Below are 72,089 nucleotides of genomic sequence, written 5' to 3'. Positions count from 1 at the left end.
TGAAATCATGTCTCCAGAAGCCAGGAGGACTGCAGGTCTTTGGGGCTTTGTTCAAGTGACAATGGAATAATTTATTATCAAAACTGTAAAACTTTTGAAAATGAAAAGTGTTATTAATAATTAGCCCAAAGTAATAGGTGAACATTGAGATATGGTCACCCCAGTTTTATGACTTATATAGTTGTTTTTCCTCTCCTATTCTTTCTCAAATACCAGCTGCCTTCTTTCAGGGTAGATGCATGGTGACTGTCTGAAATTTTGCTGACCCACAGGCACATGTAGATATGATGGTGATGATGTTTTACAGTTGTTAAATCGTGTCCAACTCTTTGTGACCCCATGAACTGCAACACATAAGGCTTTCCTATCCTTCATATCTCCCTGAGTTTTCTCAAACTCATGTCCATTGAGTCAGTGATGCCATTCAACCATGTCATCCTCTGTCACTCCCTTCTCCTCTTGCCCTCAGTCTTTCATAGCATCAGGGTCTTTTTCAATGAGCCAGATCATCACATCAGGTGGCCAAAGTATTGGAGCTTCAGCACTAGTCCTTCCAATGAATATTTAGGATTGATTTCCCTTAAGATTGGCTGATTTGATCTCTTGCTGTCCAAGGGACTCTCAAGAATCTTCTCCAGCACCACAGCTCAAAATAATCAATTCTTTGGCACTCAGCCTTCTTTATGGCCCAACTCTCACATCCATACATGACTACTGGAAAAACCATGCAGATGACCTGATACTACACATAGAAAAAAATAAAGATGCCACCAGAAAACTACCAGAGTTAATCAATGAAAGGGTAAAATTGCAGTATACAAAATTAATGCACATAAACCTCATGCATTTCTGTACAGTAACAACAAAAGATCAGAAAGAGAAAGAAACAATTTCATTTACCACTGCAAGAAAAAATAATAAAATACTTAGGAGCAAACTTACATAAGGGGACAAAAGACCTGTACTCAGAAAACTATTTCTTCTCAGTGAGAGAAATCAAAGATGACACAAACAGATGGAGAGACATATCATGTTCTTCGATCAGAAGAATCAATATTTTGAAAATGACTATACTACCCAAAGCAATCTACAGATTCAGTGCAATCCCTATCAAATTACCAATGGTATTTTTCACAGAATTAGAATTTAAAAAATGTTAAATTTGTATGGAAACACAAAAGACCATGAATAGCCAAAGCAATCTTGAGAAAGAAGAATGGAGCTGAAGGAATCAGTTTCCCAACTTTAGACTATACTACAAAGCTATAGTGATCAAGAGAGCACAGTATTGGCACAAAAATAGAAATATAGATGAATGAAACAGGATAGAAAGCCCAGAGATAAACCCGTACACCTATGGTTACCTAATCTATGACAGAGGTGGCAAGAATATACAATGGAGAAAAGACTGGGAAAACTGGACAGCTGCATGTAAAAGGATGAAATTGGAACATTCCATAACACCATACACAAAAATAAACTCAAAATGAATTAAATGCCTAAATGTAAAACTAGACACTACAGAACTCTTAGAGAAAAACACAGGAAGAACACTGACATAAAATCATGCAAGATCTTTTTTAACCCGCTTCTTAGAGTAATGAAAATAAAAAGTTTCTGGTCTTACATTTAGATCTTTAATCCATTTTGAGTTTATTTTTGTGTATGGTGTTAGAAAGTGTTCTAGTTTCATTCTTTTACAGGTAGGTGACCAGTTTTCATGTCAATGTATGACAAAAACCACTACAATATTGTAAAGTAATTAGCCTCCAACTAATAAAAAATAAATGGAAAAAAAAGAAAATAAAAATAAACAATTGAGACCTAATTAAGCTTAAAAGCTTTTTCACAGAAGAGAAAACTGTAAATAGATGAAAAGGCAACCCTCAGAATGTGAGAATATTTGCAAATGAAGCAACTGACAAGGGAATAATCTCCAAAATATACAAATAGCTCATGCAGCTCAATGACGAAAAACCAAACAACCCAATCAAAAAATGGGCAGAAGACCTAAATAGACATTTCTCTAAGTAGACAGACAGATGGCCAAGAGCACATGAAAAGGTTATTAACATCACTAATTATTAGAGAAATGCAGACTAAAACTACAATGAGGTTCCACCTCACACTAATCAGAATGACTACCATAAAAAAAATCTATATGCAATTAATGCTAGAGAGGGTGTGGAGAAAAGGGAACCCTCTTGCACTGTTGGTGGGAATGTAAATTAATGCATCCACTATGGAGAACAGTCCTGGAGAAGGAAATGGCAGCCCACTCCAGTGTTCTTGCTTGGAGAATCCCATGGACAAAGAAGCCTGGCGCCCGTGGGGTCGTAAAGAGTCAGACATGACTGAGCCACTAAACTACCACCACCACCATGGAGAACAGTATGGAAGTTCCTTAAAAAACTAAAAATAGAACTACCATATGCCACAGTAATTCTGTTACTAGCATGCCCCGAGAAAACCATAATTCAAAAACTCACATGCGCCCCAGTGTTCATCAGGCTTCCCTGGTGGCTCAGATGGTGAGGTGTCTGCCTGCAATGTGGGAGACCTGGGTTCAACCCGTGGGTCGGGAAGATCCCCTGGAGAAGGAAATGGCAACCCACTCCAGTAGTCTTGCCTTGAAAATTCCTTGGACAGAGGATGCTGGTAGGCTCCTGGTAGTGTTCACTGCGGCACTATTTACAATAGACAGGACATAGAAGCACCCTAAATGTCGATTGCCGTGCCAAAAAGAATAAAATACCTAAAAATAGATTTGACTAAGGAGATAGAAGAATTGTACACTGAAAATGACAAAACATTGAAAAAAATTAAAGAAGACCTAAATGAATGAAAAGACATTCCATGTTTATGAATCAAGGTGCTTACATATTGTTAAGATGGCTATTGATCTACAGATTTTACTGACTCATTTGAAAAGACCCTGATGCTGGGAAAGAATGAAGGCAGGAGGAGAAGGGGACGACAGAGGATGAGATGGTTAGATGGCATCACCGACTCAACAGACATGACTTTGAGTAAACTCTGGGAGTTGGTTATGGACAGGGAGGCCTGGCATGCTACAGTCCATGGGTTTGCAAAACGTTGAACACAACTGAGTGACTGAACTGAACTGATTGTTTCTTTCATTTCTTTTTCATTTATTTCTGCTCAGATATTTATGATTTCTTTCCTTCTACTAATATTGGGGCTTTTTTGTTCTTTTTCTAGTTGTTTTAGGTGTAAAGTTAGGTTGTCTGTTCGATGTTTTTCTTATTTCTTGAGGTAGGATTGTAGTGCTATTAACTTCCCTCTTAGAACTGCTTTTGCTGCATCCCATAGGTTTTGGGTCGTCATGTTTTCATTGTCATTTGTTTCTAGAAATTGTTTGATTTCCATTTTGATTTCTTCAATAACCTGTTGGTTATTTAGAAGCATATTGTTTAATCTCCATGTGTGCTTCTTGCAGTTTTTTTTCTTATAATTGCTATCTAGTCTCATGGTGTTGTGGTTGGAGAAGATGCTTGATATGATTTTAATTTTCTTAAATTTACTGAGGTTTGATTTGTGACCCATGATGTGGTGTATCCTGGAGAATGTTTCATGTGCACTTGAGAAGAAGGTGTATTCTTCTGCATTTGGATGGAATGTCCTGAAGATATCAATGAGATCCCTCTCATCTAATGTATCAATTAAGACTTGTGTTTCCATATTAATTTTCTGTTTTGATGATCTGTCCATTGGTGTGTGGAGTGTTAGAGGCTCCTACTATTATTGTGTTATTGTCAATTTCTCCTTTAATGTCTGTTAGTGTTTGTCTTATGTATTGAGGTGCTTCTATGTTGGGTGCATAGACATTTACAGTTGTTATGTCTTCCTATTGGATTGATCCCTTGATCATTGTGTAGTGTCCTTCCTTATCTCTTGTAATCTTCTTTAAGGTCTATTTTGTCTGATAGCAGGATTGCTATTCCAGCTTTCTTTTGCTTCCCATTTGCATGGAATTTATTTTTTCATCCTCTTACTTTCAGTCTATATGTGTCGTTATGTCTGAAGCGGGTTTCTTGTAGACAGCATATATATCCGTCTTCTTTTTGTATCCGTTCAGCCAGTCTGTATCTCTTGGCTGTAGCATTTAATCCATTTACATTTAAAGTAATTATTGATATGTATGTTCCTATTGCCGTTTTCTTAATTGTTTGGAGTTGATTTTGTAAATTTTTTTTCTTCTTTTGTATTTCTTGACTATATAAGTCCATTTAACATTTGTTGCAAAGCTGGTTTGGTGGTACTGAATTCTGTTAACTTTTGCTTGTCTGAAAAGCTTTTGATTTCTCCATCAATTTTGAATGAGATCCTTGCTGAGTACAGTAATCTTGGTTGTAGATTTTTCCCTTTCAGTACTTTAAATATATCCTGCCCTTCCCTTCTGACCTGCAGAGTTTCTGCTGAAAGATCACCTGTTAAATGTATGGGGTTTCCCTTGTATGTTACTTGTTGCTTTTCCCTTTGAGAGGGTAACAGGCAGGAGGACCAGGGGTCTCCAAATGGAGGAAATAGGCTGCAAGTGTCAGACATTTTAAAATCTCTCTCTTAGGCAGCAGGAGGTAACAAACTACATGTCAGATTTTTTTTTTACCTTCTCTATACAAATTTTAAAAGAAGTCTCTTTTAAAATTTTGTGTTGCCATAATGACACCTGATTCCACCTGAACTTAACTTTTCTCAAACCTTGAGCTAACCAATGTGTTTTTCTTATGGAACTGTTTTTCTTAAGCTATGTTAATAAACTATGTATTTACCCCAAACTCTGTCTTCAAATCTTTGCCTAAGACTCAGAACCAACTTGACAAACCAGTATGTTTTACTCATGCAAATGTTTTCTTAAGCTATGTTAATGAGACTGTGTCTTTGGAAACCTGCCTTACTTCAAGATTCATGTCAATCATTTTGTGGTCTGGGACAACTCACCTTGTGCCAATGTTATCTCAAAATGCATGTTGTGGGTGAGGGGCCTGATGCCTGTCTCTGAGTTTTGAGACATCTCCTTTCTCTAATTAGCAGCCTGCCCAAGGGGGACACCGCCCAGGGCCTGAAACTGGGCTCTTGTCTAACACTTGGAAATGAATTGTCCGAGGAGACACATGCGCTGACAAAGCAAAAGATTTTATTGGGAAAGGGTGCCCTGGTGGAGAGCAGTAGGTAAGGGCACCCAGGAGAACTGCTCTGCCGTGTGGCTCGCAGTTGGGTTTTATGGTGATGGGATTAGTTTCCGGATGGTCTTTAGCCAATCATTCTAATTCAGAGACTTTCCTGGTGGTGCATGAAATTTCACTCAGCCAAGATGGATGCTAGTGAGAGGGATTCTGGGAAGTGGACAGACACGTGGTGTCTCCTTTCAACCTTTCCCAAACTCTTCCGGTTGGTGATGGCTTATTAGTTCCGTATGCCTTATCAGGATCTCCTGTCATAAAACAACTCATGCAAATGGTTACTATGGTGCCTGGCCAGGGTGGGCGGTTTCAATCAGTGTGCTTCCCCTAACAACTCCCCCCCTGAGAGACTTCATACTCAAGATACTTCTTGGGAATTGGGGCGGAGGTCTCTTTCTTCTGTAACTTCTTCCTGCTGTACATGGGTGTAGGCCCACCTAGCAAAGCAGAAGTCTCTCTCTCCCTGATCTAAGTTGGGGTGTTCCACATCTGAAACCAGCTTTCACCCTTGTAATAACAGCAATTTAGTTTGAAACTGTTTGCACCTCTTAGAGATGAAATAGACAGGGGCCAAACAGGAGACCTAACAGGATGGTCATCACTGGTCCCCAGAAACAGGAGGCAACATTTGGGGTGAGGGCTGCAGGGTTTGTGACTTTTTTTTTTTTTTGATTGGTTGGTGGTGAAGCAACAGAGCTGTGCTCCAGGAATCTTGTGTTTAGTCTGAAGTTACCATCCTCCACCTGGGTGGGGGCTCCTGTGACGTCGCTCAGTCATGTCCAACTCTTTGCGACCCCATGGACTGTAGCTTACCAGGCTCCTCAGTCCATGGAATTTTCCAGGCGAGAGTACTGGAGTGGGTTGCCATTTCTTTCTCCAGGGAATCTTCCCAACCCAGGGATCGAACCTGGGTCTCCCACACTCCAGGCAGATGCTTTACCATCTGAGTCACCTCAAAAGACATTGTCATGCATATTTCTTTGAGTAGGAACCAGGACCCTGTCTGGAGGCTGTACCACCATTTGATTGTTTCTCCTGTGTTTCTGTATTCCCTCCCTTCCCTGATTAGCAATTGTTTGAATCCACCCTTTGGAGCTCAGGGAAGGTCAAGGAGGCTGAATGAAGCCTATATCTTACAGATAAGAAATGGAGAACACACAGCAGATCTGTACTCTGGAGTCGCCACCCCACAGAGTCCTGCTCAGTTTTAATTTAGGGAACAGGGCAACTATGACTGTGATAACTTCTGTCAAAATGGGGCATAGGACTGCCTCAGTTTGGAGAAGAGACACTGAATTGGAAGTATTCCTGAGCTCTAAATCCTAGATCTGAGCCTTGTATGATTAAAATCTCAATCCCTTGGTCTGCCATTTTGTTATAACAGACCCAATTAGTAGTAGCTGGAGGAGGGATAACTGGAATTTTGATAGACAAAATAAATCTCTTTCTTTTTAGAAGAATAGGCCTGAAACCCAGTCTGGACCTGGCACTTTGGGGAGACTTTTAGCCAGGTGGCCAGTTGCCTGGTTTTATAACAAGTAAGGTATAAGTTACTAGCTTCTAGCAGCCATTGTCTAACCTGACATGACTCAGAAAACTCAAGTGTTTAGCAGTACAATGTCTAATCTGAAATTTCACCCATAGTAACACCTGGTTATTTCCCAGGATGTCTGAACCATAGCTGAGTACTCTCTTTTGACTTTTTATAGTAAAATTTTCCTTAATAGCCAAAGCAGATGTCACCATTAATGATGTCAGTGTTTCTCTAGGTATGAGAAGATGCAAGAATTGGGACTCATAAAATCTCCTGAAAAGATCTAACTATCTGAAGGCCTGTTCTGCCAGTTTTTCTCAAATCACAGAGTGCCTCATTCCTGATTTTCACCCTGAACTCCTTTCAGGGCCATTGAAAGTCAGCAGTTGCAGTGGCTATGATTTAATCTCTGTAGATGCAGATGGCAAGTGTCAATCTTCAGTTGGCAGAGCCCCTTTTTGCTCATAAACTTGACCATGATTTGGGGGGGGGGGGGCGTTTCATGACCATTTTATCCCATGGTGCTGAGAATGTCCATTCTCAGGTTTGGCAAAGATTTTGTTGACAGGCCACTCAATGTGCTGTTACTGGACTAGGCCATAAAACAGTATCCAAAATTCTCTGGACCACCTGTCTTACTAGCCTCTTGGTCCAGGAAAACATTCCCTCTTGTTGCTTCTTCCCATATCTAGAGTTACACTGTTATCATCCTCGATCTAATAGGGAACTATATATTATTCTATCAGAGGCTTCAGTCACACATTTGGCAGTGTTAGAAACAGCAATTTTGTAAAACAGGTGAAATACAAAGAATATAGCCAGCAGTATTAGTAAAGTCACAAGTAAAACTTAAGAGCTTCCATTAGATGTAGCCCAGTATATCCCAGGTCGTCTGACTTAGTCTACTCTGTACAAATCTTTATCTTTCAGTGAAATTATACATTGGCACCACCATCTATAAGGCACATAGCCGTTTTCTAGTGTTACTAGACTGATTATCCTTAGTATGATTTAATTGTTTCCAAGACAGAGGAGACTTAAAACCTAAATTACTGTAGCCTGGTGTTATCTATATAAATCCATCTCATAATTGTGGGAGATTTCTTTCTCCCTTGCTGAAACTTTTCTTGTTGCTCTCATTGAGCTTGAGTAATAGAAAAAGGCTCAAATTTATGGCCAGAGTCAGAGTAGGCATTATTAATTGGCCCAATGAGGGGATCCTGTCTACTAGTATCACAGTGACCTGAATATGACTATAATTTTTTTTTTTAATGTATTTCCTCAGGGCCAACCAGTTAGAGTCTTGTAGTAGAGAAATTTACCAAGGTAACCCAGAACTAGATACAGGTATTTGGCCACAAACCCAACAATTGGATTGATTTCTAAAACTAGCATAGGATCAGGCCTATAAAAGAAAAGCATTTGATTTATATGCAAAGGTCTAAGAAGTCAAGAAAACATTATAAATGATCATACGAATCAGGTCCAGCATCTTGGGCAAGCTGTCGACTTGTCGTCTTCTCATCCTGGTGTAGTGTAGTTTCTCCTGACAAAAAGTCCTTCCATCCAGGTTGGAGATAGTCCCTTAAATTATGTCTTTTTCCAGTCCTGGTTGCAGGTCATGAGGCATCTGATCTTTATCTAAAGATAGATTACTGAGATAAGCTTCAGAAACAAATTTAGGGTGTTCTTTAAGAATTCAATTAGGGGGGAGGAGCCAAGATGGCGGAGGAATAGGACGGAGAGACCACTTTCTCTCCTACAAATTCATCGAAAGAACATTTGAACGCTGAGCAAATCTCACAAAACAACTTCAGATCGCTAGCAGAGGACATCAGGAGCCCAGAAAAGCAGCCCATTGTCTTCAAAGGGAGGTAGGACAAAATTTAAAAGATAAAAAGGGAGACAAAAGAGCTACGGACGGTCACCCGTCCCGGGAAGGGAGTCTTAATAGAGGAAGTTTCCAATCACCAGGAAACCCTCGCACTGGCGGGACTGGGGGAAGTTTTCGGCATTCTAACTGGGAGGAAATACTAAACAAGGCCCACAGATTACGTGCCTAAAAGCAACTCCCAGCAGAAAAGTACCCCAGACGCCCGCACCCGCCAGCTACAAGCGGGGGCGAAACGGAGAGGAGCGGGCGGCATTGCTTAGGGGAAGGACCGGCCTGAAGACCCTGAGAGCAATCGGAGGGAGCTTCTTTAAACGGTGGGACAAAATTAACCGGCCGGAACACACTGCCTGCGGTTCGTGAGACAAAGGGACTGAGAAAGTCCTGAAAAGAGCCGGCCCGTCCCCGCTGGAGGTAGGAGGCAGGGGGAAGGGGAAAAGGGCAAACTCAGCCCCTGAGAAGCCACCCCCTCCCACACTGCAAACAGGCCCCCGGTTCCTATCTAAAGACTTCCTGAGACCCGACTGGCGGCGCGCGCTGGGGCCGCGGAGGGGAAAACCGCGGCATACCGGAGAGATTGCGCCCAAGCCTCTGGCTGCCTGGGCCGCTCGACGCGGAGGGAAAAGGCGCGCCACATCCGTGGAGAGTGTGCCCAAGCCTCTGGCTGCCTGGGCCGCTCAGGCCAGGAAAGGCACAAAACGCAGGCGCAACCGAATCCGCGCTCTTGTGGAGTACCGAAAACCGAAACCGCACTCAACTCAGGGCCCGCTCCTTATAGAGCAGCCGGGAGCCTGAGCAGTGTAGACGGCGAAAGCACAGACACCCGTGAGCGGGGCCAACCCAGCGTGGCCGGCGAGTGCTAGCCACACGGAGCAGTGTCTGTCTGCAGCGCCCCGCCCTCCCCGTAGCAGGACTGAACTGAACTAACGAACCTAAATAAGAGATCACCTCCGCCCGCCTGTGTCAGGGCGGAAATTAGACACCGAAGAGAAGCCAAAACAAACAAAGGGAACCGCTTCAGAAAGGACCGGTGCAACAGACTAAAATCCCTGAAGGTAACACCGACTACACCTGAAGGGGCCTATAGATATCTAGAAGTGTAAGCTGGAAAGAGGAGCTATCTGAAATTGAACTGAACCTACACTGACCGCAACAACTCCAGAGGAATTCCTAGATATATATGTTTTTGTTTGTTTGTTTGTTTGTTTGTTTTTTAGTTTTTATTTTTTCGCTTTTATTATCTTTTAAAATTCCCTATTACTCCCCTATTACTCCTTAACTTTCATTTTCATATAGTTATACGATTTTTTTAATTAGGAAAAAAAATTTTTTTTTTCTTTTTCTTTATTTTATTTTTTTTTTCTCTTTTATTTTCTTTTAAAATTCCCTATTACTCCCCCATTACTCCTCAACTTACACGTTCATATATTTTTACGATTTTTTTTAATCAGGAAAAAAAAAATTTCTTTTTCTTTCCTTTTGTATATTTTCTATTTTTTCTTTTTTATTTTCTTTTAAAATTCCCTATTACTCCCCCATTACTCCTCAACTTTCATTTTCATATATTTTACGATTTTTTTAATTAGGAAAAAAAAAAAATTTTTTTTTTCTTTTTCTTGTTTTTGCCTTCTATTTCCTTTTAAAGTCCTCTAATACTCCTCTATTATTCCTTCATTTTCATTTTCATTTCACTATAACCTTGCCAAAAAAAAAAAAAAGAGAGAGAAACCCTATTTTTAAACCAAACTTCATATACTTTTCTAATTTTTTTGGGTGTTTTTGTTTTTGTTTTTAAAAATTGTATTTCAAAGAGTCTAACCTCTACACTAGATTTTTAATCTTTGTTTTTCAGTATGTGATATAAATTTTGGACATTTAAGAAACCAATATTCAGTTCTCATTTCTATTTAGGAGTGTGGTGATTACTCTCCCACTTTTGACTCTCTGATTTCTACCTCAGAACACCTCTATTTCCTCCTTTCCCCTTCTCTTCCCAGTCCAATTCTGTGAATCTTTGTGGGTGTCTGGGCTACAGAGAACACTCTGCGAACAGATAACTGTGTGGATCTGTCTCTCTCCTCTTAAGTCCCCTTTTTCTCCTCCTGCTTACCTCTATCTCCTTCCTCCCTCTCCTATTCTTCATGTAACTATGTGAATCTCTCTGGTGGTCTCTCACAGTGGGGAATCTTTTCACCATTAACCTAGAAGTTTTATTATCAGTGCTGTATAGTTGGAGAAGTCTTGAGACAATTGGAAGAATAAAACTGAAATCCAGAGGCAGGAGACTTAAGCCCAAAACCTGAGAAAACCAGAAAACTCCTGACTACACGGAACATTAAGGAATAAGAGACCATCCAAAAGCCTCCTTACCTACACTAAAACCAACCACCACCCAAGAGCCAATAAGCTCTAGTACAAGACATACCACACAAATTCTTTAGCAACACAGGAACATAGACCTGAGTGTCAACATACAGGCTATCCAAAGTCACACCTAACACAAAGACCCATCGCAAAACTCATTACTGGACACTCCACTGCACTCCAGAGAGAAGAAATCCAATTCCATGCACCAGAACGCTGTCACAAGCCTCCCTAACTAGGAAAACTTGACAAACCAATCGTCCAACCCCACCCACTGGGTGAAACCTCCACAATAAAAAGGAACCACAGACCACAAGAATATAGAAAGCCCACTCCAGACACAGCAATCTAAACAAGATGAAAAGGCAGAGAAATACCCAACAACTAAAGGAACATGAAAAAAGCCCACCAAGCCAAACAAAAGAGGAGGAAATAGGGAATCTACCTGAAAAAGAATTTAGAATAATTATAATAAAAATGATCCAAAATCTTGAAAACAAAATGGAGTTACAAATAAATAGCCTGGAGACAAAGATTGAGAAGATGCAAGAAAGGTTTAACAAGGACCTAGAAGAAATAAAAAAAAGTCAATTACAAATTAATAATGAAATAAATGAGATCAAAAACACTCTGGAGGGAACCATGAGTAGAATAACAGAGACAGAAGATAGGATAAGTGAGTTAGAAGATAAAATGGTGGAAATAAATGAAGCAGAGAGGAAAAAAGAAAAAAGAATCAAAAGAAATGAGGACAACCTCAGGGACCTCTGGGACAATGTGAAACGCCCCAACATTCGAATCATAGGAGTCCCAGAAGAAGAAGACAAAAAGAAAGGCCATGAGAAGATACTCGAGGAGATAATAGCTGAAAACTTCCCGAAAATGGGGAAGGAAGTAGCCACCCAAGTCCAAGAAACCCAGAGAGTCCCAAACAGGATAAACCCAAGGCGAAACACCCCAAGACACATATTAATCAAATTAACAAAGATCAAGCACAAAGAACAAATATTAAAAGCAGCAAGGGAGAAACAACAAATAACACACAAAGGGATTCCCATAAGGATAACAGCTGATCTATCAATAGAAACCCTTCAGGCCAGAAGGGAATGGCAGGACATACTTAAAGTAATGAAAGAGAATAACCTACAACCTAGATTACTCTACCCAGCAAGGATCTCATTCAGATATGAAGGAGAACTCAAAAGCTTTACAGACAAGCAAAAGCTGAGAGAATTCAGCACCACCAAACCAGCTCTTCAACAAATACTAAAGGATCTTCTCTAGACAGGAAACACAGAAAGGCGGTGTAAACGTGAACCCCAAACAACAAAATAAATGGCAACGGGACCATACCTATCAATAATTACCTTAAATGTAAATGGGTTGAATGCCCCAACCAAGACAAAGGTTGGCTGAATGGATACAAAAGCAAGACCCCTATATATGCTGTCTACAAGAGACCCACCTCAAAGCAAGGGACACATACAGACTAAAAGTGAAGGGCTGGAAAAAAATATTCCACGCAAACGGAGACCAAAAGAAAGCAGGAGTCGCAATACTCATATCAGATAAAATAGACTTTCAAATAAAGGCTGTGAAAAGAGACAAAGATGGACACTACATAATGATCAAAGGATCAATCCAAGAAGAAGATATAACAATTATAAATATATATGCACCCAACACAGGAGCACCGCAATATGTAAGGCAAACGCTAACGAGTATGAAAGAGGAAATTAATAGCAACACAATAATAGTAGGAGACTTTAATACCCCACTCACAACTATGGATAGATCAACTAAACAGAAAATGAACAAGGAAACACAAACTTTAAAGGACACAATGGACCAGCTAGACCTTATTGACATCTATAGGACGTTTCACCCCAAAACAATCAACTTCACCTTTTTCTCAAGTGCACACGGAACCTTCTCCAGAATAGATCATATCCTGGGCCATAAATCTAGTCTTGGTAAATTCAAAAAAATTGAAATCATTCCAGTCATCTTTTCTGACCACAGTGCAGTAAGATTAGATCTCAATTACAGGAAAAAAATTATTAAAAATTCAAACATATGGAGGCTAAACAACACGCTTCTGAATAACCAACAAATCATAGAAGAAATCAAAAAAGAAATCAAAACATGCATAGAAATGAATGAAAATGAAAACACAACAACCCAAAACCTATGGGACACTGTAAAAGCAGTGCTAAGGGGAAGATTCATAGCATTACAGGCCTACCTCAAGAAACAAGAAAAAAGTCAAATAAATAACCTAACTCTACACCTAAAGCAACTAGAGAAGGAAGAAATGAAGAACCCCAGGGTTAGTAGAAGGAAAGAAATCTTAAAAATTAGGGCAGAAATAAATGCAAAAGAAACTAAAGAGACCATAGCAAAAATCAACAAAGCTAAAAGCTGGTTTTTTGAAAAAATAAACAAAATTGACAAACCATTAGCAAGACTCATTAAGAAACAAAGGGAGAAGAACCAAATTAACAAAATTAGAAACGAAAATGGAGAGATCACAACAGACAACACTGAAATACAAAGGATCATAAGAGACTACTACCAGCAGCTCTATGCCAATAAAATGGACAACTTGGAAGAAATGGACAAGTTCTTAGAGAAGTATAACTTTCCAAAACTGAATCAGGAAGAATTAGAAGATCTTAACAAACCCATCACAAGCAAGGAAATCGAAACTGTAATCAGAAATCTTCCAGCAAACAAAAGCCCAGGACCAGATGGCTTCACAGCTGAATTCTACCAAAAATCAGGCAAGAGCTAACACCTATCTTACTCAAACTCTTCCAGAAAATTGCAGAAGAAGGTAAACTTCCAAACTCATTCTATGAGGCCACCATCACCCTAATTCCAAAACCAGACAAAGATGTCACCAAAAAAGAGAACTACAGGCCAATATCACTGATGAACATAGATGCAAAAATCCTTAACAAAATTCTAGCAAACAGAATCCAACAACATATTAAAAAAATCATACACCATGACCAAGTGGGCTTTATCCCAGGAATGCAAGGATTCTTTAATATCCGCAAATCAATCAATGTAATACACCACATTAACAAATTGAAAGATAAAAACCATATGATTATCTCAATAGATGCAGAAAAAGCCTTTGACAAAATTCAACATCCATTTATGATTAAAACTCTCCAGAAAGCAGGAATAGAAGGAACATACCTCAACATAATAAAAGCTATATACGACAAACCCACAGCAAGCATCACCCTCAATGGTGAAAAATTGAAAGCATTTCCCCTGAAATCAGGAACAAGACAAGGGTGCCCACTCTCACCACTACTATTCAACATAGTTTTGGAAGTGCTGGCCACAGCAATCAGGGCAGAAGAAGAAGTAAAAGGAATCCAGATAGGAAAAGAAGAAGTGAAACTCTCGCTGTTTGCAGATGACATGATCCTCTACATAGAAAACCCTAAAGACTCCACCAGAAAATTACTAGAGCTAATCAACGAATACAGTAAAGTTGCAGGATATAAAATTAACACACAGAAATCTCTTGCATTCCTATACACTAACAATGAGAAAACAGAAAGAGAAATTAAGGAATCGATACCATTCACCATTGCAACCAAAAGAATAAAATACTTGGGAATATATCTACCTAAAGAAACAAAAGACCTATACATAGAAAACTATAAAACACTGATGAAAGAAATCAAAGAGGACACAAACAGATGGAGAAATATACCGTGTTCATGGATTGGAAGAATCAATATTGTCAAAATGGCTATTCTACCCAAAGCAATCTATAAATTCAATGCAATCCCTATCAAACTACCAAAGGTATTTTTTACAGAACTAGAACAAATAATTTCACAGTTTGTATGGAAATACAAAAAACCTCGAATAGCCAAAGTAACCCTGAGAAAGAAGAATGGAACTGGAGGAATCAACCTGCCTGACTTCGGACTATACTACAAAGCCACAGTCATCAAGACAGTATGGTACTGGCACAAAGACAGAAATATAGATCAATGGAACAGAATAGAAAGCCCAGAGATAAATCCGCGAACCTATGGTCACCTTATCTTCGACAAAGGAGGCAAGGATATACAATGGAAAAAAGACAACCTCTTTAACAAGTGGTGCTGGGAAAACTGGTCAACCACCTGTAAAAGAATGAGACTAGAACACTTTCTAACACCATACACAAAAATAAACTCAAAATGGATTAAAGATCTAAATGTAAGACCAGAAACTATAAAACTCCTGGAGGAGAACATAGGCAAAACACTCTCTGACATAAATCACAGCAGGATCCTCTATGACCCACACCCCAGAATTTTAGAAACAAAAGCAAAAATAAACAAATGGGGCCTAATGAAACTTAAAAGCTTTTGCACAACAAAGGATACTATAAGCAAGGTGAAAAGACAGCCCTCAGATTGGGAGAAAATAATAGCAAATGAAGCAACAGACAAAGGATTAATCTCAAATATATACAAGCAACTCCTCCAGCTCAACTCCAGAAAAATAAATGACCCAATCAAAAAATGGGCCAAAGAACTAAACAGACATTTCTCCAAGGAAGACATACGGATGGCAAAAAAACACATGAAAAGATGCTCAACATCACTCATTATCAGAGAAATGCAAATCAAAACCACAATGAGGTACCATTATACACCAGTCAGGATGGCTGCTATCCAAAAGTCTACAAGCAATAAATGCTGGAGAGGGTGTGGAGAAAAGGGAACCCTCTTACACTGTTGGTGGGAATGCAAATTAGTACAGCCACTATGGAAAACAGTGTGGAGATTCCTTAAAAAGCTGGAAATAGATCTGCCATATGACCCAGCAATACCACTTCTAGGCATACACACTGAGGAAACCAGATCTGAAAGAGACACGTGCACCCCAATGTTCATCGCAGCACTGTTTATAATAGCCAGGTCATGGAAGCAACCTAGATGCCCATCAGCAGACGAATGGATGAGGAAGCTGTGGTACATATACACCATGGAATATTACTCAGCCATCAAAAAGAATTCATTTGAATCAGTTCTAATGAGATGGGTGAAACTGGAACCCATTATACAGAGCGAAGTAAGCCAGAAAGATAAAGACCATTACAGTATACTAACACATATATATGGAATCTAGAAAGATGGTAACGATAACCTTATATGCAAAAAAAAGAAAAAAGAGACTCAGATGTATAGAACAGACTTGTGGACTCTGTGGGAGAAGGCGAGGGCGGGATGTTTCAAGAGAACAGCATCAAAACATGTATATCTAGGGTGAAACAGATCACCAGCCCAGGTTGGATGCATGGGACAAGTGCTCAGGCCTGGTGCACTGGGAAGACCCAGAGGGATGGGGTGGAGAGGGAGGTGGGAGGGGGGACCGGGATGGGGAATACATGTAAATCCATGGCTAATTCATTTCAATGTATGACAAAAACCACTGCAATGTTGTAAATAATTAGCCTCCAACAAATAAAAAAAAAATAATAAATTAAAAAAAAAAAAAAAAAAGAATTCAATTAAATTTTGCATTAATATCATACAACAGCAAAGAACTATCCTAGAAATGAGTCTTACTACATGCAGCCCTCCATTATCAAACTGGGATTTAACATTTTTTGAAATATCTTTTTCTCCCTAAAGTTACCATCATTTTCATCAAATAAACAAACAACCAAATTAAAGCTAGTTTGTTTGCAAAATAGGTCTGTTCTCACTAATTTTGGTCTGATGATTTATATAACCATAATTGATTATAGACTTTTTATTTTGCTGAAACACTTATAGACTCTCATACTGAACTTTTAATATAAAACAGGGCTGGGAAACTCACACCAAAGGCTTATCACAGATTTTGCCTAACAAATCTAGGTGAACTCTTCCCTTTTTAAGGTCTCAAAAATTCCTTGAGATTTTTGTACCTGTTAGTGAGATAACCTTCTTAGCTCATTTGATAAACTTACTAGAAACCTAAGAGTTTCAAATTTCTGGAGGAGTCAGATAGAGAGAAAATATAATTGTTTTGTTTATAACGTATAATTTTACCAAATTATTTTCATAATTAGTTTGAGAGGAAGGTTTTCCCTACTCCCGGAAAACACAAGATTCAAACCTGTAATTTTTCAGATAGAAACTATAAAAATTATAAGCATATTTGCTGGTTCGTTCACTCCTTTGTTAACTTTTGTGAAGTCATCAGGTTTCTCATTAGAATACCAAGACATATCAAAATGTTAAGAACTCCAGATAATTTCTAGGATATCTGTATTAGTAATTTTACCATACATTATAACATGAGTGGATTTATTACTCATTTGATAATCTTTTCTATGTAATTTAACCAACCAAATAAACACGGTTTAATATCTCTCTTTGGGATGTTTCAGGGGCCTTTTAAGCACCCCAAGTTAGCTAGAGGTCAAAGGAACTTCAAAAGAATTCGATTTAGGAAGTTTTATCGAAAAGATCAATTAAAAGTTTAGACCATTTGGTCAGATTTAGTCAATGTTGATGGATGTATCATTTAGCTTGTTGACATGTCACAATGGGCATAAATACCAAGGCTCAAGGTCTATTGAAAGTCAGCTCTGCCATCTTGGACCTAAATGGCTCTAACCAGGTTTTTTTTTTATGTCATTCGTAACAAAATCCATTTATCTAACTAATTGTAATCCAATTTTAGAAAATCCTGATCATGCATAACTCTTTTTAGTATTTTTTCATACCTTCTTTTACTGAAAGCACACTTCCTGCTTTCCTTTAGCAACCAAGAGCTAACTTTTATATTAGTATTTTATAGATTGGTGAGCATAAATACCAGTGATAATTTCTAAAACCCTTGCTTTCTTAAAACATTTTAGGATAGCATCAAACATTATTCATTTATAGTCCCAAATCTCTTTAGTTTTCCTGTAGAAGGAAATCAGTGTTTAGTAGTAAATGTTTCAAAATCTTATTTTATTTAGAAATGACCTAATTATTCAATAGACTTCAAATATTTAGTTTAGCACAACCCTTAGGAATTCAAGTTAGGCCAATCTGGAGAGACTATTGTAGACAGATATTCTTAAAGAATAATTATTCTTAATAGAGTTTATATACAAACTCATATCTCATTTACATTTTTTAGAAGTTTTTTCACTCAAGGTAATTTCCTTGTTGACAAACTTGTAACAGATATAATATCTAACTTATATTAAACCTAGGTACAATGAAAATATTCTACTTGATGTTAATTACTCTAAGACAAGTCTATATTAGATAGGTCAACAAACAAACATTAATATCAGGTATTTAATACTGAATATTTTCCAGTTCACCTGAACCTGGAATTTATTGTTTAATTTAGAATTATTTGATTTGTAAGTGCTTACCTTTCTTTAAGCCAATTAAATAGAACTCATTTACAAATTAACCTAAAAAATATTACCCAGAGACAAAGACATACCAAGACATATTTAGACAGACACAGTGCGAGATCTAGCTTCATTTTCTAAGTTTGGTCATGAATTAGATATTACAATATAAAATTTACTAGTTTATTTTAAAAAGTTGAAATAAAATTTTTAAAGGCTTTCCCCCTTTTCCCCTCAGTCTCAGGAGTTAGAGATGGTCTAGATAAGTGTTCCTGAGAGCCCTGGTCTCAAGGCACAGGGAAAGAAAATCAAGCTCTAACAAAATGGTGGCAGGTCTAAACCAAATGGAGGCCAGACAAAGGAAAATGACCATCAAAAATCACAACACAGAACAGAGTTAAAACACACACGTATAAACCTGGCAGTCCTCATCAGACACTCCCTTAAATACAAGAATACAGTCTCTCAGAAAACCTTCCATAGAGACACAAAACTTCAGATGTCTTCAAAGATTTCAAAAGGAGGAAAGGAAGTTAGGTTGAAAGAAGAAGGGGACGGAGGCGGGAAAGGGGGGCAAAAGGGGTGGCCTTAGAGACGTCTCCTGCCACCTGCAGATACCGAGGTGTTACGGGACTTTTCCCTGGGCTTCCAGAGAAGGGAGGACTGGAACTCGGCCCTACCAGAACCAGAATTCGAGTTTTCTGCCAAGAGGAGGTGATCAGTCTCCAATCCTCAGCTCAAGCTGAGGCCCTTCGACCAGATTCCTGTGTCCAGGTCCGGGGGACTAGAAAAACGGGAAGGATAGGAAAGGCTAAGGAGAGGAAAGAGAGAGGGAAGGGAGAGAGGTCAATAAAGTCTCTTGTTCCTTACCGGTCGGGGCACTCTGGCCAGTTGTCTGCGTCAGGAGGAGACCAGGGACAAAAGGGTCCCAGTTGCGGCCCCTGGGTCTGGTCCATTGGCAGGCAAGCTGGCCCCTGAGTACCCCGAATGATCAGGATGTCAGTCTCAGTGAAGAGTCCCCACCAGAGTCGCCATTTGTTGCAGGAAGGGGGACCCCTTCCAGGGCCCGAAACCGGGCTCTTGTCTAACACTCGGAAATGAATTGTCCAAGGAGACACATGCTGACAAACAAAAGATTTTATTGGGAAAGGGCGCCCGGGTGGAGAGCAGTAGGTAAGGGAACCCAGGAGAACTGCTCTGCCACGTGGCTCACAGTCTCGGGTTTTATGGTGATGGGATTAGTTTGCGGGTGGTCTTTGGCCAATCATTCTAATTCAGAGTCTTTCCTGGTTGCGCAGGCATCGCTCAGCCAAGGTGGATGCTAGCAAGAGGGATTCTGGGAAGTGGACAGACACGCAGTGTCTCCTTTCAACCTTTCCCGAACTCTTCCGGTTGGTGGTGGCTTATTAGTTCCGTATTCCTTATGAAGATCTCCTGTCATAAAACAATTCATGCAAATGGTTACTATGGTGCCTGGCCAGGGTGGGTGGTTTCAATCAGTGTGCTTCCCCTAACACTAGTAGCTACATAACATTCAGCTAAAGACTAGCAGGGGGCACTCTTTCTGCCCACTTCCGATGTCTGTGTCAGAAGCTTTCTCCATCTCTTTTATACTTTAATAAAACTTTATTACACAAAAGCTCTGAGTGATCAAGCCTCATCACTGGCCCCAGATTGAATTCCTCTCCTCCAGAAGCCAAAAATCCTGGTGTCTTTCATGGCTCAGCCACAACCTTTTACCTTGGTGCTTTTAATACTCTTTCCTTGTGTTTAGTCTTTGTTTGATTAGTATGTGTCTTGGTGTGTTTCTCCTTGGTTTTATCCTGTATGGGACTCTTTGCCAATCTTGGACTTGGTTGAATATTTCCTTTTCCATGTTGGGGAAATTCTCAACTATAATCTCTTCAAAAATTTTCTCAGACCTTTTCTTTTTCTTTTCTTCTTCTGGGACCCCAATAATTCGAATCTGATGCATGTGATACTGTCGCAGAGGTCTCTGAGACTATCCTTGGTTCTTTTCATTCATTTTACTTTCTTCTGTTCTTCAGAATTTATTTCCACCATTTTATTTTCCAGCTCACTGATTTCTTCTTCTACTTCAGATATTCTGCTATTGATTCCTTCCAGAGTATTTTTATTTTCAGTAATTGTGTTGTTTGTCTCTGTATGTTTATTCTTTAATTCTTCTAGGTCTTTGTTAATTGATTCTTCCATTTTCTACATTTTGTTTTCAGGTGTTTGATGATATTTACTATCATTATTCTGAATTCTTTTTCAGGTAGTTTGCCTATTTTCTCTTCATTTATTTGGACTTCTGTGTTTCTAGTTTGTTGCTTCATTTGTGTAGTATTTCTCTGCCTTTTCATTATGATTATTATTTTAACTTCTTGTGTTTGAGGTCTCCTTTTCTCAGGCTTCAAGGTTGAATTCTTTCTTCCTTTTGGTTTCTGCCCTCCTAAAGTTGGTCCAGTGGTTTGTGTAAGGTTCGTGTAGGGCGAAATTTGTGCTGGGTTTATTTGTTTGTTTATTTGATTTTCCTATGATGGGCAAGACTGAGAGGTTGTAATCCCATCTGCTGATGATTTTGTTTGTATTTTTGTTTTTTTTGTTGTTTAGATGAGGTGTCCTGCACAGGGTGATATTGGTGGTTGGGTGATGCTGGGTCTTGTATTCAGGTGGTTTCCTTAGTGAGAGTTCTCACTATTTGATACTCCCTAGGGAGAAGGCGGGCCGAGAGGAGCTTCTCCACATTCAAGGTCAGGAGAGGCGGCTGTGAGAAGATACCCCTTGTCCAATGTAAGGAGCAGCGGCTGCGCTTTGCTGGAGCAGCCATGAAGAGATACCCCATATCCAAGGTAAGAGAAATCCAAGTAAGACGGTAGGTGTTGTGAGAGGGCATCAGAGGGCAGACACACTAAAACCATAATCACAGAAAACTAGCCAATCTGATCACAGGACCACAGTCTTGTCTAACTCAATGAAACTAAGCCATGCCATGGGGGGCCACCCAAGATGGTCTGGTCATGGTGGAGAGGTCTGACAGAATGTGGTCCACTGGAGAAGGGAATGGCAACCACTTCAATATTCTTGCATTGAGAACCCCATGAGTAGTATGAGAAGGCAAAATGATAGGATACTGAAAGAGGAACTCCCCAGGTCGGTAGGTGCCCAATACGCTACTGGAGATCAGTGGAGAAATAACTCCAGAAAGAATGAGGGATGGAGCCAAAGCAAAAACAATACCCAGTTGTGGATGGGACTGGTGATAGAAGCAAGGTCCAATGCTGTAAAGAGCAATATTGCATAGGAGCCTGGAATGTTAGGTCCATGAATCAAGGAAAATTGGAAGTGGTCAAACAGGAGATGGCAAGAGTGAATGTCAGCATTCTAGGAATCAGTGAACTAAAATGGACTGGGATGGGTGAATTTAACTTGGAAGACCATTATATCTACTACTATGGGAAGGAATCCCTTAGAAGAAATGGAGTAGCCATCATGGTAAACAAAACAGTCCAAAATGCAGTACTTGGATGCAATCTCAAAAATGACAGAATGATCTCTGTTCGTTTCCAAGGCAAACCATTCAATATCATGGTAATCCAAGCCTATGTCCCAACCAGTAATGCTGAAGAAGCTGAAGTTGAACGGTTCTACAAAGACCTACAAGACCTTTTAGAACTAACACCCAAAAAAGATGTCCTTTTCATTGTAGGGGACTGGAATGCAAAAGTAGGACGTCAAGAAACACCTGGAGTAACAGGCAAACTTGGCCTTGGAGTATGGAATGAAGCAGGGCAAAGGCTAATAGAGTTTTGCCAAGAGAACACACTGGTCATAGCAAACAACCTCTTCCAACAACACAAGACAAGACTCTACACATGGACATCACCAGATGGTCAACACTGAAATCAGATTGATTATATTCTTTGCAGCCAAAGATGGAGAAGCTCTACACAGCCAACAAAAACAAGACCGGGAGCTGACTGTGGCTCAGATCATGAACTCCTTATTGCCAAATTCAGACTTAAACTGAAGAAAGTAGTGAAAACCACTAGACCATTCAGGTATGACCTAAATCAAATCCCTTATGATTATACAGTGGAAGTGAGAAATAGATTTAAGGGACTAGATCTGATAGTCAGAGAGCCTGATGACCTATGGACGGAGATTCGTGACATTGTACAGGAGACAGGCATCAAGACCATCCACATGGGGAAAAAAAATGCAAAAAGGTAAAATGGTTCTCTGAGGAGGCCTTACAAATAGCTGTGAAACAAAGAGAAGCAAAGGAGAAAAGGAAAGATATTCCCATTTGAATGCAGAGTTCCAAAGAATAGCCAGGAGAGATAAGAAAGACTTCCTCAGCGATCAATGCAAAGAAATAGAGGAAAACAACAGAATGGGAAAGACTAGAGATCACTTCAAGAAAATTAGAGATATAAAGGGAACATTTCATGCAAAGATGAGTTCGATAAAGGACAGAAATGGTATGGACCTAACAGAAGCAGAAGATATTAAGAAGAGGTGGCAAGAATACAGAGAAGAACTGTACAAAAAAATCTTCATGACCCAGATAATCACAATGGTGTGATCACTCACCTAAAGCCAGACATCCTGGAATGTGAAGTCAAGTGGGCCTTAGGAAGCATCACTACAAACAAAGCTAGTGGATGTTATGGAATTCCAGTCGACCTATTTCAAATCCTGAAAGATGATGCTGTGAAAGTGCTGCACTCAATGTGCCAGCAAATTTGGAAAACTCAGCAGTGGCCACAGGATTGGAAAAGGTCAGTTTTCATTCTAATCACAAAGAAAGGCAATGCCAAAGAATGCTCAAACTACTGCACAATTGCACTCATCTCACATGCTAGTAAGGTAATGCTTAAAATTCTCCAAGCCAGGCTTCAGCAATACGTGAACCGTGAACTTCCAGATGTTCAAGCTGGTTTTAGAAAAGGCAGAGAAACCAGAGATCAAATTGCCAACATCAACTGGATCATCAAAAAAGCAAGAAAGTTCCAGAAAAACATCTATTTCTGCTTTGTTGACTGTGCCAAAGCCTTCGACTCTGTGGATCACAACGAACTGTGGAAAATTCTGAGAGAGATGGGAATACCAGACCACCTGACCTGCCTCTTGAGAAATCTGTATGCAGGTCAGGAAACAACAGTTAGAACTGGACGTGGAACAACAGACTGGTTCCAAATAGGAAAAGGAGTACGTCAAGGCTATATATTGTCACCCTGCTTATTTAACATATATGCAGAGTACATCATGAGAAACACTGGGCTGGAAGAAGCACAAGCTGGAATCAAGATTGCTGGGAGAAATATCAATAACCTCAGATATGTAGATGACCCACACTTAGGGCAGAAAGTGAAGAGGAACTAAAAAGCCTCTTGATGAAAATGAAAGAGGAGAGTGAAAAAGCTGGCTTAAAGCTCAACATTCAGAAAACTAAGATCATGGCATTTGGTCCCATCACTTCATAGGAAATAGATGGGGAGACAGTGGAAACAGTGTCAGACTTTACTTTTTTTGGGCTCCAAAATCACTGCGGATGGTGACCGCAGCCATGAAATTAAAAGACGCTTACTCCTTGGAAGGAAAGTTATGACCAACCTAGATAGCATATTAAAAAACAGAGACATTACTTTGCCAACAAAGGCCCATCTGGTCAAGGCTATAGTTTTTCCAGTGGTCATGTATGGATGTAATAGTTGGACTGTGAAGAAAGCTGAGCACTGAAGAATTGATGCTTTTGAACTGTGGTGTTAGAGAAGACTGTTGAGAGTCCCTTGGATTGCAAGGAGATCCAACCAGTCCATCCTAAAGGAGATCAGTCCTGGGTGTTCATTGGAAGGACTGATGCTGAAGCTGAAACTCCAGTACTTTGGCCACCTCATGCAAAGAATTGACTCGTTGGAAAAGACCCTGATGCTGGGAGGGATTGGGGGCAGGAGGAGAAGGGGACGACAGAGGATGAGATGGTTGGATGGCATCACCGACTCCATGGACATGGGTTTGAGTAAACTCCAGGAGTTGGTGATGGACAGGGAGGCCTGGCGTGCTGTGATTCATGGGGTCTCAAAGAGTCGGACACGACTGAGCGACTGAACTGAATTGAACTGAGGATTATTGCTCTGGTAGTCTAGATTCTTGGAGTCAGTGCTCCCACTCCAAAGACTCAGGGTTTGATATCTGGGGCTGGTTGATCCACTTCCAAAATGTCACACTTACAGGGCTAGTGGCAGAAGGTCTGAGCTCCTTGCTGACTGTTGGCAGGATGCTCAGCTTCTCTCAGCACATGGATTTCTCCTCAGGGCTCGCTAAAGCCAGTGCTGTGGGTTCTTCTCACCCAAGTCCAGTAGTTGAGGAAGCAGCATAAACTGGCCAGCAATCCAGATGGAAGGGACTGGTAGCCTGAGTCCTTCACTCAGTCGGAATCCCAAAGCAACTCTTAGACCCACACAGATGATGTAACACCTAAATGGGAAAAGAAATTCACCGGAGATCTTCTGGATTCTGAGAGTGAGCCATGTGAGCTTTCTGCCAAGTTTGTTTTTGCTGTCCCAGTCTCCAGAGCACTGGGTTTCTTGTCACTTCCACTGCACTGGGTTTTCTTTGCATTCAGCTTCCACCATGACAGCTTTCACCAAGTTGGGCTACTGCTGTGTTTGGCCTCCGCCTTGAAGGAGCCAAACCAAGGTTGTTTCAACCAGGTTAAATCCAGGAAACAGCACCAGATGTGTCAGGGGAGTTTGCAGTTTCCTCGGTTCTGTCTCTCCACAGCAAAGATTTGAAATGGCAGACCAGTGTTACAGATCGGTTACAGCAGAGTCTTCAGCAAGCAAAGGAAAGTACACCCTTGAGGCATGAGGGTGGGCTGATCCCAAAGGAGAGTAGATAGCTCTCTTTTAAAGAGTTTTGCGAAAAGAAGATGACATCTGGAGAGTGGTGAGCCAGACATAAAGAGGAATATTGTGGGAGATAATTACAACAATTTGTATGCTGATGTGAATTAGAGAGTAGAGATGGGGGAGCGTAATGATGCAGGTGAGAGAAGGGATAATCACAATGTCATAGTCTCTGAGCTGGCTCAAGGATATGGGATCTAATGCCCATATGGAGGAGTTACACTTATATCCCTTACTTCCCCCCCCCCCCATTTATTTTTATTAGTTGGAGGCTAATTACTTTACAATATTGTAGTGGTTTTTGTCATATATTGACATGAATCAGCCATGGATTTACATGTATTCCCCATCCCGATCCCCCCTCCCACCTCCCTCTCCACCCGATTCCTCTGGGAAGTCCCAGTGCACCAGGCCCGAGCACTTGTCTCATGCATCCAGCCTGGGCTGGTGATCTGTTTCACCCTAGATAATATACATGTTTTGATGCTGTTCTCTTGAAACATCCCACCCTCGCCTTTTCCCACAGGGTCCAAAATTCTGTTCTGTACATCTGTGTCTCTTTTTCTGTTTTGCATATAGGGTTATCGTTACCATCTTTCTAAATTCCATATATATGCATTAGTATACTGTATTGGTCTTTATCTTTCTGGCTTACTTCACTCTGTATAATGGGCTTCAGTTTCATCCATCTCATTAGAACTGATTCAAATGAATTCTTTTTAATGGCTGAGTAATATTCCAGGTGAAAGTACAGGTGAAAGTAGGCTGGCATATTTGAGGTCTATCAGGTAGGTATGTGTTTTTCCTGGGCTATGTACAGATACATTGCAAGTGCTGAGTACCTGAAAAACTGGATTTAACCAGTATTGGAATATATTCGGTAAGAATGAGGGAGGGAGATAGGATCTAAGGAGCTGAGGATTGTTAGGGTCCTTTAATGGACCGGGACCTGACGGTCCAGAGTAGATGATAAGAAAATGAAAGAGAGAGTCAGAGGTAGGGAGAGAGAGAGAGAGAGAGAAAGACAGACAGACACGTGGACCCAAGCTCTGATGGAGCAAGGGTGCTTTATTAGCAGAAATGCAGGTTTATGTATTTTTAGTAAGATGACTACTCAGCTATTACACAGGATGAAATTTTATCAATAGCCACAATATGGATAGTCTAATACATACAAGGTCACTGACGCTGAAAAGAGTCACTGAAGGGGATTCATACATGTCTCATCCTATGACCTCAGCCCTGGGAACAGCGTGCTGTTTCACTCGTTCCTGGAATAGGAACTGATAAGGAACAGAGAATCCTTGAGGAATGGCAACATATTGGATTCCTTAAAGTCAAATCTCCTGACAGAGGATGTATGCAAAGAGGTCATGACAGTGACTGATCATGGAGTGTCAACTAAGATCTCCCAGGGGCTCACAGGTGTATAGAGTGTCCTCTTCTGTTTTCTTCCATGACATGACTCATGAGTAGTGAATCCAGGAGTCATGTCCTGGTACCTTGACTGCTGTGGGGGTAGAAAGTATTACAGGGTAGGAGCCCTTCCATGTGGGCTGGAGTTGGGGACCCATCTTTCCAGACTAATTAGGACTTGAGTCCCTGGAGCATATCTTTAGAATCTTTTGGGTCCTGGTTGACACCCCACAAGCATATATCCTGTTGGACTTGCCCAATGGCCATGGTAGAAGACCAGAAGGTCTGAGCCTCTGGATATGGGAAGAGGTCATTGACACAAGCAAAAGGTCTCCCATATAGCGTCTCATGAGGACTAAGACCAACCTGTTCCTTAGGGGAAATATGGGTGCAGAGGAGAGCTATTGGTAAAGCCTCCTTCCATCCCAGGGAGGTCTCCTAGGTTATCTTTTTTATCACTAATTTTAAGTATTGGTTGGCTCTTTTTACTTTTCCTGAAGACTGAGGCCTCCAGGCACAATGGAGGTAATAAGTAGTGCCCAATGCTTTAGAGACCCCTTAGAAGTCAATGATGTCCCATTGTCACTTTGTAATGACCTGGACAGACCAAAGCTTGGAATGATTTCATGGAGCAATTTTTTTTTTACCACCTCCTCAGCTTTCTCAGCCTGGGTGGGGAAGCCTTCAATCCATCCTGTGAATGTATCTATCATGACTAATAGGTACATATACCCTTGAGAAACTGGCATCTGGTGAAATCCATCTGCCAGTCCTCTCCTGGGTAGGCCCCAAGTCATTGGACAGGCTGGGCCAGCTCCTTGGGAGTTGTTTAATTGGCAAGTAGGACAAGAGGAGACGATTTATAATCGTTTGGAGGCCTGTTCCTCTGAAGGATCTTTCAAGTAATCCTTGGAAGGCCTTTTCCCCTGAATGAGTGGTGGCATGTAAGGAGTTAACCAACTTCCATTGGAGGTTCCCAGGCAGAAAAAGGAGTCCCTCCTTTTGGAACCATCCCATATGATTTTCTTGAAAGCCCTTACTCTTAGCTTTAACAATCTCACCTTCAGTATGTGAAGGAATTTCTGGCAAATTAGTCTCTGGAACTAAGGTGGCAACCTCTATTAGGTCCTTGTTCTGTAATGCTGCTCTCTTAGCTGCCTGATTGACAGCTTGGTTCCCTCATGCCACTTCCATGCTCCCTTTTAGGTGTTTTTTACAGTGGGAGACTGAAACCTCAGCGGGCAGATGAACTGCCTCCAAGAGGCTAAGGATTTGATCACCATATTTGATTGGCAATCCTCGGGTGGTCGAGTGACCTCTTTGTTTCCAAATAGCAGCATGTGCAGGTAGCACCAGAAAAGGCATACTTGGAGTCAGCGTAAATGGCTACTCTTTTTCCTTTTCCCAGCTCTAAAGCTCTAGTCAGGGCTTTGAGCTCAGCCAATTCAGCTAATTGGGCTGAAGTACCTGGTGACAAAGGTTTAGGCTCTATGGTCTCAAAATTAGAAACTACTGCATATTTGGCTTTTCTTTTCCCATCCAAGACAAAGCTGCTTCCATCGGTGTACCAGATTTCCTCAGGATTTGTCAGAGGACCTTCTGACAATCTCTCTCAGTGTTTTGTCCAGTGGTCCAAGGTTTCTAGACAAGAGTGAAAGGGGAGAGAGCCCTTTGGGGTAGGCAGGAGGTTGGCTGGGTTAAAAACCTCACAAGGGGATGTAGTGAAGCCTGGATTTTCCATCAGCACTACTTGATATCTGAGGATCCTTTGATCAGACGTCCATAAATGGCCTCTCCCATTCAGGAGTTGTTTCACTTGGTGGCTGATAAAAATAGTTTGCCCCCAAGAGAGAGTTTTAAAGCATCTTCTATCAGGACTGCAATAGCTGCACGATTTCAAAAGCAGGAAAGATCTCTTCCCAGTAAGGGAGTAGGACACTCAGGGACCACCAGAAACTGGTGGGAAAATATTTGTCCATCCCAGCAGCAAAGAAGTACTTGGGTGAATCTTTTGTAATTGTTTTTCCAGTAGCACCCAAGATGGTACAAGTTTGGGAGGAGAAGGCTCTGGAGTAGGAGGTCAGGACAGAGTAGGTAGCCCCTGTGTCAACCAAGAGATTCTTGAACCTACCTGCCACATCCAATTGTACCCTTGGCTCCAGCCCCGTGATGGTTATCTGTGACAGGCGGGCTGGCTGGAGTGGGCCGTTTCAGTCCTATTGAACCATCGTGAGGGAAGGCTTGGCGCTTGACCTTGAGACTCTTGGGTCCTGAAGGCAGAGTGCCGCCCAATGTCCCAACTGATGGCATTTGTATCAAGCTGTTTTAGGAGACTTGTCATGGTTTGGACACTCTTTGGCCCAAACTGTCTACAGATTAGGCATTTGCCTGGTGCCTTGTCCTTCAAGGCCTCGGGGTTTGTCATAGGGCTTCCCTGGAGGGCAGCCAGCATCTGGGCATGCCTTGTCTCTTTCCTTTTCTCCCTTTTCTGGGCCTTAGCCTCCCTCTCCTGTTCTCTGTTATAAAAGGTATGGGTGGCTGTCTGGAGTATTTCATCTAAAGAGGCAGTAGGGTCCTGCTGCTGTAGCTGTTGTAACTTTATCCTGATGTCTGATGCACATTGGGCAGGAATTTCTCCTTTAAAATCACCTGTCCCTCATAAGAGTCTAAGTCCAGATTGGTAAAGTTTTGGAGGGCCTCTTTTAGCCTTTCCAGAAAGGAAATGGGGTTCTTGTTGGGCTCCTGAGTTATTGCTGAAACTGGGCACAGTCCTACATGTAATAGGCTTCTTCTATTTCCATGGGTTGACTTCCTTAAGGGTGAGTCTTTCTGAGGCTTATCCTACCCAATACTGTTGCAACCTGAGAGCCAGATGGCCCTAGATCAGTGTACACATCCCCAGCCAAGCTGAGGCATGACAGCCACCTGGAGATTGAATCCCCAGCTAGGTCGATTCATGTTGGCCTCCCAAGAATTGGGTCCCTGGTCAGGTCAAGATATGTCAACCTCCTGGGACCCCTGGACTGGCAGATCCCCAAGCAGGTTGAAGTGTGACAATCTTTCAAAGACTAGATCCCTAGGCAGGTCAAGGCAGGTCGACTTCCTAGGACCCCTGGACTGGAGTTGGGCATCCTCAAGGTCTTCAGCATGACCAGTGCTGGGTAGGATTAAGGGGTTGTAATCTTTAACTCATTGCCAGTTTGTTCACCACATATAGGAATAGATATGATGTAAAGCAATCCAAGCCTGTGCCCTGAGACTGGGAACCTGGTGAAACAGCCATAAGCCTTATCCTCTTACTGCTCTAAAGAAATGTAAATCAGTGATTTCCTCCACCAGTCCTTCATAAGAGCAGGTTAGGGTGTCTCCAATGGTAAACATTTCATTATCATAGACCCACTTTAGGTATTAACAGAAGTAGTGACAAAGGAGTAGGTTATGTGACCCCATTAGGGGCATTAAGAATATTTTAATAAGTGGGGTGAAGCAATGCTGCCTACAAGGGGGCAGGATTCTGGTTGTATGAGTTAGTAATTGGCTTGAAAACAAATTGATAAGAGGCAACAGACCAGATGTTCCATAAAAGTGGAGTGGAGATTTGATGGAGGGATATGTTTGTAACTTTAGGAGAAGGGCGGTAAGGGTTTGGGCCCAAATAGCCTACAGGGCTAACTCCCAATGTGGCCAACCTTATCCCTGGAAGCCCAATTGCCTTTGAAGGGATGCCAATAGATGGACTTCTAGCAGGCATTGTGTGCCTGTCACCCACCCTAGCGGGTTCAGTGAGAGATACTGATGTTGCACATGTTGTAGGAAACAGGGAAGATGAAAGCCTGAATATCTAGAGGGATTGGATATTATACAGTATTTCCCTCCCAAGGGCCAGCTCTTTTCTGGTTGTCCCTCTGGAAGATTGTAGAGGCAACGTTGTGGATCCGGACAGGGCTTAGGAAAAGAGAATGAAACAGGAGGAAAGAGAGCAGGGCACAGCTTCTGAAAGAATGACATAGCCCAAGGGCATAACATAAACTAATTAAAATCAAATGGATCCAAGATGACAAGCCAAATTCAACTAAACCTTGATCCCCAATCTGCAAGCTAAATGACACACCGAGAGGTGGCAGGACAGTTCCAAGGCACTGTCAAAAGATGGAAGAGTGGGTGGTTCCCTAATGGTTGGGAAGATCCTCCCACTCATTAGCATGTGAATTCACCCAGCTCACAAAAACTAGCCACATCACATTCCATGGCCTCAGCACTTGCCCTCTGCAATGGCCCACACCTTGCAGAGTATGCTTCTCTCTGAATCCCAACATATCCACCTCTTACCTATTGCTGTGTCTCTAACTGAATTTTTGCAATGAGACATCAGAGCCTGAGCTTCATTAGGACTGGAAGCCAGGCATCATGGGTTTTGGCTGGGCTCAAGTCCCGGGAGAGAAGAGCTGAGGGACAGGAGGAAAAAGCAGTGGGAGAAAACATGCCAAGGAATCCCCTTCATAACCTGCTGGAAAATCTGCTAAATACCTGACCTGTGCTCACAATTTTCATTGGCCTGATCCATGGCACAAAGAAGATTAAGGACAGAAGAACTCCCCCCAGGTTGGGTAACAGCCACTAGAGTGCAGAGGATAGTCTTCAGGACACACTAGGGAGTAGCCTCTCCAGAAAACCTCAATTGCATCTACTGCTGCTCGCCTGTTCACAGGGGGTGAAATACATCCTCGAGGCATGAGGGCATGCTGACCCAAAAGACACGAAGAAAAGAGAGAGACCCCTGGCCCTTTGGCTCCTGTTTTTATATGTTTTTTCTCCTCCCCTTGGGCCTGTCCTATGTAAATTGGTCTGGCAAGGAGTGCTGTTTGTTTTACCTGAGGTCCTCACTCCAGTCCTTGGACCTTCCTTTGTTCTATTTTTGTGGACTTTTCCCATCCTTATCTTTTGGCCACCACCATTTTGGACTCCTTTTTCCTATTCTAACTACCTAACACAAAGAAATAGGAAAGTGTGATATATAGGAAAAATAGCAGGTAATAGAAACTTCCTGTGAGAGTACGCAAATGGACTCAGCAGAAAAAGACTGCAAAAAAGCTATTAAATATATATTCAGAGAACTAAAAGGAACCATGCTTTAAAGCCTAAAAATGCAAGATGATGGTGTCTTACCAAATAAGCTAAGCTAAGTCACTTCAGTCGTGTCTGACTCTGTGCGACCCCATAGACGTCAGCCCACCAGGCTTCCCCGTCCCTGGGATTCTCCAGGTAAGAACACTGGAATGGATTGCCGTTTCCTTCTCCAATGCATGAAAGAGAAAAGTGAAAGTGAGGTCGCTCAGTCATGTCCGACTCTTAGCGACCCCATGGACCGCAGCCTACCAGGCTCCTCCATCCATGGGATTTTCCAGGCAAGAGTACTGGAGTGGGGTGCCATTGCCTTCTCTGGTAGAGAGTATCAATAAAGAGATAGAGATTATAAACTCATGCAAGTTCTGGAGGTGAAGAATACAGTAATTGAAAGAAAAATTGATTAGAAGAACTCAGTAGTAGATTTCAACAAGCATTAAAAAACAAAAAACAAACAAACAAACAAAAACAGTGCACTTAAAGATAAATTGATACAGATTATGCCATCTGAAGAATGGAAAGGAAAAAAATGGAAATGAACAGTCTTAGATAAATGAGGGACACCATTAAGTATGTGTATATCTGTTTAATGAAAGTACCTTAAAGAGAGAAGAGAAAGGAGCAGAAACAATAATCAAAGAATTAATGATTGAGAGCGTCCCTGGTGGCTCAGTGGTAAAGAAGACACTTTGCAATGCAAGGGACACCAGGAAGATCCCACATGCCATGGAGCAACCAAGTCAGTGAGCCGTAACTATTGAGCCGATGTTCTACGCCTGCAAGCCGCAACTACTGAAGCCCATATGCCTAAATCCCTGGCTCCACAACAAAAGAAGCCACCTCAGTGAGAAGGCTGCGCACTGCAACTAGAGAGTTGCCCCTGCTCACTGCAACTACAGAAAAACACACGCAGCAACAAACACCCAGCTCAGCCAAAAGATAAATACAGATAAAATTTTAAAGAAGATTTAGTGTTTGAAAACTTCCCAAATTCATGAAGAGTTTTAATTTACACATCCAAAAAGCTCAATAAATTCTAAGTGGGATAAATATAGAGACACACAATGTATCATAAATGAAAAAATCCCAAAATAGAAATTTTGAAAGCATAAGAGAAAAATGAGTGATTATATGAAGTGGAACTCCAATTAGTTTGATCACTGAATTCGCATAAGAAACAAGATACCAGAAGGCAGTGGGATCACATTTTGAAAGTACTGAAAGAAAGAAAGTGACTATCAGGACGTATATACAGCAAAACTTTCTTTCATAAAAGGATAGTTTTTTAAAGAAAATAAACACGTGGCCAAAAAATACATGAAAAGACTCAACATTATTATCTATTAGGAAATGCAAATTAAAACCATCAGGTGCCACACCTTATAAACTAAAATGGCTAAAATAAAAGAGACAAAATAACAGATTTTTGAAGGGATGTAGAAAGTTGGAACACTCTGATACTGCTGGTGGGAATATAAAATGGTGCAACCACTTTGGAAAACAGCCTGGAAATTTCTCAAAAGGTTAATCATAAAGTTACCATATGACCTAGGAAATTCGCTCCCAGGTAGATAGTCAAGAGATGTGAAAGCATTATGTCCATGCAAAAACCTGTACCTGACTATTCATGCTGACATTTGTAACAGCAAAAAAGAGAAACAACCTAAATGTCCAACAACTAGTGAATGAATTTTTAAAATGTGGTATATTTATATAACGGAATATTATTTAGCAATATAAAGGAATGAAATACTGGTACATACTATAACATGGACAAGCCTTGAAAACATTCTGTTAAGTGAAAGAAATGACACAAAAGGCCATGTATGAGTGATATTTTGTGTGAGTCCATCTATATGAATGGTCCAGCATAGGCAACACCATTGAGACAAAAAGCAGATTAGTGGTGGCCAGGGTCTGAGATGGGATGAAGGATGAAATGGGGAGTGACTGCTGATGGGTACAGGGTTTCATTTAGAAAGTGTTCTAAAACTGAGTGTAGTGATAGTACCACAACCCTGTGAATATGTTAAAACCATTGATATGTACACTTTCAGTAAGTGAATTGTATATATGTGAATTATATTTCAATAAAACTTTTTTGAAACATAGTGGTTAAAAATAACAACAGCAACACTCAAAATGTCTGGTTTCTTTTTTTTTTTTAATGTCTGGTTTCTTAAAATAACTGCCAATACCATATCTCCTTCATTCCCCTTGGACTGGATCCTGTGGGGATGACTTCTCAGCATCATCACTTGTCAACACATTTAAAGAACAGTGTGAACTAAAACTAACTTCTGGCTATCTTTTCATCCCTCACATTGTCAAACATGTTCTTCAAGCTTTCTCGAATTAGTAGTAATACTATGATGATCTTTAGTAACCATTAGTGTAATATTAAAATATTTACTTTAAATTCTTTGATTGTGCCTCCTAGAAATTTAGACCAGCTATTACAAGTCTCTTTTTTAAGGGAAAATAGAGTCTTCTTATAAAACACATGCCAGGCACTGTATTTTAATACTTTTGAAAGCTATTGTAAAGTATTTTGGAGAAACTAGGAAAAACATAAGACTGAATATCAAAAAGCATTCTTTCCAAGCCAGTTTCTGTTCCTTGCTAGAACAGAGAGGAGCAGTCATTCTTCATCTTATATGCATTTGTCAAAATTGAGGCCTTTTTGATCATTTGTAATTATAAAAGTTGCAAAGCTTATGATGAAAGTATATTGAAAGATATATGTGAAAGCAAATGTCTGTCTATTCAATACTAGATCAAAACACATGTGCCAGAGAGTGGCATATTTTTACGTATGACCTTATTAACCAAGAACGGGAGATCACTGTTGGGGCTCCCCAAAGTCAAAGATCTGGGCAGAGTTTGCCCAGAGGGCACTGTGTGGTGCTGCCCTTCCCCCGGAACCAATGTACCTGGTATGGTTGCACTGCAAGGAGTGAACAGATGGTGCTCCCTCTGAGAGAGAGGCTGAGCTTTCCTGAAAGATGTTTTTTTAAAATGTCTAATGCTTGTTAGCCCTAAGAAGGTGAATAACAATGATTATCCTCCAGCTCCATCCTCAGAAGCTAAAGACTGTGGCCAAAGCCATTCCAGAAAACATCAAAAGATAGCACATTTGGGGTCCTCCCTCCTGGATATAGGAAACCTCGTTACATTTCTGCCTCCAAATATATGTGTGACTTAGGAGTGGGTCCCTTCTCCTCTGACCTTAGATTTCCTCATCCAAAAATAAGAATGAAGGTAAGTATCACCTCATCCAATACTAGTATCCTATAATTTTATTCAGGCTTTAACATCTTTAATCACTAATATTTCCTCATGAAGTCCTTGCAATAATCTTTTAGTCATTTAGTCATTTTTATTTATCTCTTTTGGATTTACTTCAACTAATTCATTCTAGAAAGCCAGTGCTCCAAAGGGCTAAAGGGGCCCTATATGAAAAGGCATTTTTTTCTCTGTTAACATCTATGAAGACTCATATTAAAGGACACAAAATTGACCTATACAAATAGGTCAAAAATAACTCATTCCATTTTCCAAGTAAGATTATGAAAATATCCACAGGAGGATTAGCAGTAAATTTTTTGCCAAATTAATATCTAATTCCCATACTTACATAAGAACATATTTTTTCTGAGTAGAGCCCTATATTTATGCTTTGAGTTAGGTTGTCATGAAGTGAGGATTTAAATTTTGTGTGTGTATGTCATATTTATCTTCTGGGAAGCACTCTTTCTGCAAATTCACCTTTAATTTCCTATCAGCAACTGACAGGAAATGTTTCCTCTCTGTTTCTGACTTCTTATATTCTGATTCTGTTGTATCTTAGTTCTTGAGATGAGCTTGTCTGAAGTAAAAATTTCTGGACTGTGTCTGTACTTATGTACCCAAACCATGGGTGTTGTTGTTGTTTAGTTGTTAAGTCCTGTCTGACTCTTTTGTGACCCCATGGACCGTAGCCTTCCAGGCTTCTCTGTTCTTTGTTTTCCTAGGCAAGAATACTGGAGTGGGTTGCCATTTCCTCCTCCAAGGGATCTTCCTGACCCAAGGATCAAACTCACGTCTCCTGCATTGGCAGGCAGATTCTTTACTACTGAGCCACCAGGGAAGCCCCAAACCATGTGTAAGCAAGTGCTGAAAAAGAGATATACAGGAAACTAAAATTTGTTAAGTGCCTACTAAGTGTCAAGTACATATATTTTATCATTTAATCTATATAATATCTCTATGAGGAATCTTGTCATCTCTATTTTACAGATAAGGAAACTGAAGCATGTTTAAGTTAGGTTACTTTCCCAAGACACTGCGCCTTGGCAAAAGAGCCAGGTTTAAACACAGGTCTGGCTGACTGCAGTACACCTTGGTGATTCTAAGTCCAACTCTTTGCAACCCCATGAACTGCGCCACTCCAGGCTTCCCTGTCCTTCACTATCTCCCTGAGTTTGCTCAAGCTCATGTCCATTGAGTGAATGATGTCATCCAACAATCTCATCCTCTGAGACCCCTTCTCCTCTTGCCCTCAATCTTTCCCAGTGTCAAGGTCTTTTCTAATGAGTTAGCTTTTCACATCAGGTGGCCAAAGTATTGGAGCTTCGGCTTCAGCATCAGTCCTGCCAATGAATACTCAGGGTTGATTGTCTTTAGGATGGACTGGTTGGATCTCCTTGCAGTCCAAGGGACTCTCAAGAGTCTTCTCCAACACCACAGTTCAGAAGCATCCGTTTTTTGGCCCTCAGCCTTCTTTAAGGTCTAACTCTCACATCCATACATGACTACTGGAAAAACCATAGTCTTGACTAGAAGGACCTTTGTCAGCAAAGTGATGTCTCTGCTTTTTAATACACTATCTAGGTTAGTCACAGCTTTTCTTCCAAGAAGCAAACGTCTTTTAATTTGATGGCTGCAGTTACCACCTGCAGTGATTTTGGAGACCAAGAAAATGAAATTAGTCAATGTTTCCACTTTTTCTCCATCTATTTGCCATGAAGTGATGGGACCAGATGCCATGATTTTGGTTTTTTGAATGTTGAGTTTTAAGCTAGCTTTTTCACTATTGTCTTTCACACTCATCAAGAGGCTCTTTAGTTCCTCCTCACTTTCTACCATTAGTGTGGTATCAATTGCATATCTGAGGTTGTTGATATTTCTCCCAGCAACCTTGATTCCAGCTTATGCTTCATCCAACCCAACATTTCGCATGATGTACTCTGCATATAGGGGCTTCCCTGATAACTCAGCTGGTAAAGAGTCTGCTTGCAATGCAGGAGACCCTGGTTAGACTCCTGGGTCGGGAAGATCTGCTGGAGAAGGAATAGGCTGCCACTCCAGCGTTCTTAGGCTTCCCTTGTGGCTCAGCTGGTAAAGAATCTGCTTGCAATGTGGGATACCTGGGTTCGATCCCTGGGTTGTGAGGATCCCCTGGAGAAGGGAAAGGCTACCCACTCCAGCCCAGCATTTTGAATGATGTACTCTGCATATAAGTTAAATAAGCAAGGTGACAATATACAGCCTTGACAACTCCTTTCTCAATTTGGAACCAGCCCATTGTTCCATGTCTGATTCTAACTGTTGCTTCTTGACCTGTATACAGGTTTCTCAGGAGGCAAGTAAGGTGGTCTGGTATTCTCATCTCTTTAAGAATTTTCCACAGTTTGTTGCGATTAACACAGTCAAAGGATTTAGCATAGTCAGTGAAGGAGATGTTTGTTTGGAATTCCCTTCCTTTTTCTGTAATCCAGTAGGTATTGGAAATTTGATCTCTGGTTCCTCTGCCTTTTCTAAATCCAGCTTCTACATCTAGAAGTTCTCAGTTCATGTATCATTAAACCTAGCTTGAAGGATTTTGAGCATTACCTTGCTAATACGTGAAATAAGGGCAATTGTGTGGTAGTTTGAACCTTCTTCAGCATTGCCCTTCTTTGGAATTGGGATGAAAACTGACCTTTTCCAGTCCTGTGGCCACTCCTGAGTTTTCCAAATTTGCTGGCATATTGAGAGCAGCACTTTCACAGCATCATCTTTTAGGATTTGAAATAGCTCAGCTGGAATCCCATTACCTGCACTATCTTTGTTCATAGTAATACTTCCTAAGGCCCACTTGACTTCACATTCCAGGATACTTGACTCTAGGTGAGTGACCACACCATCATGGTTATCTGGGTCATTAAGAACTATATTGTATAGTTCTGTGTGTTTTTGCCACCTCTTCTTAATCTCTTCTGCTTCTGTTAGGTCCTTGCCATTTCTTCCATGGGTCCTTTATAGTGCCCATCTTGCATGAAAAGTTCTCTTGGTATCTCTAATTTTCTTAAAGAGATCTCTAGTCTTTCCCATTCTACTGTTTTCCTCTATTTCTTTGCATTGTTCACTTAAGAAGGCTTTCTTATGTCTCCTTGCTAGTCTCTCGAACTCTGCATTCAGTTGGGTATATATTTTCCTTTGTCCTTTGCCTTTCACTTCTCTTCTTTTCTCAGCTATTTGTAAGACCTCCTCAGACAATCACTTTGCCTTCTTCCATTTCTTTTTCTTGGGGATGGTTTTAGTCACCACTTCCTATACAATTTTACAAACCTCTGTCCACAGTTCTTCAGGCACTCTGTCTATCAGACTTAGTCTCTTGAATCTATCTGTCACCTCTACTGTATGACATAAGGGATTTGATTTAGGTCACACCTCAGTTGCCTCATGGTTTTCCCTACTTTCTTCAATATAAGTCTGAATTTTGCAGTAAGGAGCTCATCGTCTGAGCCACAGTCAGCTCCTGGTCTTGTTTTTGCTGATTGTATACAGCTTCTCCATCTTTGGCTGCAAAGAATAGAGTCAATCTGATTTTGGTGTTGACCATCTGGTGATGTCCATGTGTAGGGTCATCTCTTGTGTTGTTGGAAGAGGGTGTTTGCTATAACTAGTTTGTTCTCTTGGCAAAACTTTGTTAGCCTTTGACCTGCTTCATTTTGTACTCCAAGGCAAAACTTGCCTGTTACTCCAGGTATCTCTTGACTTCCTAATTTTGTATTCCAGTCCCCTGTGATGAAAAGGACATATTTCTTTGGTGTTAGTTCTAGGAGGTCTTGTGATTCTTTGTAGAATCGTTCTACCTCAGCTTCAACATTAGTGATTGGGACATAGATTTGTATTCAGCGGGCGTCAGCGGCCATGGGATCCAGGAACAGCTCTGGGAGCTTGTCCGGTGACTCCGGCAGGGGCTGGGTGGCTCACAGGATTGACACCGGCTGCCTTCTCACCCCTGCTCCTGGCTGAGCCGTGCGTTCTGGGCCTCCGTGTGATTTGGCTCCAGTGTCTGCATCCCCAGATGCTCGGGGCGCTGGCAATGCTAAGCAGGGGTGTGGCTGCTTGGTGCGGGCAGGCTCAGCGGGCAGCTGAGGGCCATCTGGATGGTGGCGATTTTCTGGAAGAGAAACAATAGCTCAGCACGGTGTCCCAGTACAACCAAGAGGCCGGACATGGAACCACTTCCGAGAAGATGATTATTTCTGCACTTGGAGTCCAGGAAAGACTTCTATCAGGCTAAAGGATGAAATGTAGTCGCCACGAAGTGTGCATCATTCAAAGTTCTCAGACCGCGGTCTGCGTTGATCATTGGAGGCTCAGGCACAGTATGAAAGATGTGGGAGCTGGGCATAAGCCCTGGAAGGGGCCCCCTCCATTCACCCGCAGACAGTGCCATGGGCTGTCTACCAGACCTGTCTGTGGTTCAGATGGACATACTCTTCTTAGTGCAAACTAGAATACCAAGCATGTGTCTTAGGAAAACAGATCTCAGTAAGTGTGAAGGTCATTGCCCATGTCCCTCAGATACAACCATGAGCTCAAGCAGGAATATGAAGAGAGAGTCCGCTTATAAGGGCAGCCAGTGTAGAGGAGAGGCCTGTGTGCCCTCTGCTTCTGGGTGCCATCAATCATCTCCTCCAGGCTTTCTCGGATGCCCTTCCGGGGGGACTCCAGCAGGGCCTGTGCCTTGGCTCCCTGGCGGCACCTTGACTGAAATTCAATGCCAGTGAAGGCTTATACACTCAAGGAGGACCAGCAGTGGGACAACCAGGGCTCCAGGCATGTCATCCGGCTATGTGGAGCTGCTGAAGGGCCTGTCCTCCTAGGCAGGTTTTGACAAAATGTGGTCCACTGGAGAAGGAAATGGCAAACCACTCCAGTATTCTTGCCTGGAGAACTCCAGAAATAGTATGAAAAGGCAAAAAAAAAAAAAAAAATTGATACCGGAAGATGAGCCACCCGGGGAGGAAGATGTCCAATACGCTACTGGAGAGGAGCTGAGCAATAGCTCCAGAAGGAATGTAGAAGCTGAGCCAAAGTGGAAATGATGCCAAGTCATGGCTGTGTCTGGTGGTGAAAGTAAAGTCCGATGCTGTAAAGAACAATATTACATAGGAACCTGGAATGTTCGGTCCATGAATCAAGGTTAATGAGATGTGGTCAAACAGGAGACCGCAAGAGTGAACATGGACATTTTAGGAATCAGTGAACTAAAATGGACAGGAATGGGCGAATTTAATTCACATGACCATTATATCTACTACTGTGGGCAAGAATCTCTTAGAAGGAATGGAGTCAACAAAAGAGTCCAAAATGCAGTACTTGGGTGCTTGATTCTACTTGTGTGTTAACAGTCCCATAAAAACTCTAATATTAAATCACCCAGTTATTAGTCAGAAAAGCAGAAGTGCTCTAGGCAGTTCAGACAAAGGGAATAAAATCCAAAGAGGCCAAAATGGGCATATGATGGTACCCAGAGCTCACAGGAGTTGTAGTACTGAGGCTATGCTATTGGGACCCCTCTGTATTTGTTGATACTTCTAGGAGCTGAGAATTTGCACTCTTACTGAAGCTGAAAGAACCTGGAAGCCCACAGTTCCACTGGTGTTACTGGGGTAGCCAGGGCTTCTGGAGCTTATGGTTGCCTGTTGCCACTGATCCAAATGCAGAAAATGGTAAAGACACCTTCTCTCTTCTCTTGCCTAGTCTTTCTTTAGGCCTGCGTTTGGTGGAATCTCACTGGAAACTACCTGGCAAGGAAACCTAGAAAATCTGGTTTGCAGATTTCCAGCACCCTGCAATATAAAGAATGCTAAAAGACATGAATGAAACTAAAAATCAGCTTTCCTTAGAAGTGATATAATAATATTGACTTGATCATCTCCTTACTTTTAGAGGCCTCTTTTCTTATAAATTGTGTTATCTTCAGTGCCATCATTGAGCAACTGGATTTCCATCTCACATGTACTTAAGCAGAAAAGAGATTCATTGGAAAGATTATTGGGTAACTAACAGAAGTGAAGGGAAAGCTGGAACTGGGAAACAGAAACTGATGGGGGTCAAGTAAGGGTGGGAACTCTGCTAGGCCTTCCTGTTGAGAGGAATTCATTGTATCCATTTTTCATTTTTAAATCTCTACTGAAAATTCAAAGTTCAAGAAAAGATAATTAAGTTGATCAGTCTTTGAAAGGATGGCAACTTCACTGTTGTTGTTGTTCAGTCAGCCAGTCATGTTTGCCTCTTTGCGACCCCACGGACTGCAGCACGCCAGGCTTCCCTGTCCCTCACCATCTCCCAAAGTTTGCCCAAGTTCATGTCCATTGCATCAGTGATGCCATCCAGCCATCTTATCCTCTGATGCCCTCTTCTCCTTCTGCCCTCAATCTTTCTAAGCATCAGGGACTTTTCCAATGAGTCAGCTCTTTGCATCAGATGACCAAAATACTGGAGTTTAAGCTTCAACATCAGTCCTTCCAACAAGTATTCAGGGTTGATTTTCCTTGAGATTGATTGGTTTGATCTCCTTGCTCTCCAAGGGACTTTCAGGAATCTTCTCCAGCATCACAACTCAAAGGATCAATTCTTTGGTTCTCTGTCTCCTTTGTGGTCCAGCTCTCACAACTGTACCTGACCACTGGGAAGACCATAGCCTTCACTATACGGATGTTTGTTAGCAGAGTAATGTCTCTACTTTTCAACACACTGTCTAGGTTTGTCATAGCTTCCCCGCCAAGAAGCAGTCATCTTCTGATTTCATGGTTGCAGTTACCATCTGCAGTGATTTTAGAGCCCAAGAAGAGGAAATCTGTCACTACTTCCCTTTTCCCCTTCTATTTACCATGAAGTAGTGGGGCCACTTTCACTCTCCTCCTTCACCCTCATCAAGAGGCTCTTTAGTTCCTCTTTTGCAACTTCATTAGGAAAGATAATCTTCCCAAAGTAAAATAGGGAGCTCTCACTCAGACACAGAAATGGCTCTTCAGAAAATATAAACCAAACAAACATGGAGACAAATAATACCAGCTCCGCTTGCAGGTCCCATTCCCAGGTATTTTCTCTAGTTTTTTCCCTGCAGCCTGATTCTACTGTAGAGTCCTCTGGGATGATGATATCCATTTCACCTCCCTGAAAATTGCAACCCCATCTCTAATTGGAATTTTTTTCCTTAGAAATTTTTGTTTGAATGCAAAAAGAAGTATTAATGAACTTTTGCTTCTCTTTTTTGGCCTGGTGAACCTTTATTCATATGCTTTTCATCCAGGACAGCTTCCCAAGTGACCCTCCCACCCTTATATTGTCCCTTCCAGTTTCCCTGAGAAGTGAATAAAAAGGTCATGAGATTTTCTTCCTGTTCTATTTACTCCTTTCCTTTCTTTCTTCCTCTCAAGAAATGTTTTCTGGGCCCACTCCATTCTTCTGTCTGGTTTAACCCTCCATAGTAAATATCATCATGACTTCCATTTGTTGGGTACCTACTGTGTTCCTGAGGCCTTATACATATTATTTCATTTAATTGACACAGGACCCCAGTGACATTATCATTACACAGATAGAAAAATTAAGGCTCATAGAGTTTAAATGGCTGATCCAAGGTCACAAAACTGCTTAGTAGTGAAGCTCAAAGTTGAGCCCAAGACTGCCTAATTCCAAAACTTATGTTTTTTTCATAGAACTGTGAGGCCTGTGCTGCCTCTCATATGGGGACACAGAAGTTAGAAGAGAGGTTAGAAAGAGATTAGATACTCAGGCATCTTGCCAGGTCTTTGTTTTGAAAGAATGCTTTTAAACATAACAAAATAATAATTCAATATAAACAAGATGAAAATCAGGAAATCCCCATCTTTATCAGATTGATTCAATTTCAACCTTTCAGGATGAATTGTACCCAGTGACCCTTATATTTTCTGATACTTAGGAACTTAGCCTTCTGCTTGGTTCAGCTTGCCAGTAAGACATGGGGGGAAAAAAATGAAAGGTTGCAAGAAATTATTAAATTATTCTGCAGTTTTATTCAGAGGCATGGTGCCTGCTCCCTGAGAAAGGGGTTTAGTCAGGTTTGGTTTAGAGGCAGTACTCTTTACTGTTTAGGAGAAACTGTTTGTGAACCAAAAGAAATAATCATTTACACCGTTGATGTAAATGTACAGAACACATTATTCCAAGAACTATGTTACCTGCAGTTGTGAAGACAGCTGCTTTCATTTAGGAACAGCTTGCCATTAACCATGTGCTTTAATCAGCTCTTTGGATTTCTATTAACTCTGAGGGACATGGAGTTCAGAGAAAGGGCTCACATTTACTAAGTATCTACAGTGTTTCAAGTTCAGTCATAAATGCTTTAATTTATCTCATATCATTTGATATAGAATGTTATGAAGTAAGTGCTATTATTATCCCTGTCTTCAAAGAAAGAGAAACTCAAGAGCTGAACTCTAAATTCTGGCTATTCCTTTGCTCTTTGGAGAGACTCAAAATACAGGGAGGTCAGGATTGTATGATTTCATGGAAAGGTAACAAAAGATAGCTTGACTGGGTCCATCATCCTCCAGCTCCCCGAGAAGAGGGAGCCAGGGCATAGTTTAGAGTTATGGGGGCAGGGAGGGCAATGTGGAGGCCAGAGGAGAGTAGGAATGATGGGACTGACTCTAAATTTTGGCTCTCTGTTGTAATCTGCTATATCTACTTTATTGAGTAAGTTTAAGAAGGGTATTTCTAGATTCATAGACAAATATATTGTTAGAGAATTTCTCTAAAGAATCCCAAAAGGTCAGCTTTAAGAAAGGACCATTGTAGGCTTTTGTCTCAGGCCATCTCTTCTTACTCTGTCTTCTCCCAGGACCATTTTATATGTCCATAGCTACAATTACCTTTTATAAACCAGTGACTCTCAAATCTATACCACAATTCAGACCTCTCCCTTAAATTTCTTTTCACATGTCCAACTCCCTTGTGCAGGTCTAGCTTGGATGACCCACAGACCTCAAATGGAAATATCTTGCTGCTGCTCTTCTCTTCACATTCCAGTGAATGGCAGCACTATCCACTCAGGTCCAAATGAGAAAACTAAGCAGCTTCCTTGGCTTTATGTTTTCTCTGACTGCTCTTCATCCACTTCACTCCGAATCTAATCAACAACTGAACCTGTCAACTCTGTCTTCCAATTATCTCTGGAACCCACATGCTTCTCTCTGTTGGGAGCTCAAGTGAGCTAGAGAACGTTTAGCTGTCAGGTGTTGGAGTAGCTGATTAACAATGAGCTAAAATGAAAGTAACAATCAAGTCTTTAATCACTTAACTACAAAAGTACAAGGAAGAGGATAAAAGCAAACTAAGTGTTGACACCCTCCATTTCATTTTCTGCTGTGGAATTATGAACGGATGGAGTTGACTCACTGTTGAGTGAGCCCCAAACAAAACACTCCTACAATTTCATGAACTGTGAAGCCAAAAGAGAGGAAGAGGGAGGAGGGCTAGAAGTGGAAAAATACTGAGTACGGTGTTGGAATGGGAAAAGCATTTTCTAGGGTCCCTGATAAGGAGACTTCCAAATGGAGATATCTGGACAAGGAATACAGAGTATGTGAGAGTATGGCTGCAACAACCTTTAGAGACTGCAGTGCATTGGCTAGCGTGGGAGAGACTTTTCCCTATGCAGCCTGCCGGGTAAAGCCTTTGTAATTGCCTATTGTAGGACCTGAAAAGTCACAAGTAGGATTTTGGCAAGAAGCTGGACTCCTCATTCCCTATCCCTTGTTCTGCAACCTTAGCCCAAGCCACTGTCCTCTCTTACCTCTGAAACACCCTCCTTACTCATCTCCTTGAAGACAGGCTTGCCATCCTCCAGATTGTTTTCCATAAAGCTGCCTAAAGGATCTTTGTAAAATAGAAATATGATCTAATAATTCCTATATCAGTCAGATTCTCTAAAGGAAATAGACTTTAATTGAGATGGTTCAGATGAAAAGTTTCGATAGAAGAGTTTCTTAGGGATGTGAGCAAAATTAAGGAGTCTAGGAACAGGGGAAGTTATATCCATCTTTAAGGCCTGTAGGTCAAGAAATAGTTACTCAGTGAGAGCTAGAGACCCAGGAGAGATAGTCACTGACAGAGATACAGCACTGAAGCAAGAGGGCATGGGGCATAGCAATTCATTAGCCAAACTGAACCAAAAGCCAGCAGACAAAAGAAACTGGGTGGTGGATCCTGTGGGGATCAGCTTTCCATGGCAAGACCAAGGCAAAGAAGCGAGTTTTCATATAAAGGAAACAGAGAAGAACCAACACAATACTTCTGCTTAAACCTCACCAATGTCTTCACTGTGCTTATAGGATAAAGTCCAAGATCCTTGATATGGTTCTAGCTGTTTCCTGATCTAGACTGGGTCTTCTTCACCAATTTTATCACATATTTCCCTTTCTTCCTTCTCTATACTTCACTCACATCAACTTGGGTCTTTCATATCCAGGCCTTTGTAAGGACTATTCTCTTTTTCAGAAATATTTTCTCCAAACACTCTACCTTTTTCTTCAGTTTTATTGAAATATAATTGACATACAACACTGTGTAAGTTAAAGTCATACAGAATAATGAAATGATTATTACAGTAAGTTTAGAACCTCTATCATTTCATAGAGATGCAAAACCTAAAGAAAAAAATTCCTTATAATTAGAATTCTTAGGATTTGCTCTCCAAACAACTTTCATATATAAAGTGTAATTACATCTATCATGTTGTATACTCCAGTCAGTCACTCTCACTTTCATCTGGATGCAGTGAACTCACTTTTTCAATCTCATTAAACGTCACTTCCTGCAATAATTCTATTATTATGTGACCCTGATTGGGTTTAGTGCTTTCTCATGGGTTCCCATATCCAGCTTCTACATCAAAACCTTGAGTGAACTTCCTGTCACTCCCACGATACTGTCAGCTTCAGGAAGCACAGATTGTATCTGTCATGTTCACTGTTGTGTCTTTGGTGTGCCTGGTACTGGTAAGTACTTACTGAATGAATGAGCATTTATTAGATTTCATGTACTTGTCATTCACTACCTTTTCCATTGATTTCTTTTTATATCTATTTTATGTAGAGAGTATATTAGGAGAGGCTGCTAGATTTTATCAGTGTTTTTTCATCAAGTGTTCATATGGTCATATAGTTTTTCTCTTTAATTTTCTATTGTAATGAATAATTGATTTTAGACCATACGCTTGGATTCCTAAAATTTTTACCGCCTAGTAATAATACACGTAATTCATTTTATTAGATGCTAAACTTTGTTTGCTGATAACTTACTTAGAATTTTTATATCTAGATTCACTAGGGAAAGTGGCCTGAAAGTTTTGCTTTTTCATGCTCTTTATTTGGTTTCAGCAAAAGGATTATGCTGGCTTATAAAATAAATAGAGGAGCTTAAATTGCATCAGAATTACCAGTTATTTAAGAGTTAGAGCACAGTTATGGAACATCGATCCTTGTTTTAATGGCTTTAATAATCACCTGCATTAGTTTCCTATTGTTACTGTAACAAAGTAGCACAAAATTAGTAAAACAACACAAATTGATTCTCTCAAAGTTCTGGAGGTCGAATAAGCAAAATCAGCTTACTGGCTAAAGTCATCAGGGCTGCACCTCCTCTGGGGGCTCTAGAGAAGAATCTAGTTCCTTGTCTTTTCCAGCTTTTAGAGGCCACCGACATTTTTTGGCTCCTGGTATTTTCCTGCATCTTCAAGCTAGTAGTGTAGCATCTTCAAATCTCTGCTTCGCAGTCATACTGTCTTCATCTATGGTCACATCACCCTCTACCTCCATCTTATAAAGATACTTGTTATTACATTTGGGGGAGCCCAGATAATAGAATAAAATGCTGAAGTTACACCTGCAAAAATCTCTTTGCTACAAAGGGTAATGTTCACAAATTCCAGGTAATAGAACCTGAGTATACTTGAGGGTCATTACTTATCCTACTACTCTTCTTATTATATATGAACCCTTGAGATTCCAGGAAGAGAAGGGGATGACAGAGCATGAGATGGTTGGATGGCATCACCGACTCAATGGACATGAGTTTGAGTAAACTCTGGGAGTTGGCAATGGACAGGGAGGCCTGGCGTGCTGCAATTCATGGGGTCACAAAGAGTTGGACATGACTGAGTGACTGAACTGAGATTGCATCATTTGGACCAACCAGATAATGCAGGATAATTTCTTTATCTGGCAAACATAATCCTTTGACCATGTAAAACAACTCATTCACAGATTCAGGGACTAGCACACAGACCTCTTTGGGGGATCATTATTCAGTCTGCCATATTACCTTTCAAATCTTTCCTATGGAAATTGGTCTTTTTATGTTTTATACTTCTTTAGGTCAGGTCTAGCCATTTCCATTGTGGAAGGAAATAGTCAATTTCTCTCTACTCCTAAAATTTGTTCCTGTAGATTTATATAAAATATTCTCATAATTTTTATTTATTCTTAATTAACTTATTTTAATTTGGGAATGATTACTTTATAATATTGTGATGGCCACAGGTAAATCCATTTTCATTCCTCGTCTGGTGTAATTTGTTTTTTTACAATATTTTGCTAGAATTAGGTTTGTGAAGGATGTTTTTATTGATCTTTTCAAAGGAGTAGCTTTTAAATCAACATTTTCTTTCTGCATTTTTTTTCTGTTTAATCAATCAATTTTAGGTTGTATTTTATTTTCCTAGTTTGAGTACTCATTTGTTCTAATTTTTTTGTTAAGTTTTTAATTTTTATTCACAATTTGGAAATGCTGCTAAAATGTTTATACATTTCCTGTCTTACTAAACAAATAAGCTTAACAACCATTTTCATAGTTAAAATTCATTATTAAAAGCAACAGTTCTAATTCAACAATAAAAAAATACCCTTGAGGTAGGCAAAATCATTACGCCTAAACTAAGTAGGTCAAGATTGACTTCTGTTCCTTCTAATTTCTGAGATCATCTTTATATTATATATTTCTGATTTTATTTGATTATGACTGTCTGCTTTTAAAAGCCTTTGTTGTTGTTATTTTATTTTTTGATTGTATATATATATATGTGTATATATATTATTTTTCATATTATTTTCCATATTATTTTCCATTAGCTTATCACAGGATATTTAATATACTTCCTTGTGCTATACAGTAGTAGTTGGTTGTTTATCAAGTCTATATATAATAGTTTGTATCTACTAATCCAAACTCCCAGTACTTCTTGCCCCTGTCACCCTCACCCTTGGCAAACACAAGTCTCTTCTCTATTATCTATGAGTCTGTTTCTGTTTCATAGATATATTCATTTGTGTCTTAGACTCCATTACAAGTAATAATATATGATATCTACCTTTCTTTTTCTTACTTACTTCACTTTAGAAATCTTAGTTACTTACTTCACTTAATGATAATCTCTAGGTCCATCCATGTTGCTGCTAATGACATTATTTCATTCTTTTTTATGGCTGAGTAGTATTCCATTATATACATATATACACACATACACAAATATATACATTATATACAATCATATATATAGATACACTACATCTTCTTTATTCCTTCATCTGTTGATAGACGTGTAGGTTGTTTCCATGTCTTTGTTATTGTAAATAGTGCTGCTATGAACATAGGGTGCATGCATCTTTTTGAATTATAGTTTTGTCTGAGTGTATGTCCAGGAGTGGGAATCCTGTATCATATGACAGCTGTAATTTTAGTTTTTTGAGGAACCTTCATACTATTTTCCATAGTGGCTGCACCAATTTACATTCCTACCGAGAGTGTAAGAGGGTTCCCATTTTATGGTGTCTTGTCTTATATTAAGGCTTTAAGTCATTTTGAGCTTATTTTTGTGTATGGTGTGAGGGTGTGTTCCAACTTCATTGGTTTGCCTGTGGCTGTCCAACTTTTCCAAAACCACCTTTTGAAGAGCCTGGGATTAAGGTGTTAAAGTCTCTTACCATTATTGTATTCCCATCAGTTTCTCCCTTTTTGGCTGTTAGTATTTGTTTATGTATTTGGATACTCCTATGTTGGGTGTATATATGTTAACACTATCCTCTTCTTGTATTGATCCTTTTATCATCATATAGTGTACTTCTGTATCTTTCTTTATAGCCTTTGTTTTAAAGTCCGTTTTGTCTGATGTGAGTATTGTGACCCCTGGTTTGTTATATTTTCCATTTGCATGAAATGTATTTTTTCTATCCCCTCACTTTCAATCTATGTGTGTCCTTCGCCCTTAAGTGGGTGTCTTGTAAGCAGCATATTATAGGCTCTTGTTTTTTTTTATCCAATCTGCCACTCTCTGTCTTTTGATTAGAGCAATTCGATTATTGGCATTTAAAGTAGTTTCTGAGAGATATGTATTTATTGCCATTTTAAACCTTGTTTGCCCATTAATTTTGTGTTTCTTTTTTGTCCCTTTCTTTTTCTTTTTTCTCTTGTGGTTTTACAATTTTCTTTTGTATTATGCTTCTGTTCTCTTCTTTTAGTTTTTGTGACTCTATTGTGTATTTCTGATTCATGGTTACCCCCGTTTTTCATGTACGTTAGCCTCCTCCTATATCCATTTGCTTTTAACTGGTAGTTATATAGGCTCAAACACACTCGAGGGTGGGGGTGGAATATGCCTTTTCTTACTCTCTTCCCCTGCATTTTATGATGTTCTCTTTTACACATTCATATTTACCCTTTTGCTGTTCATTGTGGTTATCATTGCTTTCACAGAAATTTTTTGACTTAAAAAAATTGTATGCTGGTTTATTTAAGTGATTTACTTTGCAGATTTTCTCTTTCCTAGATTCTTGCTTCTTTTTAATTTACAGAAGCTCTTTCAATATTTGCTAGGATAGGTTTAGTATTATTGTATTCTTTTCATTTTTAATTTCTGAGAAATTCTTTGTCTCTTCTTCTATTCTTAATGGTAATCTTGCTGGGTAGAGTATCCTGCTACGGCTAAGTCACTTCAGTTGTGTCTGACTCTGTGAGACCCCATAGACGGCAGCCCACCAGGCTCCCCCGTCCCTGGGATTCTCCAGGCAAGAACATTGGAGTGGGTTGCCATTTCCTTCTCCAATGCATGAAAGTGAAAAGTGAAAGTAAAGTCACTCAGTCGTGTCCGACTCTTAGCGATCCCATGGACTGCAGCCCACCAGGCTCCTCCGTCCCTAGGGTTTTCCAGGCAAGAGTACTGGAGAAGGGTGACATTGGCTACTCCGTCTTCGGAGTATCCTAGGTTGCATGTTTTTCTCTTTCCGAACTTTGAATATATCTTATTGCTCCCTTCTGGCCTGCAATCTTTCTATAGAGAAATCAGCAAATAGCCTTATGGAGGTTCCATTGTAACTAACTCTGTTTTTCTCTTGCTGCTGTTAGAATTCTCTCTTTATCTTAAAATTTTGCCATTTTAATTATTATATGTCTTGGTGTAGTTCTGTTTGGGTTTAACTTACTTGGGACCCTCTCTGCTTCTTATAACTGGACATCTGTTTTCTTCTTTAAGTATGGTAATTTTTCAGCATAAATACATTTTTAATCTCCTTTAATCTTTCTTCTCCTTCTGAGATACCTATTATGCATAGATTGGCAAACTTTATATTATTCCATTGGTCTTGTGTATTGCTTTTAATTTTTTTATTTGACTTTCTGTCTGCTGTTCCTAACAGCATCATCTTTTAGGATTTGAAATAACTCATCTAGAATGCCATCACGTCCACTAGCTTTGTTCACAGTAATGCTTCCTAAGGCCCTCTTGACTTCACACTTCAGGATTTCTGGCTCTAGGAGAGTAATCACACCATCTGGTTATCTAGGTCATTAAGAGCTTTTTTGTACAGTTCTTCTGTGTATTTTGCCACTTTTTAATATCCTCTGCTTCTGTTAGGTCCACACCATTTCTGTTCTTTATTGTGCCCATTGTTATTCCATTGAAAAGGGGGCATGCACACACCCAAAAGTCCACAGCTGCTAAGTCTGGACATATCCTAGCCACAGAAGCCCCCAGCATTCCACTTCAGAGCTCACAGTGGCAGAGCTAAGAAAGAGGGTGCTATGGCAGGCCCTAACCCTCCCTTTGCACACTGCTTAGAAATGATACTTTGTTTCAAAGGCAGGCCTGAGCTGCTTTTGTGTGTTCCTCCTCCCCCCCGCCCCATTTTTGACCCATGCTACACCCACTTCTATGGTTTTTCCAGTGGTCATGTATGGATGTGAGAATTGGACTGTGAAGAAAGCTGAGCGCCGAAAAATTGATGCTTCTGAACTGTGGTGTTGGAGAAGACTCTTGAGAGTACCTTGGACTGCAAGGAAATAAAACCAGTACATCCTAAAGGAAATCAGTCCTGAATATTCATTGGAAATACTGATGCTGAAGCTCCAGTACTCTGGCCAACTGATGTGAATAGCTGACTCTTTGGAAAAGACCCTGATGCTGGGAAAGGTTGAACGTGGAAGAAGGGGAGGACAGAGGATGAGATGGCTTGATGGCATCACTGACTCGATGGGCATGAGTTTGAGTAAACTCCAGGAGTTGGTGGTGGACAGGGAGTCCAGCGTGCTGCAATTCATGGGGTTGCAGAGAGTCGGACATGACTGAGTGACTGAACTGACTGACTGACACCCACTTCTGGCTGTCTTCCAGCCACCAACCTCAGTCATCTCCCTGAGTCAGTCTTCTGAAAGTGCCATTTCAGCACCCTGCCCACATACATACTAGCAGGCACACATCTTGTTCTGGGACTGCAGCAAGGTAGTATGGATTCTCTGTGCCAGTCTCTCTCTGTACTGCCTGCTGACAGCTGGATGTTGCACTTTCCTCTGAGCCTCTGAAGCTCCCTTTCTGTCCTGGCTGATCTTCCCACTGGTGAAAGGTCTTCCCAGAGTGTGGGAATCTTTCCTCTTTCACAGCTCCCTTCCCAGGGTGCAGGTCCAGTCCTAATTCCTTTCTTTTTTTCTTTCACCCTACCATTACATGAAGATCTTTCTTGCATTTCTGGGTGTCTGGTATCTTTTGCCAGCATTCAGTAAGGTATTATGTGAAAATTGTTCCACATGTAGATGAATTTTTGATATATATGTGGGGGGAGGTGAGTTCTACATCCTTCTACTACATCTTGATTCCTCCTTGTTTCTTTTTTGTTATGTTCATTTGTTTATTTTATTTCTTAGATTCCACATGTAAGTGATATCAAACAGTGTTTGTCTTTCTCTGTCTTATTTCACTTAGCATAATATCCTCCAAGTCCATTCCACTCATGTTGTTGCAAATGGCAAAATGTCATTCTTTTTACTGAGTAAGTAATATTCTGTTGTGTGTGTGTGTACTGCATCTTTATCCATTCTTCCATCGATGGACATTTAGGTTGCTTCCATATCTTGCAAATGTAGATAATGTGCTATGAACATTGGGGTGCATGTATCTTTTCAGATTAATTTTTTCTTTTTCTTTTTTTGGATATATGCCCAGGAGTACAATTGCTGGCTCACATGGTAGTTCTATTTTTAGCTTTTTGAGAAAACTCTCTAGCATTTTTCACAGTGGTTACACTTATTTATGTTTCCACCAACAGTGTATGAGGATTCCCTTTTCTTCACATTCTCACCAATGTTTATTACTTGTGTTCTTTTTGATGATAATCATTCTGACAGGTGTGATGTTATTATCTCTTTGTAGTTTTAATTTGCATTCCTCTGATGATTGATAGTGGTTAGCATATTTTTACTTGCCTGTTGACCATCTATATGTCTTCTTTGGAAAAATGTCTATTCAGGTCTTCTGCCCATTTTAAAAATCAGATTGTTTTTTGGTTTTGATATTGAGTTGTATGAGCTGTTTATGTATTTTGGATTTAACCTTTATTGGTCACATCACTTGTGTATATTTTCTTCCATTCAGTAGACTGTCTTTTTTATTTTGTCAATGGTTTCCTTTGCTGTACAAAAACTTTTCAACTTAATTAGGTCCCATGTGTTATTTTTGCTTTTATGTCCTTTGCTTTACTAGACAGATCCAAAACAGTATTGCTACAATTTATGTTATACAGTATTCTGCCTATGTTTTTCTTCTAGGAATTTTGTGATTTCTAGTTTTACACATCTTTTTGTGACATAGTAACTGGCCCCTTTGGCTGGCCTCGAGAAATCATCATTTCTGTTGATGATGGTCAGGTTGTATCCAATGGACTGTGTCTAGTATATTGGCTCCCCTCCACTCGCCCCTCCCTAAGTCTGGTTTTGGGGTACTGGACCCCTGCTTAGTGCAATTTTCTAGTCAAAAAATCCAAAGTGATTTGGCCAGTGTTATAGTTTAGGAAATGGTGAAAGGGACAGGACTCAGTGGTTGATTCTAAGAGTATAACCAGGGTCTCCTATACCCTTAACACAAGGATTCTATGTAGCTAACCTACATAATATAGCAGTAACACTTTTCTGTAAATCTAAAACTTTTTAAAATTTAAAAAAAAAAGCAATAACAACCACAACTGATAGTAATGAGTCCTCACTTTGTTGACCTCATCAGGTGGTTGCTACAGCCAAGTTTGCTTACTATAGCTGATGAATATGTGTTAAAATTGAGAAAAGTTACAGGGATGTATTAACAGAAAGCACTAAAAAATACTAAGAAAGTTAAGCCTTTGAGATTCATATTTATGGAATTCCTCTCCAGCCATTTTTTAGCAAAGAATCTTGAGCCCTGAGTCGCCCATTCCAGGGATATGTCTAAAAGAAAGAAACCATGGATTCTACCAGGTAGCTTAGCACCTACTAAAATAGAAATTCCCCAAAAAGGACTCTCCCATACATGATAAGCTGTTCTAAACCTGGTCAAGAAAAAGCTAACTATCCAGTTCTTGGAAATAAGGAAATTTGCAGACCTTTTGTAACATATGACCTACTCTGGTGTGAGACTCACTAGTGAATCAGGTTTTAATCACCAGTGAATAACACTTTCTGTGCTAGGAAAACTGGAATGTGGTCATGAGTGGAGAGAGCCTCAGTGAGAAATGCTCTGCGTAGGTGCATAGAATGAGCAAACAATCATAATGAGCAAGAATAGAATGGATTCCACAGAGGTAATGAAGTTGTGCAAAGCAATGTCACCAACAATAGGAGATCTGAAATAAAAGGACCACTGGTTATCACAGAAGCTGTATCCAAAGCCTGACTCTGGATTCTTGATTTTATCTTCTCTCCTCTCATTTCTCACTATGCTCAGTCCAGCAAGTTTTTAGGATGAGCCCTATATAATATAATAGTCTGTAAGTTTAAAATGTACAGTATGATTATTTGATACATATATATTGTGAAAAGATTACCAAAATAAGGTTAGTTAACACATCCATCACCTCACATAATTACTTTTTTTTTTTTTTTTTTTTTTGAGGTGGTGGTGGTGAGAGCCATTAAGGTCTTCTCTCCTGGCAATTTTAAGTATATAATAAAGCATTGTTAACTGTAGTCACTATACTATACCTTGGATCCCCAGAACTTACTCATCTTGTAACTGGAAGTTTATACCGTTTGTCCAATATCTCCGCATTCCCCTCACTCCCACTCCTCAGCCCCTGGCAACCACCATTCTACTCTGCTTCTACAAGTTCTAATTTTTTAGGGTCCACATATAAGTGATATCATTCTGTATTTGTCTTTCTCTGACTCTTTTTTAAAACATGAAAACATAATGTACATCTAAAAAACAACATTAATTCTTTAATATTACTAAGCTATAATATTAATGTTACAGTTTAGTTATAGTTCAGATGCCCTTGTCTGTCTCAGACTTTTTTAACCTTTTGTTTATTTACACCAGGATCCAAACATTTCTCATATGTCTATTAAGTCCCTCTGGTTTTCTGCAGTTCACCTTCTCCTACTTTTTCCCTTGCTATCTATTTGTTAAAGAAACAAGATTAGAATATTTTTTTTAATTTTAAAGTTTTGAGCACAGCAAAAGAGCATTCTGCCTGTTTGAATCATTGTCTTCTGTAAGAAATAACTAAAAAGTTGCTAGTGGTTGTGGACCTCATGTGAAAACTATATCAGTTCGATTAAACTCTTCTTGTATGCCAGGTACAAGCAATCTGAAGTAAAGCATGTTCAGTCAGAATTATCTTAATTGAAACAATATACATAGATGTGCCTAGTAATAAATATGTTCAGAAATAGCTACAGTTTTCCACATTCTGCACACAGAAACTTTTTAAAATGTTTTTTAATGTTATTGAAGTATAGTTGATTTACAGATTTGCATTAGTTTCTGCTGTACAACAAAATGATAGTTATACACATATATGTATATATTCTTTTTCACATTATTTTCAGTTCATCACAGGATATTAAGTATAGTTCCCTATGCTGTACAGTAGGATCTTGTTTATCTATCCTATATATAATAATTTGTGTCTGCTAATCTCAAACTCTTAATCCTTCCCTCCCCCAAGCCCACTTCTCCTTGACAACCACAGGTCTGTTCTCTGTGTGAGTCTGTTTCTGTTTCATAGATATCTTCATTCGTGTTGTATTTTATATTCCAGATATAAGTGATAACATTAGGTATTTCTCTTTCCCTTTCTGACCTCCTTCACTTAGTATGATAATCTCATGTTGCTGCAAATGGCATTATTTCATTCTTTTTATGGCTGAGTAATATTCTTATATATATATATATATATATATAAAATATATATATACCACATCTTTTTTATCCATTCATCTGCTAATGAATATTTAGGCTGTTTCCATATCTTCACTGTTGTAAACAGTGCAGCTATGAACATAGGAGTGCATATGTCTTTTCAAATTATAGTTTTGTCTGGATATATGCCCAAAAATGGGATTGCTGAAACATATGGCAACTCTGTTTTTAGTTTTTTTGTGGAACCTCCATACTGTTCCATCATGGATACACCAATTTACATTCCTACCAACAGCATAAGAGGGTTCCCTTTTCTCCACATTCCCCTCAAGCATTTATTAGACTTTTTTAACGATGGCCATTCTGACTGATGTGAAATGGTACTTCATTATAGTTTTTATTTGTATTTCTCTAATAATTACCAATGATGAGCATCTTTTCATGTGCCTGTTGGCCATCTGCATATAGAAAAATCTTCGATAACTCTGAGTCCACTTATTCAGTAATTCCTTCAACCACTTGACAATATTTAGACATGGATTAGATTCTCTATTTATTGCAGTGTTCATATGTGCATAAGAAAATATTTGATCAGAAAAGGACAGTGTCAAGTGGACATCCAGGTGTGCAATTTGGGTAACAAGGCGGATGGTGGGGCCTGCCTGAAATTAGGGAATCCAGGAGGAAGAGTTGAAGTCAGGCAGAGTTGGAAAAGAGATGATACGTTGGCTGCAGAAGATAACAAGAAGATAATTGCCACTGGTTCTGTTCCTGCCCCATTTCTACCAGTGCTATTAAATCAAAGTTTTCTGAGAACCGTGGTGCTTCTTCCCTAAAGAAAGAGGTTGCAGATGGACCAGTTATTCTACCAACCCTTGAAAAGAATGACCTCTACATGGTTTAATCCTCAAGCAGCCAGCTCGTCACTCCAAGTTAGAGGCTACTCCTTGGAAGTAGGAAGAAAGTGGGTAACAGAAGAGAGATGGTCTTCCTCTGATGCAGCCCCAGGATCTGATAAGGGACTCAAATATTTCAATTGTGGCACTAGATAGACACTCTATCTCCTGCCCTACTACATCTAGGTCCTAAACCCTTTTTTGATGGAGAATCTTAAAAACAGCATAGAGGGCCTGACCATGTTCAAAGTCTGCTTCATTTCTTCTACCAGGCAGTTTTGTTGCAGGAAGGGAGACCCCTTCCAGGGCCCAAAACTGGGCTCTTGTCTAAAACTCAGAAATGAATTGTCCAAGGAGACACATGTGCTGGCAAAGCAAGAGATTTTATTGGGAAGGGCACCTGGGTGGAGAGCAAGAGGGTGAGGGAACTGCAGGAGACCTGCTCTGCCACATGGCTCAGTCTCGGGTTTTATGGTGATGGGATTAGTTTGCGGGTGGTCTTTGGCCAATCATTCTAATTCAGTCTTTCCTGGTGGCGCAGGCATCGCTCAGCCAAGATGGATGCTAGCGAGGGGATTCTGGGAAGTGGACGGACACGCGGTGTCTCCTTTTGACCTTTCCCAAACTCTTCCGGTTGGTGGTGGCTTACTAGTTCCGTGTTCCTTATCAGGATCTCCTGTCATAAAACAACTCATGCAAATGGTTACTATGGTGCCTGGCCAGGGTGGGTGGTTTCAATCAGTGTGCTTCCCCTAACAGTTTCAACATGGTCATTACTCAAATTATACTTTTGAAAAGTTTGAAACAACCATATTAGCTCCAAATTGAAAAATTGTAAGTAAAAAATGGGTAAAGTATAGAACAATCTGTTCTGAAGCTTTGAAAGTAATGGTGTTACACATGGAATAAGTTAAAGTAACTGGATAAAGTGGAAAAATGAGGACACAAAAAGTTGTGCAACCTAAGTTATAAGTATAAGAAAGTGTATCTGTAGAAAAGGAAAAAGAGAGCATGTTCTCCTGTTGGCCTTCTTTCTTACCCTCTTGTTTGTACTTTCTGATAAAGCCAGGTGGTATGCTGTGAGACGCTTTATAGAAAGGCCCATGTGCAAAGAACTTTTGTTATAGTAATCCTGTGAAATGGAATTTATTAGATTCCTGAATTTGTAGGTATAAACCTATAAAAGACCCAAAAGAAACCCAAAAGAAATTTTATGGGGGTTTCTTAAAATTGTCCTACAAAAATACAGGGGGAAGTGTATTGTGGAGTTATTTCAGGCAATTAATTTTTAAAAATATGTTTTCTGGAAAAAAATTAAAAAATGAATAGAAAAATAGCAATATTTTTAATAGATGTGTGGAGGATTATGGATGGGTATTTCTCCTTTAAAAGTTGCTTTAATACTATCAAAGTTGAAAAACAGAAATAAAATAAAAACTAGTATGTTGGATTAAAAAAGAGAAAGCATGATCCTTAAATAATACTTGATGCAGGGGAAGAAGAGGATAATACAAAAAGTAGAAAATAAAAGAATCATCCTTATTTCTGAAGGAGGGAGTGGTTAACTACAAAGCAACTGGATGGATGATTTGCAATTTATTTTCATGTTTATTTTATTTACTCTTTAACTTCATCAGTTGTCTGACATTTTAAATAAGCTATGTGAAGTATTCTAATCATTTGGCAAAGCAAAGATATATATATTACTGTTATACCAATCAAACTATAAGCATTGTTTGGAAAACATCTCCAAGCTAATGAAATCTCAAAGAGCTTTCATTGGCAATTTTAATTCCAAATACATTTTTACGTATCTATTGTATTTCTTGAAAAACCACAGGAAGTAGCAGATTGACTCATTCCCATGGAGTTTCTGTGCATACCCAGGAGGGCATGGCATCTGACTGGGATTTTTCTCTGTAGTGTCAGATAGCTAGAGCTGGGCCCAGCTGCACACAGCCAGAAGAATGGCCAGTAGGTAGGGGCTGGGAAGACTTGGAGTTGACAGGAATTATTTAAGCACATGTCATAGAAGTTTACACATAAATGGAGAGCACACGGGTCCAGGGGCAAGGCAGGAACACCTTGTAAAACTGCCCAGAAGATCAATGCTAGAGAGAAATGGTTCCTTGAAAGCATCACACTAGGTTAGAGAAACCCAGTCCAAAGGCTGCATGTTATATGATTCCATGTATATAAAATGTCCAGAATATGCAAATTCAGAGAGACAGAAAATATGTTCATAGTTTCCTGGCTCTGCGGGCATGGCTTTGGGTGAGAATGGGGAATCACATGAGTATGAAGTTTCTTTTTAGGATGATTAAAATGTCCTGGAATAAGAAGTGAAGGTTGTGTAACTTTGTGAATATTTTAAGAAAAGCACTGCATTGTATAGTTTAAAAGGATAGGTCAGTTTTAGGATATATGTACTATACCTCAATAAAGCTGTTATTTAGAACAAGAGAGAGAAATGATTATTTGGATGCCAAGTTTGGATAAAACACGCCCTTTAAATTGAGGCAGCATCCTCAAAAGGACTCTATTGATTTTTTAAAGTTATACACAGTATCATCCACCCAATGCCCAAACTTTTACTCTACAAGACATCCCCACTATCACCTCAAGTCACAGTTATGGATAATCCATGACTTCTAAGCTAATTTGTGTCTCCCAATAGAGAACCAGCTTGTCTCAGTTAGGTGGGCACAGCACTACATTTCTCTGGAGCTGAGATGATGAGATACCAAGAAACTAGTTCAAATTTAAGGGATATTAACATACAAATACAATTATAATTCATACCACAAACCGATTTAAATATTTCTTGGCTCTAATAAATACATCTATTTAATCTAGACTTTATGCTTGATAATGTGGTTCAGCAGCTCTTTGGAGTTTTATGGTCACATGGAATTGCCATTTAGTCATCTTTTTGTGGGAGGAGGCATGGCCTATTTGGATGCATTTTGGATGCACTTCTGTCTTTCAATGATACATGCAGGTTTCAGTGTTACTAGATTGATTTTCAGATTATTTTGATAATCACAGTCAACTATGACTACTGATGGTTCCTTATCTCCAGGAAAGTTTCTTTACTCACTGCCTTCCACTAATTAAACAGAAGGCTGATGACTACACTGTAAGGAAGCTAGTGACTATTTCTTAGGAGATAGTTTTTAGTGCTTAATTTTAAGTCATTGTTTGAATGAAGATTCAGTCACTTTTAGTAGTTCTGACTTATGCTCCCAGTGGTCAAAGTGATTGACTTCTTAGGCATGAGTGCTCAGTTGCTTCAGTCATGTCCAACTCATGGCTCCTCAGCCCTTGGAATTCTATAGGCAAGAGTACTGGAGTGGACTGCCATGCCCTCCTCCAGGGGATCTTCCTTACTTAGGGATCTCTTATGTCCCCTGCATTGGCAGGCAGATTCTTTACCACTAGTGTCACCTGAGAAGCCCAGAGAGACAGTATAACCAGAGAAAAATAGATGAGATATACTTACCTTAAGGAGACTTAAGTGAACAATGCAAAGAAATAGAAGAAAACAATAGAATGGGAAAGACTAGAGATCTCTTCAAGAAAATTGGAGATACCAAAGGAACATTTCATGCAAAGATGGGCATGATAAAGGATTGAAACAGTGGGCCTTAGGAAGCATTACTACAAACAAAGCTAATGGAAGTAATGGAGTTCCAGCTGAGCTATTTCAAATCCTAAAAGATGATGCTCTTAAAGTGCTACACTCAATATGCCAGCAAATTTGGAAAACTCAGCAGTAGTCACAGGACTAGAAAAGGTCAGTTTTCATTTCAGTCCTAAAGAAAGTCAATGCCAAAGAATGTTTAAACTATCATACAATTGTTCTCATTTCATGTGCTAGCAAGGTAATGCTCAAAATCCTTCGAGCTATGCTTCAGCAGTACATGAAATGAGAACTTCCAGATGTAGAAGCTTGAATTAGAAAAGGCAGAGGAACCAGAGATCAAATTGCCAACATCCTCTGGATAATAGGAAAAACAAGGAAATTCCAGAAAAACATCTGCTTCATTGACTATGCTAAAGCCTTTGACTGTGTAGATCACGATAAACTGTGGAAACTTCTTAAAGAGATAGAAATACAAGACCACCTTACTTGTATCCTGAGAAACCTGTGTACAGATCAAAAAGTGACAGTTAGAACTGGCCATGGAGAAATGAACTGGTTCAAAATTGGGAAAGGAGTACATCAAGGCTGTATATTGTCACTCTGCTTATTTAACTTATATGCACAGTACATCATGAGACATGCCAGGCTGGATGAATCACACACTGGAATCAAGATTGCCAGGAGAAATATCAACAAATTTGTGTGTGCAGATGATACCAATCTAATTGCAGAAAGCAAAGAGGAATTAAATAACCTCTTAATAAAGCTGAAAGAGGAGAGTGAAAAAGTTGGTTTGAAACTCAACATTCAAAAAACTAAGATCATGCATCTGGTCCCATCACGTCATGACAAATAGATGTGGAAATAGTGGAAACAGTGACAGACTTTATTTTCTTGGGCTCCAAAATCATGGCAGATGATGACTACGGCCATGAAATTAAAAGATGCTTGCTCCTTGGAAGAAAAGCTATGAAAACCTAGACAGAGTATTAAAATGCAGACATTTTGCCAAGAAAGATAGGTTCTTATAGTCAAAGCTATGGTTTTCCTGTAGTCATATATGGATACAAGAGTTGGACCACAAAGAAGGTTGAGTACTGAAGAGTTGATGCTTTTGAACTGTGGTGCTGGAGAAGACTCCTGAGCGTCCCTTGGACAGTAAAGAAATCAAACCAGTCAATCCTAAAGGAAATCAATCCTGAATATTCATTGGAAGGACTGATTCCGAAACTGAAGCTGCAATACTTTGGCCACTTGAAGGGAAGAGTCAGCTCACTGGAGAAGTCTCTGATGCTGGGAAAAATTGAAGGCAAAAATAAAAGGGGGAACAGGGAGGATAAATTGATTAGATAGCATCACCGACTCAATGGACATGAATTCCAGGAGACAACGGAGGACAGAGGAGCCTGGTGTGCTATAGTCCGTGGGTCACAAATAGTCAGGCATGACTTAGTGACTGAACAACAACAATGCTTATCTGAAGCAGAAACTGCTGGAACCATAAAATGGTAAAACAAATAATTTTGATGAATTTCTGAAGGCTATGGGGACTAATGGAGTGGTGTGTAATGAGAAACTGGAGAAGAGAATGACTGCCCCCTCCAGTACTCTTGCCTGGAGAATCCCATGGACAGAGGAGCTTGACAGGCTACAGTCCATGGGGTCACAAACAGTTGGACACAATGAGCAACTGAGCGCACACACACTTGTAATGAGAAACTATTGAAGGCCAGTACACTTTTGTGGCTTTTGCTTTCAGGAACACCATCAGGTTCTCAAAAAGACTCTTTGTGGCTCTGACAACGTAAGGTAAAGAGTGACCATTGTAACAGATGTCTGGTGTCTTCTCCATGACAAAGACCCACTCTCCAAGTGAAAGTACATTGTCAGAGCCTTATAACAGCTGGGAAAGGCATTCCTTCTATAATACTTCAGCCTCCTTTAGCTTTCCTGTCTCACCTAATTTGAGGGAAAAAGCATAATCAACAGGCATGCGGTCTTCAATAAAATAGACTCAGAAAGCTGAAACCAAGGAAAGAAGTGGAAAGTAGGATGGGAAAGCCACATCACTGAAGAAACACTTGTAAAGATCACAGCCTGAAGACATAGACCCACTAAAAGACTGAGATGTAATCAGATGATGGTAAAATGCTCCCCCTCACCTATGCCACACTGATGGGACTGGACTGCACTGTAACAACAATGGGCCACAGCTGAAAGAGATGCAAGATATACATTTTCTGAAGAGAAGTACTGAGGGAAGCCCAAAGTCAAGAGGAGAGACAAAATAAAGACACTGCAGGCAAAGCCTCTGGCACTAGTGTCTACAGGAAATATTTAAAACATCCGAATTTCTAACCAGTTTAAAATTAATCATCTAAAGGCAAGAAAAGACACAGTCTAAAGAGATAAATCAACAGAATTAGATTCAGCTATGAAATACATATTGGAACTATCAGACGGAATTTAAATAACTATGATTATTATTAAGTGCTATAATGGAAAAGGTAGACTACAGGCAAGAACAGGTGGAGGATACAACAAAGTGATAGAAATTCCAATGAAGAATCAAAAGGAAGTCATAAAAATTAAAAAAAAAAAAAAACAGTAACAGAAATGAAGAATACCTTTGATGGGCTCATCAGTAGACTCAGCATGACTGAAAAAAAAAGAATCAGTGAGCTTGAATATATGTCAGCAGAAAATTTGCAACATGAAATGCAAACAGGAAAAAAGGAAGACAAGAAAATCGGAATATAACATTTAAGAACTCTAGAACAATCCCCAAAGGGGTAAGAGGCATATAATTAGAATGTCAGAGGGGGAAGAAAGTGAGAACAAACAGAATATGTACAGTAGTAACGATTGCTGCTGCTGCAGCTAAGTCGCTTCAGTCATGTCCGACTCTGTGCGACCCCATAGACAGCAGCCCACCAGGCTCTGCCGTCCCTGGGATTCTCCAGGCAAGAACACTGGAGTGGGTTGCCAGTTCCTTCTCCCATGCATGAAAGTGAAAAGTGAAAGGGAAGTCGCTCAGTCGTGTCTGACTCTTAGCGACCCCATGGACTGCAGCCCACCAGGTTCCTCCGTCCATGGGATTTTCCAGGCCAGAGTACTGGAGTGGGTTGCCATTGCCTTCTCTGGTAGTAATGATTAGGACTTTGCAAAATTAATGCCAGACAAACTACAGATTCAGGAAACTCAGAGAACATCAAGAAGGAGAAATAATTAAACAACAACCCCAAACTCCCACATATATAACTGTGAATCATATTAAAACTTCAGAAACCAAAACCAAAAAAGGTGACCTTAAAATAATCTTTGTAAAAAAATAATACATTATCTAATAGAACAACAGGGATAAGAATTATAATAGACTTCTTGTCAGAAACCATGCAAAGAAGAAGAAAGTGGAGTAAAATATTTAAAGTGTTCGGGGAAAAAAAATAAAAAACACCAACCCAGAATTCTATATCCACTGAACTTACTCTCCAAAACTAAGGGATAAATAAAGACTTTCTCAGACAAAATAAAAACAAAACACAAAACCCATAACAACAAAAGAATTCATCACCAGCAGAAATGTTTTAAAAATTCTGTACTATCCCTTCCCTCTACCCTTCCCTCCTGGTAATGAGAAATTTGTTCTTTAAGTCTGTGAGTCTGTTTCTGTTTTGTAAATAAGTTCATTTGTATAATTTTTCTACATTTCTGCATATAATCACTATCATGCAATATTTCTCTTTCTCTATCTGACTTCACTAAGTATGACAGTTTCTAGATTCATCCAGTGAACAATACCAAATGGTATTGTTTCATTATTTTTAATGGCTGAGTCATATTCCATTGTATATATGTACCACAACTTCTTTTCCCATTCTTCTGTTGGTGGATAGTTAGGAAATTTGGGATTGGCATGTGCACATGGCTATATTTAAAATAAATAACCAATAAAGACCTACTGTATTCTGAAAAAATGGAGAGGGGACAAGAGCATGCTGTAGATGCAATGAGGTTGGTCATGTGTTGATAATTCTTGAAGCTAACTGATAGATTCCTGAGGAGTTATTATACTAATTCTTCCATTTTTGTATGCGTTTGAAATTTTCAATAATAAAAAAGTTTAAAAAAATAAAATAGACTGTAGGCATGCCAAACTCAAAGGAGCCCATACCACAAGTAATCAATACTATATATTCTTACTAATGGTGATTTTAGTGAAATAAAATCTAGCATATTGAATTAATATTGCTAATTTTTAAATTCTATTTTATACTGTGTTTTAATTTCAAAATTGGTTTGGATTTTATAATGGTAACAATGTCACGAGATTAAGAAATTTTTACATAGAGTTAATTTTGTATTGGTAAGCAATATTATAATAAAATTATTTTGACCAAAAAGAATGTTCTGTAGGCAGAAGAAAAATAAGGCAGCTCAGAAACCTGCTTTGTTTAAAAAAAAAAAAAAAGAGTAGAATCAGGGAATAAATAAAAGTAAAACAAAAAATTTATTAATCTTAGTTGATTTAAGGTATAACTTTTTAAAGCAATAATAGTAACAAGGTAATAGGTCATTTGGAGGAGGCAATGGAAACCTACTCCAGTACTATTGCCTGGAGAATCACATGGACAGAGGAGCCTGGTAGGCTGCAGTCCATAGGGTCGCTAAGAGTCAGACACGACTGAAGTGACTTAGCAGCAGCAGCAGCAGGTCATTATAGCATGTGGACAAATGAAAGACAGTGGTGTCACAAAGGGTGAGAGGGAGGAACTAGAAGTACTCTGTTTTATGGCATCTGCCCATGTGAAGTGGCATAGTGTTATCTAAAAGGGGCTTAGACTAGTTTAAAATGTATGTTGTAAATTTCACTACAGTTTTTACACAGAATAATTGTTAACAGAGGAGATGTTAAATGGATTCATATAAAATGTTCTTTCAATTAAAACAAGAGAAGGCAAAAAAGATGGGAGCAAAGAAAAAACAAAAAATAAATTCAATGAATATAAAACAGTTAAATATATGGTAGATATTAATATAACTATATCAATAATCACTTTAAATGTGAATCCTCTAAATATGCCAATTAAAAGAAAGACTATCAGAGTGAAAAAAGACCTAACTGTATGTTGTTTAAAAGAAACCAACTTGGAAAATTCCAGAAAGCATCATTCTAACACTAGACATGCTCACTATGAAGACAGATGAGCCCAAAGTCTATCTCCCTGAAGACATCGTTAGTCTCATGAACATCCTGGCCATTGTTGAAGAAGATTGCACCACCATGGAGGAATCAGTAGTGAATCATGGCAAAAAAAAATCATCTTAAAATATCATTCCCTGAAAAAAAAGAATCCCACTTTAAAGATGAAGGCTTTATTAAGTTAATAGTAAAGGAACGGAGCAGCTCAAAATAAAGCTAAAGTATCTGTACTAATACCTGACAAAACAGACTTTGAAACAAGAAAGGTTATCAGGGTTAAAGAGGAGCATTGCATAATAATAAAGGCAGTAGACAATGATAAATTTTCAGAGAAAACATAACAATATTAAATGTGTATGCAATTAACAAGAAGGTGTCAAAATATGTGACAAAACCTGATAGACAAATTCACTTTATTTAAACATGGCCTTCAATAACTTTCTGTTAGTAATAAAAGCAGAAAAACAGTAAGGATATACTCGAACAACACTATCAATTACATTAATTGATATTTATAGAACACTCCTCCCAATGACAGCAGAATACACGTTTTTCTAAACTTCACATGAACACTCATCATGATAGACCACACTCTGGCCTATAAAAAATCTTTAAGAGACGTGGAAAGATGGAAATCATACAAAGGATGTTCTTGTACCATAATGAAATAGAACTAGAACTAAGTAATAGAAAAATCGATGGAAAATTCACAAATATCTGGAAATTAAACAATGCATTCCTAAATAATCCATTGGTCAAGTAACAGGTCTCAAGAGAAAATAAAAAATGCTTTGAACAAATGAAAATTAAAATACGACTTTTCAAAATTTGTGAGAAGCATCAACAGCAGAGGCAAAGAGATGACCAACAGACACATGAAAAAATGATCAGTGTCCCTAATTATCAGGAAACTGCAAATCAAAACCACAATGAGGTATCACCTCACTACTGCCAGAATGGCTGTTATCAAAAGTACAACAAATCATAGGTGTTGGCAAGGATTTGGAGAAAAAGGAACCCTTGTACACTGTTGGTAGGAATGTAAATTGGTGCATACTTTATGGAAAACAATATAGAGGTTTCTCAAAAAAATTAAAAATAGAAGTATCATACGATACATCAATTCTACCTCTGGGTAAATACCAAAGGAAATGAAAACACTAATTCAAAAACCATATGAACCTCTACTATGTTCATTGCATTATTTACACAAGTCAAGATTTGAAAGCAACCTACATGTCTGTCAATAGATGACTGGTTAAAGATGTTGTGTATATACACAATGGAATGTTACTCTGCCATTAAAAAAGAATAGAATCTTGCCATTTGCAACAACATGAATGGACCTACAGGGTATTATCCTTGGTGAAATAAGTCAAACAGAGGAAGACAAATATTATATGACTTCACTTACATTTGGAATCCCCAAAATCCCAAATGAATAAACATAACAAAGCAGAAACATACTCATAGATATGGAGAATAAACATGTGATTGCAAGAAAGGAGTTCAGTTCAATTCAGTCCCTCAGTTGTGTCCAACTCTTTGCAACCCCATGGACTGCAGCACCCCAGGCCTCCCTGTCCATCACCAACTCCTGGAGTTTACCCAAACTCATGTCCATTGAGTTGGTGATGCCATCCAACCATTTGATCCTCTGTCGTCCCCTTCTCCTCCTGCCCTCAATCTTTCCCATCATCAGGGTCTTTTCAAATGAGTCAGCTCTTCGCATCAGGTGGCCAAAGTATTGGAGTTTAGCTTCAGCATCAGTCCTTCCAATGAACACCCAGGACTGATCTCTGTTAGGGTGGACTGGTTGGATCTCCTTGCAGTCCAAGGAACTCCTAAGAGTCTTTTCCAACACCACAGTTCAAAAGCATCAATTCTTTGATGCTCAGCTTTCTTTACAGTTCAACTCTCACATCCATACATGACTACTGGAAAAACCATAGCCTTGACCAGATGGACCTTTGTTGGCAAAGTAAGGTCTCTGCTTTTTAATATGCTGTCTAGACTGGTCATAACTTTCCTTCCAAGGAGCAGGTGTCTTTTAATTTCATGGCTGCAGTCACCATCTGCAGTGATTTTGGAGCCCAAAAAAATAAAGTCAGCCACTGTTTCCACTGTTTCCCCATCTATTTATCATGAAGTGATGGGACCAGATGCCACGATCTTGGTTTTCTGAATGCTGAGCTTTAAGCCAACTCTTTCACTCTCCTCTTTCACTTTCATCAAGAGGTTCTTTAGTTCTTCTTCACTTTCTGCCATAAGGGTGGTGTCATCTGCATATCTGAGGTTATTGAGATTTCTCCCAGCAGTCTTGATTCCAGTTTGTGCTTCATCCAGCCCAGCATCTCTCATGATGTACTCTGCATATAAGTTAATTAAGCAGGGTGACAATATACAGCCTTGACATACTCCTTTTCCTATTTGGAACCAGTCTGTTGTTCCATGTCCAGTTCTAACTGTTGCTTCCTGACCTGCATACAGGTTTCTCAAGAGGCAGGTCAGGTGGTCTGGTATTCCCATCTCTTTCAGAATTTTCCACAGTTTATTGTGATCCAATAAATGTCAAAGGTTTTGTCATAGTCAATAAGCAGAAAAGGAGAGAGTGGGGGAAATGACTGAAATAGGTAAGGGTGTTTAGGAAATACAAGCTTTCAGTCACAAAAGAAATGGGTCACAGGGATGAAATGTACAGCATGAGAAATACAGTGATATCATAATATCTTTGTATGGTGACAGATAGTAACTGGACTTATTGTGATGATCATTTTACAGTGTATAACAATGTTGAGTCACTATGGTGTACATCTGAAGATAATGTAATATTGTAAGTTAATTATACACCAATAAAAAGTAAAATACAGTTTAACACTAAAACCATCTTGAAAATGAAAAACATGGCTGGAGGACCACAAATTCCAATCTTAAAGCTTACTACAAAGTTTCAGTAATCGAGACAGTGTGGTGCTTACATAAGGATATACGTATAGATAAATGAAATAGATTAGAGAATCCAGAAATAAACCCATGTGTCTATAGTCAACAGATTTTCTATAAGAATGCCAAATACCTGTTGGCTATTTGTAAGTCTTTGGAAAAATGTCTGTTCACTTCCTCTGTCCATTATTAATTGGATTGTTTGGATTTTTGCTATTGAATTGTATGAATTCTTTATATGTTTTGGACATTAACCACTTATCAGACCTATTATTTGCCAATGTATTTAATCCATCTCAAGTTAATTTTTGTGAGTGGTGAAAGATAAGGGTTCAAATTAAGATCTCTCTTTTTTCTTAGGTGCTCAACATCACTCATTATCAGAGAAATGCAAGTCAAAACCACAAAGAGGTACCATTACATGCCAGTCAGGATGGCTGCTATCCAAAAGTCTACAAGCAATAAATGCTGGAGAGGGTGTGGAGAAAAGGGAACCCTCTTACACTGTTGGTGGGAATGCAAACTAGCACAGCCACTTTGGAAAACAGTGAGGAGATTTCTTTAAAAACTGGAAACAGAACTGCCACATGACCCAGCAATCCCACTCCTGGGCATACACACCAAGGAAACCAGAACTGAAAGAGACACGTGCACCCCAATGTTCATCGCAGCACTGTTTATAATAGCCAAGACATGGAAGCAACCTAGATGCCCATCAGCAGACGAATGGATAAGGAAGCTGTGTTACATATACACCATGGAATATTACTCAGCCATTAAAAAGAATACATTTGAATCAGTTCTAATGAGATGGATGAAGCTGGAGCCCATTATACAGAGTGAAGTAAGCCAGAAAGATAAAGACCATTACAGTATACTAACACATATATATGGAATTTAGAAAGATGGTAATGATAACCCTATATGCAAAACAGAAAAAGAGACACAGATGTACAGAACAGACTTGTGGACTCTGTGGGAGAAGGCGAGGGTGGGATGTTTCGAGAGAACAGCATGTATATTATCTATAGTGAAACAGATCACCAGCCCAGGTGGGATGCATGAGACAAGTGCTCGGGCCTGGTGCACTGGGAAGACCCAGAGGAATTGGGTGGAGAGGGAGGTGGGAGGGGGGATCGGGATGGGGAAATACTTGTAACTCCATGGCTGATTCATGTCAATGTATGACAAAACCCACTGAAATGTTGTGAAGTAATTAGCCTCCAACTAATAAAAATAAATGAAAAAAAATTTTTTTTTAAATAAGATCTTTCTTTTTTCTTAATATAAGCATTGGTTTCTATAACTTACCTCTTAGTGCAGCTTTTACTGTACCCCATGTATTCTGGTATGTTGTATTTGCATTTCATTTGATTCAAGGTATTTTTTATTTCCCTTTTGATATTTCCTTAACTCTTGGCTTTTCAGGAGTGTACCATTTATTCAATTTCCACATTTTTTAAATTTTCCAGTCTTCTTAAATTTGCTTAGACATGTTTTATGACCTATCATTTGATCTATCCTAGAAACGTTCTGTGTGTACCTTAGAAGAATGTATATTCTGTTCTGTTGATTGTAATGTTTTCTATATGTCTGTTAGACATTTGGGCTAAAGTATAATTTAAATCCAAAGTTTCATTTTTTATTTTCGGTGTGGAATATTTATCCATTCTTGAAAGTGATATATTGAAATTTCCCACCATTATTGTGTTTTTGTCTATATTGCCCTTCAGATCTGTTATTATTTGCACTATATATTTAGATACTCTAATAATGGATGCATAGTATATATATTTACTGTTACATCTTTTTTATAATTTTTAAATTAATTAATTTATTTTTGGCTGTGCTGAGTCTTTGTTGCTGTATGCTGGCTTTCTCTAGTTATGGCAAGTGGGGGGTACTCTCTAATTGCAGTGCTCAAGCTTCTCATTGCAGTGGCATCTCTTATTGCAGAGCACAGACTCTAGGGCATACTGGTTTCAGTAGTTGCAGCACACAGGCTCAGTAGTTGCATTCTGCAACTTCATGCTGAAGGCTCTGGAGCAAGAGCTCAACAGTTGGGGTACACCAGTTTAGGTTCCCTGCAGCATGTGGGATCTTCCCAGACCAGGGACTGAACTCATGTCCTCAGCATTCGCAGGTAGATTCTTAACCACTGGACCACCATGGAAGTCCTGGTACATCTTCTTACTGAATTAACCCTTTTATCATTATATATGACCTCCTTTGTCTCTTGTTACTGTTTTGAGTCTAGAGTCTATTTTGTCTGATATAAATAAAGCTATTCCTGCTCACGTTTGGTTTTGCTGTCTAGGAATATCTCTTGCCTTGCCTTCACTTTGAGCTTTGATGTGTCCTTAAAGCTGGAATGAGTCTGTTGTAGGCAGCATATGATCAACTCTAAATCCATCGCCCACTTTATACATTTTGATTGGGGAACTCAATCCATTTACTTTCAGAGTAATTGTTGATAGGTTAGAACTTACTAATGTCATCTTATTAATTTTTTTCTGGATGTGTTATAGTTTCCTTGTTCTTTTCTTCATATATTGCTACCTTCCTTTGTAAATTACTGATTTCTCATAGTGGTTGCCTATGCCTTGATTACCTTCTTCTCATCTGTTTGTGAATTCACTATAGGTTTGTTTTATTGTTTATGGTTACCATGAAGCTTACATAAAACATAACACTCATAACACTCTATTTTAAGATGTTAAAAACTTAACTTAGACCACATACATTTTTGATGTCACAACTTATCTCTTTTTATATTGTGTGCTCATTATCAGATTATTGTGGTTTTAGTTATTTTTAATACTCTTTTAAGCTTTATATTAAAGTTGTGGTTAGTGCTCCACTGTATTACAGAGTTAGGGTATTCTAAATTTGTCTCTAAATTTACTTGTGTGCTTTATATTTTCATAGCGTTTCTGTTACTAATTGATGACCTCTCACTTCTGCTTGAAGATCTCCTTTCAACATTTCTTGTAAGATAGATCTAGTAGTAATGAATTCGCTCAACTTTTGTTTGTCTGAGAAAGTCTTTATCACTCCTTCATTTCTGATGGGCAGCATTATAGGTAAAGCATTTTTGGTTGGCAGCCTTTTTTCTTTCAGCACTTTGAATATATGATTCCACTTCCTCTGGTTGCAAGATCTGTGCTGAGAAATCTGCTGATCGCCTTAGGGAGTTCCCTTGTCAGTCTCAAGCTCTTTTTGTTTTGCTGCTCTTAAGTTTCTCTTTTTGTTTTTGACATTTGAAAGTTTTATTATGCTGCATCTTGGAAAGGATCTCTTTAAGTTAATTTTGTTTGATGACCTGTGAGCTTCATGAACTTAAGTGTCCAAATCTCTCCCCAATTTGGGACGTTCTCAGCCATTATTTCCTTACAAAATCTTTCTGCCATCTTCTCCCTCTCTGCTTCTTCTGGAACCCTAATAATCCACAAATTAGTTCTTTAAGTGGTATCCCATAAATCTTCACTCTTTTATTCTTTTTTTCTTTATTCTCTTCTGTCTTCTGTCTCACATATTCTTTTGTTTTGTTTTGTTTTGCTTGATCTCTGCTGCTACTGATGCTTACTATTGTATTTCATTCACTGTATTCTTCAGCTCCA

This window comes from Odocoileus virginianus, chromosome 18 (assembly GCF_023699985.2).
Source record: "Odocoileus virginianus isolate 20LAN1187 ecotype Illinois chromosome 18, Ovbor_1.2, whole genome shotgun sequence".
NCBI lineage: Eukaryota > Metazoa > Chordata > Mammalia > Artiodactyla > Cervidae > Odocoileus > Odocoileus virginianus.
The sequence above is the reverse complement of the archived record's forward strand: the minus strand, read 5'-3'. Positions refer to the sequence as shown.